Source organism: Polyodon spathula, chromosome 7 (genome assembly GCF_017654505.1).
Source record: "Polyodon spathula isolate WHYD16114869_AA chromosome 7, ASM1765450v1, whole genome shotgun sequence".
NCBI classification, from domain to species: Eukaryota; Metazoa; Chordata; class Actinopteri; order Acipenseriformes; family Polyodontidae; genus Polyodon; species Polyodon spathula.
In genome coordinates, this window is record NC_054540.1 from 14,811,910 (window position 1) to 14,872,857 (window position 60,948).

Sequence of the window (60,948 nt, forward strand, 5' to 3'; positions counted from 1 at the left end):
TTGTTTTCACACATCATAGGTAAATCAACAAGGAATGTTTTTTCTTCAACTTTTACTCAGGAACTTTCGCCAGGAGAACAATTGCAGTGTACCCAGATCATGAGTGGTATAGTGTGAGATTTTATATATATTTTATATATAAATATACTGCGAGAAAATGTAATGCCCCGTTAATTTGTGTGATTCAGATTTTCAAGAGTTGGCAATATGTTTAAAAATACAGTGCTACAATGTGCACAACATGGGAAACATGAATTTCATGAGTGCAAGCAAATGCTGTCAAATCCATTTCTTACCCCTTTATTTGCATTAATACTGGCCTTCCTTTTACTAATGTCTACTTATACAATTGTCATGAAACTGGGTATAACATTATTTATTATAATTTATTGATCATATCTGATTCTCAGGATACAGTGTGCCTGTCGGTCCGTACATCAGTTCAAGAGTCATCGGTCCCACATTGTTTTTGCCTCTTAGCCATTTTACTTCATGTTTACAAACCATTTGATCTGATTTGCTATTTCTTTTACGTTATGCCCCGGAGGTGCTTTGTTTCCTTTTGTACCCAGTGCACATGCATCCTTGTTTAACAACAACAAATGAATGCCCACTTCCTGGGGATGCCTTTGGGCCAGCTTGCCTTCCTCAGGTCTAGATTCTCGCAATTCAGCCTGCATTGTAAGGATCTTTGTGTATGGTTAGGAAGGGCCTGTCATCTGCTGTTAAAGACACCAGACAGGGTACCCTCTATCCTTACAAGATAAGGCACATAAACAACATCTCATGTAATTCAACTATGCATAGTCTCAGAATGGTAAATCAAAGAAGTTCCAGTATGATGATTCTAGCCACCAATGTTCTGTGTAAAAACATTAACCACCTTGGCACAGCTTGCCAAGAAGGTAACTCTGGTCCCAAACTCAGGTAATATTCTGTACTTTCTCATTGCCCTGATGCAATGGAAATACACCCTGCAGCCCCTTTCAAGTGCTGAGGCCCGTAACTTATTCAGATATAAGCACTTTTTATTTATGTATTCATTTTTGTTTTTCATTCAGTCACTGTTTGAGCGTCAGGGAATGCCCATGCTCTCTGGACACCCACACGGGGTGGAGAAATCCCATATCCCATTGCCAAAGGGAATGCCCAGAACCCAATCCGTAGGTAAGGTTTTTGTATTGAGACATATAGGTTTGCAGTTGCATATTCTTCTTTTTTTATAATCTGATGTCAGAGTTTTGGAATAAGGGTGTGCAGTAACATATGTTTATTTTCAATCAGAAACATTCCTAATACAAACCTGGAAATTACAAACCCATATTTGTTTAGTTTTTATTTTTGCATGTTACTTTAATCACCCAGCATGGCTCATGGAGGTGATTTTTAACTTTGTCCCTGAAAAACTAGCAGCTCCGCAAAATTAGCTGCTAAGAGAAAGGTATTTACTGAAAAAGCTAAACAAAATATTTTGATATTTCGCATTTTAAAGTACAGCATTCAGCATGGTAAATTAATGAAAGAAGCATTAAAATATCCCAGTGGTACAAAACAAAAAATAATTCCATTTAAATTCAGTACCTCAGCCATAGTATGAATAGTTTACTTTGTTATCCATATACATTTTTATTGATGTCATTCTAATAACAGTACTATGTGAAATGATGACTGAGAAACTTGTAACTTATTCTGTTACTTGTATTATAACTTTAAAAAGCATATCCTATAGGTACTAGTGTAATGAATAGGTTTTTAGATCTGGTATGTTAGCACTCATTGCAAATACAGTACTTGAATTAATAGCTCCCTTGTGTACTGTATGTGCTAAAGGAGTTTGCTACTGAATGGTATAACTTACCTCTTCTGTTTAGGCATGTTTCTTCCTGGGGAATCAGAAGGGCTCCAGATAAATGTTTTTCCTCATATTTTTCTGAAAATATGTCACAGATTTACATAACGTTGTAGGTCTCCTCTTGATTATGTTGCTGAACAAATACAATCCAAATGTTCTCTATCCCAGGTTTAGTACATTTTATGTTGGCATGTTTCATGTATTTAATAAAAAATCTATACATTTAATTTAATTAAATTACATGTCTATAGTTAATCCATACCTTTAAAGCAGTGATAATCAAAGCTTTTAATTCTTACCTCTTATTAGTAGCAGCAGCAGTCACCGTCATCAGTTTTCATTATTTGCTTGTTTTTTTTTATATATATAGAATGTTTAAGCACCTTGTAACTTCCTGTGCTGCCTAACCCATAGTGATGAGTGAAGTACAATAAAAGAAAACACGGGAACTGATTCCTTATTAGGAAAATGGCTTTTCTGCAACCTACATTTTTTAGCATGGCTGTCAATTTCTGGATGAAATCAAAATAGGTTTAAAGAACAAATAATTATCCTCCAAAAATGCTCTTCTGTTTTTTATTACTGACTACAGTACTTTTTAAATTTTATTTCTTATCAGTGGTAAATGTGATTTCTCTCTCATGGGATTTCCTCAACTATTTTTTCCTAATGACACATATACCACACCCAACAGGGTCAACGGAGGAGGACCAGCTGCCGGCTTCTGCAGGAGAGCCCCGGTTTCCACGGAGCTCGTCTATGACAGACAACCTAAAAGAAACCCATGGGATCCCTCCCCCTCCTCAAACTGCTCCTCCCCCACCCCCATCCTCTTATTATGTGGATACAGGGCCTCCCCCAGCCTTTTGCCCGCCCCCTCCACCCGGGCGGGGCTATGATCAAATGCGCTCCAGCTTTAAACCCAGCACTGAAGCCAAGATCCATGGGCTACCACAGGTTGTAACTACAGCTGAAATTTATGAGCCACCACGTCCATCAGTCACCCACGCTGAGAGGCAGAAGAAAGCCCGCTCCATGATTATCCTGCAGGACTCCTCTCACCTGCCTGTGGAGCCTACGGACATCCCTCGGCCTGCTCCCTCCGCCACCCCTCCAGAAAAGATCAAGAGGAAAGGGAGGGTGATTGACAACCCCTATGCCAATGTTGGCCAGTTTAACGTTGGGTTATATGCTCCCACCAAACCACAGCGCAAAAAAAGTCCCCTGGTCAAGCAACTCCAGGTAGAGGATGCACAGGAGAGAGCCTCCCTGGCCCTTGCCACGGCTCACTCCAGGGAACACTCTCCAACAGGCAGGCTGTCCCGTCCGAGCCGAGCAGAGTATCAGCAGCATCAGCAGATTATGCAGGAAAAAGTGTGGGCCCAGGCAGAAGCACAGCTAGTGAAAGGCCCTTTTGCTGCTGCCATTGCAGGTGCAGTGAAAGACAGAGAGAAGCGCCTGCAAGAGAGGAGGAAATCCACAGTCTTCCTATCAGTGGGCAACTTTGAAGGCAGCACTCCAAGCCCAGAGCCGCCCCCTTCCTTGACGCAGTCCAGGTCTATAGATGAGCGGCTTCTGGGCAGCAGGGACCATTTAGGTCAGCTGCCACCTCCAGCCCCTGCTCTCAAACCTTCACCGAGTGGCACCACCTTTATCCACCCCCTCACAGGGAAGCCACTAGACCCCAACTCGCCACTGGCGCTTGCGCTGGCCGCAAGGGAGCGGGCACTCACTTCCCAGACCCCACAGCCAACAGCGGGCAGCCCAGAGCCCAGGACTAAAATGGAAAAAACAGGGCCTTTGTTTGCGGACACCAAGACCAAAGAGGCAGAACAGATGGAGGGTAGGGGGCTGTTATCGCCTCCCTATTCACCAGGAACAACCCTCGGACCCAGTCCAGGCATATCTGCCCCAACCAAGATCCTTAAGGAGACCCCATTGACCCTCCGTAAGGAGATGGAGACAAGAACTGACAAGCCTGAAATAGAGGAAAGGAAACCAGAGGAGAAGAAGAGCATGATCATCAGCATCGTAGACACATCCCAGCAGAAGATGGCTGGTCTGGTTATGGTTCATGCAACCAGTAATGGGCAAGCGGTGGATCTGGGTTTGGAGGAACCTTCCTCAGATCCCGTGGTCACACTGGCTGAGCCTACCAAGCTCACACCGACTGAAATTAAACTCACCCATTTGCCAAGCCCTGCCACCATCGCCACCACTCAGCCATCAACCAGCCCATCTTCTGACAAAACACTGGCACAAGGAAGCTCAGAGGAGGACGTGGAGCCCTACACTGTTACCCTCCCACCTGCACAGCTGTCCTCCAGTGATGAGGATACGCGAGAAGAGCTGGCAAAGATCGGGCTGGTGCCCCCACCGAATGAGTTTGCCAACGGTGTCCTAGTGACAGTTCCAGGCACGCCTATACCACGGCCGACCATGCCAATTGCACCTTCCACCTCAATCCAAGCAGCAACACCAGCAGCACCAGCTCCTACTGCTGGTGGAGCACCCTCAGGGAAGCCAGACACCCACTTGGTGCCTGAGTCTGCAGCCGACTCAGGTGTGGAAGAGATAGACACTAGGAGTTCCAGTGACTACCACTTGGAGACCACTAGTACAATCTCCACTGTCTCAAGCATGTCCACCTTGTCGTCGGAGAGCGGTGAGCCCACTGACACCTACACATCCTTCGCCGACGGGCAGACTTTTATACTCGAGAAGCCGCCAGTGCCTCCAAAGCCAAAACTCAAGTCCCATCTCGGCAAAGGGCCGGTAACCTTCAGGGACCCTCTATTGAAGCAGTCTTCAGATAGTGAGCTGCTCTCCCAGCAACAAGCGGCCGCACTGGCTGCAGCCACCGGCACCGGCCGACCCCGCTACCTCTTTCAAAGAAGGTCCAAGTTGTGGGGGGATCCTGTGGAGATCAGACCGGTCCCTCGGGCAGATGATGGCAAGCCCACTGTGATCAGTGAACTTAGCTCCAGACTGCAGCTGCTGAACAAGGACACACGTTCCCTCGGGGAAGAGCCAACAGGACCCACATTAGATCCCGGAAAGAAGTCCCCTGGTATGGCTGCAAGGTAAGGGCACGTAAGCAAGGAATAGGGTCTGTTTGGCCATGCTGTACTTTACATTGCTGTGATCCACAACACTTTAAACAGTCTATTGTTTTCCAGTTTGTTGATAATTATGCTTTAATGCTATTGATTTGATTAACTTTTTCAACCTTAAGAGAGCTTTAAAGATTTCTCAGTTCAATAATCATACATTTATTTATATGGATTTATTGACCAAGTTTCGCATTATAATAATTTGATTATCTACTTTTTCTTTTCTGTTCCTAAAATATGAACTATTTCCAACTATGCTTAAAAAAAAAAAAAAAAAAAAAACCTTTTCTTCAATAGTTTTTTGTTTTGTTTTTCGGGGGGTGGGGGCGTTGGACAATTATTTATGAAAGAATTTCACTCCAGTGTGCAGTTTGCATCGCATCATGTGTGCATATAATAAAAATAAAACTTGACAATGTCCACTTCAGGTCTAACTGAAGATTATTTCCTCTCACCAACAAAATGGTAAAAAAATAAAAATAAATAAAAAAGCATCCTGGAGTAAAGGCTTTGCCTGAATTCAGCAAAGAGCAGTTCAATGATACTTATTTACATTGTTGATCCTGCAATGTAAATTAAAAAGCTATTAAATATTAAAAGTAAACATGCTCAGATTTACAGTATTTACAGTGCTCACCATGTTTTAACTCATGTACAATTATATGTGTAATCGTGTTCCATAATTGTCATTTGGATAATTGTGAAAGTTACATAAATTCAGTTAGCTTCAATTTAAATTGTAAAGTTAATTTTCCATTCAATACTTACAAGTGCTCAGGAGGACATTATGGCAGCTAATACCTGTTTTCAATTTGTTGATGTAATATTTTCTTGACTTTTAGACTGAAACATTCTGACAATTAAATTTGACTACAGCACAACACTCACATTTTGTTAAAATTATGAATCGCAGAATAAATATAGATTTATCGTCATCACTGATGGTATGTTAGGTTTTTAATATAAAACGACATTCTGTTTAGGAAGTGACTATAGGAGAACTGTCAGCACATTGAACATCTCCCATTCAAAAAGCTTCATTACAACATATGAAATTAAAAAAAATAAAAAAAACAAAAAAAAACATAGATTGTTTCTTCTTGCCTGAAAGTACATTCAAGTCCTTTGTATTCCTACAGATGTGACAAAGAATGTAAACCTTAGGTTTTTAGCTCCTAGGGTAAACATTTTTTTTTTTTTTTTTAATAAACATATTAAGTAATACGGTCTTATTGAAATCACATTGTACTGTAAATCTGGTTGCCAAGTCACATGTTACCTTGTCTGCCCCCGAAACCCATAAAACATGCTAGTAGTTTATGTGCAGCTATTTTGGAAATTAAAATGGTATTGACATAAATTTAGAAAATCCTATTGAGGATATTAATAAAATACATATTCTTTTTTATTATTATTTATGTTGTATTTGCACCAGGCTAGTAAAAACCTTGAACAGATGGGATTTCATCTGACCTCTCGTGGTGTCACATTACCCAGGTCTGTGAAGCAGGAATATGCTATTGAGATCTGGAGTGATCAAACTGCTTTGGATGCCCTTAGATCCATATGGTGACAACAGTGCTGGAGAGGTTCCCAGTGGCACCAGTCAGGTTCAGTTTTGAGCTCATCTGGTGCTGAGCTGACCGTCTGGATTCTGGTTTAGCATAGAGTCCTTTTGAAGATTTGCCACAGCTAGATGAATTTGAGTTGTTTGCTTTTTTTCTAAATATTGTACAATAAGTAAGTACAATTGAGTATTACATGTAACAGCTCAATAAAATGAATAATAATTTTAAAAAAAAATCAGGTGTCAAGTTGTTAAAGCTGGTTGATCATCTAAACATGTAAAGCTTCTTCACTGTTCTGTTAAGTTTGTATTCAGTAACAACATTATTTCAGAACATACCTAAGAAACACCTGTTGTGATAACGTTAAGTTGGTATTTTATATATATTGCAAGATTTGGATAGCAACACCAACTAATGTAAAGTATATTTTCTTGAGCTACAGTGTCTTAACAAATAGTAGAGGTGCAAACAAGGTAACACAGGGCTTGTGGGTATACATTAGCGAGTGCCACGTTATAGTGTAGAAGGTCAAACCTAAAACAAGTTTAGGTTGCATTTTTTACCATGTACAACATGTAAGTAATCAGCATGGCGAATTTGGTAGATCAGTGTTGCATACTTTTTTTCCATGAAGTTCAGGATAAATAAACATGCTATATAGTCCCAAGTTTATATGTTCCATTTGACAATCTTTTTTTAAAGGAATTTTAAAGTTGTACCAAACTCTGCACTGATCTTGGCACTGCCTTTCCAGACTGTGCCGTCTGACCCACACATCTTTATCTAGTCTATTTGTACAGTGCCTTTCCTAAAATCAAATGTGGAAATTATGACACAAGGCTGCTTAAAACCTTTATCTTTCTGCAAGCAGGTGCTGCAGTGCAGTCTTGTCTACATTGTCCCCAGAGTTCCCCAGCCCTATCCTGGAGGGACAGCCCTCGGCCCATTTTAGGAGGACACACACACACTGTACATTTTGCTAAGCTGTGTGGCAGTTCTGTGATTTGGAATGAAATCTCAATTTAGCATGTACCTGAAAGGCAGATTTCCAGAAATAAAAATATCCACGAATCTCTATAATCTGTGTCCTTTACCTGAAACACAATCAAAGGCCATGTTCCCTAATGTCCAAACGTGTGTGTGTGTGTGTTTATTTATTTTTATTTTTTTTAATGTTATTATAATATTTTATTTTGACAGTTTAATTTGAGTTATGTTACCAAAACCCATTTGATCTATGAGAAGTTTCTGTTGTGTTTAGATGTCCCAAGGAAGCACTTATCTGAACATTTCTTGATACCACTTTAAGCAGGTAATTGACACTGTAGATTTTTTTTTTCTTCATTTCCTAATACTTTTTTTATTTGTGTCCACGTTAGTCTATTTAGAAATAGCCATATTACCAAATCAGTTAACTCATATACAATATATTATATATTTTAATCCAGAATTGTAGTATTTTAACCTAAACAATAACATCATAACAAACTGCACACCATTACTGTGTCAATTATTTGGCAGCAGAGTCTGTTACAATGCTGCCAGGCAGTTTTCTATCTCAAAATGTTTCACAAAGGATATATATATATATATATATATATATTATATATATATGGGTATACATATAATTAAAATGTATATTAGAGGGCAAGTTGGTGTAAATGTGAACACTCCATCTAATTCATATTATTCTAATGGACAGATGTTTCACAAAAAATAATAAATACATAAATAATATAGCTTCTGACTGCACACTGTCATATTACATATTATAGTGTAGTCTTGTTATGATATGAGTCTTTTTAGTAAGTCATAGCTGACATAACCACCACCCCACCCTGCGCTCCCCACCCAGGGCTAAATTTGAAAACGTGAAAAGGAAATGTAAACTGGAGTAGCATATTGGATATGAACTCCTCGCTTGTTTTTTTTTTTGTTTGTTTTTTTACATTATTTTGGGATAACAAAAAAAAAAATACACTATAGACAAACTGCTACCTGAGCTGTATGTCTGATTTCAGCTCCATCATTGAGATGATTTTAAACTACAGCACATGAGGGGCTCCCTCCCAGCCTCCTCCCTGTTACACTGTTAGCACATGAGGGGCTCCGTCCCAGCCTCCGCCCTGTTACACTGTTAGCACATGAGGGGCTCCCGCCCAGCCTCCGCCCTGTTACACTGTTAGCACATGAGGGGCTCCCGCCCAGCCTCCGCCCTGTTACACTGTAAGCACAGGAGGGGCTCCGTCCCAGCCTCCGCACTGTTACACTGTTAGCACATGAGGGGCTCCCGCCCAGCCTCCGCCCTGTTACACTGTAAGCACAGGAGGGGCTCCAGCCCAGCCTCCACCCTGTTACACTGTTAGCACATGAGGGGCTCCCGCCCAGCCTCCGCCCTGTTACACTGTTAGCACATGAGGGGCTCCGTCCCAGCCTCCGCACTGTTACACTGTTAGCACATGAGGGGCTCCCTCCCAGCCTCCGCCCTGTTACACTGTTAGCACATGAGGGGCTCTGTCCCAGCCTCCGCCCTGTTACACTGTTAGCACATGAGGGGCTCTGTCCCAGCCTCCATCCTGTTACACTGTTAGTTAAACACAATGTATATTTCTAGGTGTAGGTGTATCACAGTTCATAGCATTGTTGGGCAAAGGCTACCTGTAAGGATCGGGGCTCTTCGTAGGCTTGAGGGGAATCAGGAGTGTGTTTGCCCCTCTGATGACACAAAAGAATAAGTTGCTTTATCTGCTGCCTGTAACATTAGTTGTAAGTTAACACAAGAGTAGTTTTTGAGCAATAGTAGCTGTATTTAAAAAAAAGACCTAATACAGCTTACTATGTATTAAGTAAACATGCCCCAATTTAATAGGTGTTCACATTTAACCCATATTTCCATTTCTCCAAACCTACCCTGCTGTAAGGCATTCTACATGCTCAATCCTCACCATATTGACATACCATGTTCACTTCATCATGTGGCACAGCTCCATTGAACAGAACTGTTTCATAGCGTTGGCGTTTCTTTTATTTGTTTTATTTAAAAGATGTTTAGTAAGTAACTGTGGTGGTAAAATCTACACTTGTTCCCAGAGTTACTTGTTTTAGCTAATATAAATAACTGAATAATATCCTCTTACAAGACAACACTGCACACACCCAAATTGCTTTTGACAATTGCTATAGAACCAGTCAAAACTGCTGTGGGAATATATTACAAACATGGAATTCATTATATACCATGCATTTCACATCAGTAGCCAGCCATTTAGGCTCACTGAATTAAATGAATCCCACAATTCATTTTGATGTCTCCATGCAGGTATTTGTAAATTGTGTAACACAGATCAACACGATTGCCACTTCTGACAATACTACTCAAATAAAATACCCATTAAAAACTGTATGGCGTGAAATTTTAAAGTGGAGAATTTACAAATTCAGCAGACTATTAATGATGAATCGCATACTGTATGTGGAAAGATTATTTGCATAAATACACAAATCAAGTGTACAGACATTGTCTTTTCTATATACATATATACATACATACATACACTGTGTGTGTATGTGTGTGTATGTGTGTATATATATATATATATATATATATATATATATATATATATATATATATATATATATATATCTGGGAACAAATGTAGTCTTTTTTTGTACTGTGTCAGAATTTAAACTGTGCTCATTTTTTATCTCATGGATTGATGCTAACATTCTTTCTCATTGCCTCTCTTTCTGCTCACTTTGCATGCCTGCGCTGCTCTGTCTAGAACTGAATCTGGCCTCAGGAGGGTGGGAAAACTGTGTAAGTGCGCATGTTCATCTCATTTCAATCTTCATTTTTTTATTTTTTTTTATTTTATTCCTTCCCCCTTCCCCAGCACTGACTGTTTGTTCTGGTGCTCGTCCTTGTCTTGTGGCTGCTCTGTATTTTAACGTTCTTAACCTTTCGGCTGCTGAGAAGTTCTTTGCTGTGCTGCTTTTCTGTAGGTTTGCCAGGGTATAGAAAGCTACCCTCTAACCCTAAACACAGCATGCTGTTTGGTTGATTAACTAATGCCACATTTCAAAATAACTTATTTTGTTATCATTTTTAACGGGCTGAGATAATTCTGAGAATCCAGTGGCCCACTTAACATTGGTATTGGTTAAGTGCATATATACTGACCATACTGCATATATAAGATGGCTACAGACATGTTCTTTGTGAATATATGCATTTTATAGGAAAGCACACAATGTTCTCAGCAGGCTCACTTACTATTTAGAAACCTTTAAATATTTTATTTATTGCTTCTGTTTACTGCTTTCAGTTTAAGCACGTCTTTCTTTACTCAGCTTTCTAATAATAAAAGCTGAAATACTGTACTTTTCGTAGCCTTAGCAGTTATCCAATACATGATGCCAGTGTGTCTCAGGAGTGTGGCAAGTGAGGTGAGCTGGGAAAAGAGAAATTGAGGTCTTACCCAGTCTGTGTCCATAACACAGTCTGAGAACTATGGTATAGCCTGCAAAAAAAGAGCATTTTCTATTTGTGTCTCCAGCTGTCTGCAATTGTGTACACTGCCCCAGACAGAGACATACAACATGAACCTGTTACATCTTTGAAATCTTACTACCACGATTCATAAATCAACTGTATTAATTCTTCATTTATACTAATCCAAGACTATACAGAAAATTAAATTATACTCTGCCGCAAAACAGGTGTTTCTCACTGAAAATAGCTGGCAGAGACTGAGATTGTGATCAGCTTTGTAGATAACTGTTAAGTTATAATTAGTTGGGTTCTTTGTTTAATTATCACCAGTTGTTAAAAGTCATTATGATGGAATCTGAATCTGTCAGCAAGGGAGGAACAGAAGAGTACACCACCACTTTAAAAGCAGAAGCTATGGAACTCTAAAACTGGTTAAGCAGCACGATGTTGTACTACTTCTTGTATCATATATTACTGGATGAAATTGTTTGGATTTTCTGGCTCTTCAAGCTGAAGATTTTGACTTTAGTGAACTGACAGACACTCAAGCGTGTTGAAGTGCTGCTGCTGCTGCAGCGTGGGTGTTATTCACACTGTTTGCATCTTCGGTTCATGACGGTCATCCTACAACTGCAGCAGTTGTACCAAAGATACTAGCTAACCTGTTGTAATAGGGGACACTCACCTTAACCGAAGAAGGATTGTGATGTCACCAGCTGGCCATCTATTTATGAATGAGCACTTCCATTTGTTGTACTGTAGGTCTTTTGACAGAAGCACATTTTATAGCAATAATGTGTTCTGGTAACATGTTAAAAAATCAATCATGACTTACTCTGAGGTAGTTTCACTGAGAGTTTTATTTAACCTAGTTTGGTACTGAATATTTTTTTTTTAGCATGCGCTTCTTAAAAAAAAAAATGAAAATGGAAGTGCGCGATTGATAAGATTTGTAGGATCTTTTAATTTGCTATAACCTCTTTCATCTGAAGCGGAAGCTGTTAGGATAAAGATATATTAGGAACCCAAATTATCAGGAATAAAAATGGATGTGTAATGGAAAAAGGGTGTGACCTGGAGAAACACTGGAGAGCCTGTACAGCAGTAGGAACCTATCCACCTGCGCAAGGTGACAGAGATACTGCAGGGGGGAAACAAGAGCGATGGGATGAAAAATGCATAAATCAGACTGATAGGAAACACTAAGAGGAGAGAATGAACTCCTGTGGTGGCCTCTTAAGTCAATGTATAGTGTGAATGCCCACACAGTATGCTGTCATCATACTGGCCCCTAACTACAAATGTATAAAAATAACAATTCCGTTCTTTCTGGAGCTCTGATCTAAAACAACAGACATAAGAACATAAGAAAATTTACAACGAGAGGAGGCCATTCAGCCCATTTTGCTCATTTGGTTGTTAGTAGCTTATTGATCCCATAATCTCATCAAGCAGCTTCTTGAAGGATCCCAGGGTGTCAACTTCAACAACATTACTGGGGAGTTGGTTCCAGATTCCCACAATTCTCTATAAGAAAAGTGCCTCCTATTTTCTGTTCTGAAAAATCGGTGGTAGTTTTCTCTACTAGCTGTTTTACATTTGATTTAATGCCTTACTAACACATTAATAATGAGTTTAAAATTTAGTATATATATAGTTAGTTGATAATACAAAGAAACAATTTAAACCACTGTATTAATTTAATATCCTGGTGATTTAAATCAATTGGGTAATTCTATAGAAGAGAGCCACCGATTTCATTGACTGCATGTGCATGCTTTTGAAAGGAAGCCTTTTGTAGACTGCATAATTTGCAAAATTACTTTACCTTTGTGGCTAGAAGTGAAGACTAACGTAGAGTAAATTAAATTAAATTAAAGCTAAAATTGCATACCTTTACGGGGACACACAATAACATCAGGTGGCACTGTCCTGTGGAATAACCCAGCACTTTAATATATAAGACCTGTAATTAATCTATTTGTCTTTTCTTTCGTCATGCTTCAGACTTTTCAGTAGCTTAGGAGAGCTTCACACTATTTCCCAGAGAAGCTACGGCACGAGCTACACTATCCGGCCAGGCAGCCGTTACCCCGTAACCCGCCGGACTCCAAGCCCAGGCAAAGTTCCTGCCACCCCCGATAGGACAGAGCCGCTGGGCCCACCTCGGCCCTACACACTGGTGGGAACCCACAGCACCCCGCACACCATTCTCAAGTCATCCAGCCTGAGCATCCCGCATGAGCCCAAGGAAGTGCGCTTTGTTGTGAGGAGTGCCAGTGCCCGGAGCCGTTCACCATCGCCCTCCCCTTCCCCCACCATAGGCTCCCCCTTGCACCCCCTCAGGCCCTTCATGCATAAGCCCCTTCACCACTGGAACAAGTATGATGTGGGGGACTGGCTGGAGAGCATCAACCTCGGGGAGCACCGGGTGCGGTTCCAGGACAATGAGATTGAGGGCTCCCATCTGCCTGCCCTGACCAAGGAGGATTTCGCTGAGTTGGGAGTGACCCGTGTCGGACACCGGATGAACATTGAGCGTGCTTTGAAACAGTTGCTAGAGAGTTGACCTTGTAGTCTGTTGATTTTCTTTTTTTTTTAAATTGTTGTTATTAAATTATTATATTTATATTCGATTCACTGCATTGCACTGAATGGAGGACAGAAGCAAAACCACCCTCCCCGACCCATCCAGCCAGCCTGTCTGTTTCGAGTGATGTCCTACTTTGCAAAGTGAATGTTGCATGACCTCCACTAGAATGTCCAGTTTGTGAATGCTTGGTGTCGCTCCCCCAGCCCCTCCCACATTCCCACCGTCATCTTTACGGCCTCTGAAGGTTTTCCAGTTTGAGAAGAACAGAAGAATCTTTTTCTTAAAGGAGAAATCAGTTGCCTTTAAAAAAAAATAAGAATAATAATAGTAGTTCAATCAACAACAGCAAAAACTGAACTTACTTTTTATTTATTTTCTTGGTAAGGGAATCACAACTGCCTCACACATTACGAATTTTAAAATAATGTAATATTTTACATTTATTTGCGAGGGGGGGGGGGGTCAGGACTGTTGCATTGAAATGTGTGATTCTGAAATCCTTTTCCTGACTGTGGTATCTATATATTCAGAGAATGTTTAACTGACATTGGGGTCTTTTTTTCATAATCAAGTTTTGCTTTGGAAACACTTATTTTCCAAAGGAAATATTACATAGATATTATATAGAGTACATATTTAGATGACAGCTTTAAAAAAGAATAAAGAAAAGCTGTCTCCTATTACTAGCTTGAGGCGATAGAGCAAAGTAAACGTAAAAATATATCCACATCAATCGTTTTGTTAGGGTAGTTATATAATATATATATATATATATATATAATATATATATATATATTATACAAATGTTATACAATTATGTTATAATTTTACTAAAATTATGTAGTATTATATATCAAAAAAAACACTATTGAAAATGAATCTCCCTTATTTTTATTTATGTTGCTTGAATGAGATTGCATCACTTTTCATCATTGGTTGGAGCTTTTTAAACAAAATACTTGATGTTAACACAACATGGTCTTCCGTCTGCAGTGAAAAGGGTATCCCCTTTTAAAATATTAATGTAAAACCCTGTTTGCTGTAGTTTGCTATAGCACATTAAACAACTAAGTGCCCTTTACAGGACAGATATGAAACCAACAGTGTTGACCGCCATTTCAAATTAAATCACTGAGGATCACACTACCATGATCCCTAAAGTTAATCCTGTCAATCACACCATAATTGATTCCATTAAGAGGCCCTTCAATCAGTTTTCTTGATTGTGTTTTTATAGCACACATAGTTCCATTATTAGAAGACCTGATTCTGGACTGTTCAAGGGATACGCTAGATCTCACTTTAGGACCTTAAGAGGCTCACTATCTGAACTAGCGCTTGTTCTGTGCTGACCCACACCCACACTGAAAAAAACTGCTTCTTGTGAGAACATTCAGTAAAAAAAAAAAAAGAAATGAAGTTATTTGACAGAAAGTTTATGTCAAATAAATATATACCAAATTAAAATGTATTATCTTAGTAAAGAATTTCATATTTTATTTCTGAATTTCTCACATGGATTTTATTAACTTTTTTTAAATAAATATTTGTAACTGAAAAAAAAAAAACTCAAACATGATAAATTTAAGCTTGCACAGATTATCTTGTATTGAATGAGTCAATGGAATTTAATGCAAACAAGTTGAGCTGAGTGTTTTGTTTTATTAAAAAAAAAAAATGGTGTCGTAGGAGGGGTAGATGGGTGATGGGGTCTAAGTGAGACCTTGGTTGCTTTATTTAGGAAGCTAATGAAAATGTTCCTAAAAATGTAAATAATGAGAAATTGATTGTTGCTTTTTATATTGCCCATAACAAACGTAAATGATTTTAGTTTTCATAGAAATTTTTTAAACAAAATATGAATGTTTGGCACATATACATAATAAAGCGCCTGCGATATATGGTAAAAAAATTAATTTATATTAGAACAGGGGCCTGGAGCCACCCCAAATGTAAACCATTTTAAACCTACAGATGATTTTTGTGGCCCTGTACCAGAAGCAGACTGTTGCTTTTATAACTTACTGTCCCAGGTTCTGTGGAACAGCAGCGTACTGTGTGGGACGGGTGTGACTTCAGAAACTGAGAAAAAGAGTTGTCATGACAACACATGTGGGTGTCATAATCCTGGTCAAATTAACCCCCTCACTAAAACAGCAAACAAATTAAGTTACCACCCCATTTAATATAGTGGTGTTGTGAGGGGATAATATCATGTTTACAGAGTGAAAGTTAAAAAAAAAAAAATGATATCTTAGTGCCATAAGAATTGAATCTGTTAGTCTCTATCTTTTTACAGATTTAGACCTTTATGTATTGTTAATAAGCTGTTTGACCCAGCACGTTGGTGCTATCTCCTGGAAATCTTGAGTATTGCAGATACCTGGTAAGATTATATATAATCCTTTTGGTGAAAACACTATTATTAGTTTTGGTTTTTTTAAGGATACATTATAAATAAACTAGTGTTAAAGGGTTTCGAGCAACATTTTTATTTTTCATATATTGAGAAAATAATTACTGGTAGATTTATATTGTCTGAATTCTACAGTTATATGTCCCAGGCAGTAAATGTTGCTGTGTTAAGTGCTTCTAATTAAATTCTAAACAACATTTGTAAGTCAGTGTTACACTACAGATACAAATCTAAAAAAAAATAATAAAAGGCTTTGATAAACACACCAGTCACAATAAAATAGAACTCAATTTGTTGGGGTTAATTGATTAATCTTCTGTTAAAACAACAAATCCCAGCCAACACTGGAAGTGTTAGAAAGGTGAAAATAAAGCATACCTGAACCAGATTGTAAGGAGATATATTTAAACAAAAGTAGTCCACCAAAGGAAGCACAAGGCATTCACACTTTTGGAATAGTCAATATAATCTCCACCCAGAATGAAGGCCTTTTCTATTCCCTTCCCACGCTTTAAATCATAACCCTGAATTGGCTTCCGAAGATCATATCTGTCCATCCTTTTCCTTTCAGACAGAAACATTTTATCCCTGTGGCATTTGTTGCACGTTTCTCATATTGCAATGTTTTTGCATCACTCAGACCTGTCTAAATCCATGGTAGGTGCTGCTTGCTTTGTGAAAAGCTGAACTAAACAAAGGTATTACACATTGTAAACCTGACTGTTTATGAATGACACTACAGACAAGGAGGTAGTGGCAGCTGTGTACACAGTGTTTACCCAGAGTCTTTGGGAGGCAGCTGTGTTCACTGTTCCTTCAAACAGCTGAATGCCTATGACCTTAAGTATTAAACTACTGAGTCTCCATCCAAACCACAAAGCCATCAACATCCACATTAATTAAGACATGTACCAGGGGCACTGGATTTTAACTTTATACAATTCAACATGTTTTGCTTTATTAAGACAATATTTTATTGCATTCAAGAAATACATATATATTTCTTGTCTTCAAGAAAAATGTAATTACAGGATGCTTTAAAAACAAATGGGCCATTTTTACTGTAAAGGGACATCAGTGAGCTCTTGTTACAAACAAAGCTGCAACATGTGCATTTTTCTTATTTTTTAAAGATATGAATATGAATACAATGGTTTCTTTAAAAAAAAGAAAACAAATGCCTTGTGATTAATTTGTTGTTGTTGTTCTCGTTGTTTTCTTACTTTTAAATACATTAGTGTGATTGTTACCAGGACACCAGATACATCTGATGGTATTGAATGATAACAAAACATAAGCAAAACTGAAAATTGAAATGGAAGATCTGCTTAAAGTAAATGTTGACAGAAGACCCAAAGTGCAGTTCACGAAATGTAAAAATAATAAACTTGAAAAATCAGTGTCTAACCAAGGTGTCATATTAGAATAATACAAATGATCCTGAATACCTCAGGATATTTTGTATGGTTTTGAGATATTCAATTTATATGTAAATCAAATGGCTAAATCTTGTTTATAAATACTTAATTGGTAGCATACATAACTACCTTCAAGAAGATCGTAAATAGATATTTTGAATACGAATGGCAATTTGCTGCAATACATTTTGGCACAGGTTTTAGTATTTTTGCAATATCTTTAATACAGTTCATAAAACAGTGCATTCACCTGTGTTTAGGATATACAATCCAAAATATTGACCATACAATATAAAATATCCTTTAATAAAATGACTGCTATAAATCACAAAACAAATATATTAAAGTCATTTTAGGTAACATGTATCTTAAAATGATTAAGCATCTAATTAGTGTTTCTAGCTTACCATGCAGCTCAAGAGTAATGGCTTTGTGTACCTTGAAATGTGAAACTGAATTTTATTATAGCACTGGGGTGCAGTAGCAAAAAAAAAAAAACAATAAGAACATACATATAGAGAATATCAGGACCAGTGCAGAAAGTACAGTTGGCACGTTGTATCATCATTGCCTGGCTTAATGGTACTAATTCCTGTTAAGGATGTTCCCATTAAAGAATACATTCCAGTGAATTACTTACTTACGGATTGTATAGGAGTATATTTTTTAAACAACTCCAAATTGAAGCAGTCTCTCAAATTGAACTGGCTCGAGTCACCCGACTAATATTGCTAGTTGGGCATCACTACGTACCCACATAAAATAGTCAGATAGGCAGAAGATGAACTAGTGGTGGTACAAGTAACAGCAGAAAACACTGGCTACTAGATTTTCACCTTCATCAATTTTTTTTGTTTTCCTTTATTCCACATCATTTACATTCCTTTTCATTTACAAAAAAACATTCATTGGGTACCATCAATGTACCAGTGATCTCTGGCTGTACTCACTAGGCAAGTAACAATCGTATATTAGAACCTAAAAGCCTCCTAGATAGAAAAAAAGCAAGCTGGCTGTGCTAAGTGACTACTTTGATGTGCACAAACCACTTGTACTGATCGCTCAACAGTCGAACCCTATGCTACCAGCTGTGCAAATAGCCTCAGCAGCTACCACACCTACTTAACATGGTTCCACTTTTAAATCAGGTAGGTGTAGTTTTCAAGTTAACCCAAACTGAGGCTGAAAATGTCACGCCTGTTGTACTGGCAATTCCAAGTAGCTGAGGCTACTAACTGTGTGCTTCAGAATAGATTTGAATAACACTGCTATAAATCAGCTGTGGGCTTTTAGTGTTTGAAGATCAGTTTTAAATTACTTCAAATTTAAAATTCAGTTATAATGAGAACTTGCAATCAAATGTAAAAAGTATAAGCTGATGGCATTATCATAAAATTTTGTTTTCAATCATGGAACTTTACATCTTTTAGATATTTTCAGAGATTTAGAATCACAACTGCTGAACTGATGAAACATTTCAGGATTGTAATAATGTGATTAAGGTCAAAGCTGTGGAACAGGTGTAAAGCTAGGGTAGTAATCATTCCATGAGCGTATTTCAATGGCCATGAAAAAAAGAAGAAAGGGTTGACATATTAGTTATTTCTCAAAGGAACAGATTTGAGGTTATAGAGGTGCAAACGCAGTGCTCAGTAAATTCAGTCCAAACCTTTATATGCTTCACAACAATGTGTGTGATGACCGAATGATATACTCCCAGAAATCTAAAACAAAAATACATGAAAGCAGTCCTAAAGTACATTTGAAGTGTATATTTACAGGCCAAGAGTACCAACTTTTCTATCAGTGTTCAGCATCACTTGTTGAAAATGGGCAAACACACACAATGTTTATTTTCTAATATAATATACTTCACACCTTTTTGTAAGATATTATAAGACAATAACATGAATTTGAGATGTAAGGGAACCCGCTAACCTTGTTGTGATACTTACACCACAGAGTTCTATGTTTGTTTTATTATTATTATTATTATTATTATTATTATTATTATTATTATTATTATTATTATTATTATTATGTAATAAATTTATAAATAAACTTTCTCAGCTTTTCAAGTCTTTCTTGTTTCCTGGTTAATATAATTTATTTCAGGCAATGTTTTATTAATTTGCTTTTTGGGAACAATTTTTTCCCATTTGTTTATTTATTTCAGTCTCAGAATATGTGTCTTGTAGAGGATAACAATATCCCAGCTTTCTCAGTTTAATTATTTCATTTTATTTAAATTTGGGATTACTCACACCAGAAATTAAATCCTGGAAGTTAAGGGAAAGGGCACATTTCATTTCTCAGAGAGTAGGTCCACTAAGTTTAATACTCTATGCCAGTCAAAACTACTTTTCCTACCCAAACCTAAAACATCATACAAACAAACAATTACATAATAAAATAAACAGCTCTTCAATCCAAACTCACAATCTTGTTAAACTTACACTCAAATCTAATTTATTGATTACAGTAGTCTCCCAAAGTGTATCCTTCTTGGCGCTTATAAAAATATAAAGAAAGTAAATTAGTTTCCATTGATCTTTATTGAGGTTTGAATTACATGCATTATTACAGCAACCCACACTTTAATAACCCATCTTTTGTAGAGATTTTTTATTATTTGTACCATACAACTTTGGTATGGCAATTGGTAAGAAGCTATATCAAACTGTGGCAATGCTATATGACAGGAATAAAGGATTTTAAAATATCCAACAAAATGAATTTTACAGTGATACCTCCACTTAAAGTAGCATATTAATCCACACGAGGAATACCCTCCATTATTACAAAATGTTTGTATAGACATTCATAAAATGATGCTTTTACCAATTAAAAACCATGGTGAGCTTTTGTTTTATTTAAAAAACAATCTCAGTATTGAACTTGATATAATATACATTCAAACACACAGTACATTGTTTTGTATGAAACTACAGAGAACAGCAGTGGGTTTAATCTGATCACACACATACATATTGCAAGAATAACATATAATACAAAGCACTTTTGTAAATACTAAAATGTACACAAAAAATAATTTAGCATACAATCCTGAAAATATACATTGAAATTGTGTTGTTTTTCACAGTACAAATTAATAGAAAATGGAATGTCAGGGTTTCAAATAATGGTTTAATATTGGAAAACTGGTACAGAAATATATCTAAGGTGAGTATATCTTTACCCTAACTTAAGCACTTTTTAAAGTCTGAGCAACAAAACACTATCACAGAATGACCGACCATACTACAACAGCGAGTATATGGACAGCCTTCACAGTTTTAAATCTGACATGATCAACATAAGTTCTACTACTCAATAAATAAGAGTATTGTATGCATTCAAAAAATAAACCTAAACAATGGAGATCACTTACAAATCTGTAGAGTAGTTAATGTATTAACGGGAATATATGAAAAAATTACCCATGTACATGAATGAACACACAAGGTAGTATCGACTGAAACCTAAAAGGTGAGTGGTTGAAAATAAATGTTGGGCCAGATTCTCAAACCTTGTGGGAACTTTACTGGATAAAAAGGAAAGATTGGAGACAAGCACTATGAGAATCTAGCCCTTTAAGTCTTTGGACCTCTAGATAATTTAAATGTAATTAACTTCTAGCTGAAACTAACTGGATTTGGACTTCTCCTCCTTTGAGTTCTCATCTTCTTTATCAGATAAATCCTCTTTTGTTTCTAGTTCAAAATTCTGCAGTGAAAATAAATTAAAACACATAATATTAAATAAATGCTTAGACTGCCAATCGTATTAATACACAAATCATGCCTGCAAAAGACCACATTTGAATGCAGTGTTTCTGTAGCCACTTTGTACTCTATAATCTCATTAAATATCATCTCTAGCATTCCTAACCACTGTGTTCCAACAAAATCTATAATTCTATGCAAACCACTATTATTAAACAGTGATTTAGCGTTATGGTTTAGAAAGTATGTCATAGAAAGCTACATGGATGTCTGCTACAGATATGAAAAAAAAAAAAAAACATGTACTCCCCTGTAACACACATATGGATGCTTTCCTGGTGACATTTTTTAATTAAATAAAACAAATACAAAAATAAATGTAAGCAAGACATGTGTCTGTTATTACATATAAAACCTGAAACATTCAAAAATGGAAGTGGAAACTGAAGCATGTAACATGAACACAAATTGAACTCCACTTCAATTCGAAGAGCAAAATGAAGTACAAATGTTTGTCATACCTATAAAGTAAATTTACTTCATGCATATTGTGTACCATATCACAATTATTGCTTTACAATTTAAATACACAATAAGGGCCACTTACCTCTAGTTCACGCATGACTTCATCCATGAAATCACTTGAATCTTGTTTATAGGAAATTGCCAGTTTAATTGCATCTTTAAACAGCTGTGGGGAGATTGAGATTATTTAAATAAAATAGCTTTCTTGCTAAGTTAATTTCTACTTAACTAAGTTAAGTTCTAATGAAAGCTAAATTACAAACAGACAATACTACATTTCCTTCAGTGCCTAGAAATACCTGGATTTCAAGAAAAAGTCTGGCTAAGCATTGCAAAAAAAAGTTAATCATGAGATATGACCTGGTGAAAATGTAGATCAAAAAGGATATCTCAGCAACTATTGCTCATGAGTCAGTTCAAAAGAAAGTGTGTTGGTAACTTCTTGATGTGCAGAATATAACACTCGTTTGATTTTTGGAAATTAGTCAAATTTTGTACTTTTCTGACACAATTTCCAACAGAAACACAAGGTTGAATTTTTTTATTATTATTATTATTATTATTATTATTATTATTATTATTATTATTATTATTGGAGTTAATCAAAAGACTAAAGCAGACACTATGAAAATATTGGGCTCAATGTCAAAAAACACTAATTGTATAGAGTAACACTGCATTCTGACCTTTACTACATTGGTCCCATCTGCTGCTGAGACAAAATACAATGGCAGCCCTTGCTTCTTAGCAAAGTTAAAATTCCTCTGGGTAACCTTCAAATCAGCTAGAATATTAAACAAAAAAAGTCAGTCAGTCTCCAGTACGATTCATAAACGTTTAGCTCCTGCATAAAAATGAAAAATGAGTGGCAATTCGAAAACCCAGGATGACCCCTACCAATCAATGCTATCCTTATTTTTTGAGGAAGCAGCATTTGTTCAGTTTCCTTTACTACTGTACTACTTTCCGTTACTTCCGTAACATACTGTACATAAAATAAATAAAATCCCAAAATAAATAACTCAATTGTACTCTTCCAAATCCATAATATCCAAGTTAAAAATACAACGAAGGACTCACCATCTATTTTATTTGCAACAACTATACAGGGGATCTCTGGGCGACATTCTCTCAGTTCTTTGTACCAGTTAGTGAGATTTTTATATGTTATCTTCCTCTGAACATCAAACACCTACAAAAGACATATTACATTAAGCATTATTGTCTGTGCTCGGGACACTGCAGGTATCACAGTGTCACAAGTGACCCTAAAACCTTTCTTCCCTTGCTCAAGGTGCGAACACCTTTTTGAGTGAAAGGTGTATTTAGCAGGGATGTGTGGCTCTTCAACAGAACCAACTTCATTTATGTGTGTTTTTTTTTTACTGATGATGGAAATGAGAATGTACAGATGGGAGCAATGAAAAAAAAACAATGCAAACATATCAGTATTTTCAACTAAGAAAGGGCAAAAAAATACTGAAGAGTTTTATTTTTTGTTTTTTTTTCATACGAGGAAAAGGAAGTTCTCAAAGCTGCTGTGTATTTTGTGACATTTTTGTCCAATACAAATCATCCCATAAAAGCAACAATGAACATTTCAATAATAATTAATGAAACATCTTAGTCAAGTAGACAAATGTGTCCCGTTTTTGTTTTCTGCAAAACCTAAACATTATCAGCTTATATACGTACACGTATCATATAATGAAATATTAAGTGCTTATAGACAAGTTTATACAGTTAAAAGCATAGATAATTATGAAAAACCTGGTTTCAAGCAGGTGTACTCAAACTTTTGACTGGTACTGTATAGAAAAGCAAAAAGGTAACTTTCTGTGAATTAACCATACATAAAGCACCATACGTAAAGCACCATGTAATCAGCGGTATACTTTTTACAAAAATAAAAAAATAAAAAAAACATTCCCACTGTTGGATCAAATAGGAGAGCGACAGCAATGGAAGTTAGACTGAGAACTTGTTTACAGTTTGAACAACACCAGTACTGTATTTACTGTAAAAATACTGCATGAATCACTAGTATAGGGAATTAGGGGACATGCTGTAGGAGCGTTATATCCGAGGCACGTTATAACTATACTATATATATATATATTTTTTTTTCTTATCTTAATCAGTACAAGGAATTGTATGATACACAAAAAAAAAAAAAAGTTAAAGATTACCTCATATATTTTCAGGACTAGGAAAATAGGGAGGGCGTCATGTTAATTTAAAGGAGTAAACCAGACAGTATAACCATATTACTAATTTTAGTGATAACAGTTGTCTAAAAAGTAAGATGTTTTAAGTTTAAATAAGCCTTATGACGCACAAAGTAGGGAAAAATTGCTATAAAAAGAGAGCAAAACGACAGTAAACTATAAGCTCAAAACCTGAAACACCTTCTGCACTGTTGTCTTGAGAAATCTGACTGACTAAGGCATTGAATCTTGCGGAATCTGCACTTAATAAGCATTGGGTAAGCATGGATCTTGCTTCTGTATCTTTCATGTATTGGTGTATGTATTAGTAGTAGGATTTATATTATATTTAGTTATGAGGAGCTGATATATTGGCTGCTATTTTAGCCTTGAGTGTTATAACCTCAAACATTTATTTTGTAACCACTTTTACTATACAAAATTGATGCTAATAATCTGTACAGGATACTGGATTCCCCTGATTGTCCTCGAGCTGTTGTGGCTTGTTGCCTCCTGATCACTTATTAAGAATACAATAAAGCGATGGAGTAAATATATACATACTTTCATTTGTTCAACACTAAATGAGACAGAGTCTGTGTGATTTTTCTTGATTGTATAATAGTTATCTGGATATGTTAATAGAGTGTTACTTGACACATATTCTTACACATATTAAAACTGTGCTATGTAAAACTATCAAACTAGTCAATCAAGAAAGCTGTAATACTTAGATGAGTGCACTAACGTGCAAGTGGAAAGTCTGAAATAAATTGTGCCCATAATGCTTGCACTAGACACTGTGGTCACCGGCTGCAGAGCAGTGAGAAGAGCATTTATTCGAGCTGTTTCAAACCCAGCTCTCTAACAAAATGCACTACTAGTAGCTTTTTCATCATCATCATCTGTTATGTTGTACACATGTGGTACTGAGACATTATTGAAGATTTCAGTTTTGGGTGTCACAATGGGAAATAATGCAGTGCTCTGCTTACCATGATACATGCATGTGCCTTGTGATAATATGAGGGGTGCATGCTCTGAAACCTCTCCTGTCCAGCTGTGTCCCAAAAATCTAAAAAATAACGCAAAAAACAATAGTTAAATTGAAATGTTATAAAACAAATGTTAAAAAAATGAAAAATTAAAACCTTTTGCATAACATTAATAAAGCCTGGTTCCTTTCAATTCGAAGACGACCACCAATCTATACTTTTGGGATATGCCTGCTTTAGGTAGGTATTCGTTGAGCATTTTACGTCAGAGCTGCCGATTGGCCCCTCTGTGGAATGACGTCCTTGGTCTCGCCTGCCAAGGGAATAAGTAGTCGTTCCACAGAGCTCACTTCCTATTTTGCCACCTCCCCTTGGTACGGAAAGCTTCTGTGTCACTAGCCAGAGTGTGTTTTTCAATTGCAATTCCTTCACATTCGTGCGGAGGGCAGGTTTACCACTCTCGTGGAATCAGCAGCTCCATTTTGAGTGTCTTTTTCCTTCTTCTTACAGTGTGCTTCGCTTGTGTCGCAGACCGTCTTTTCTCAGCTGTCCGTCATATGAGTGTGACTGCCTGTGCAGTACTGGTTTGTGCGTGTGTGTTGTCTTTCAGCTACACCTTCAAGGAGAACACGTTCTTCCACCGGGGCTCGGCTAGCCGCCCCGTCGTTGAGTGACTCTGCCAGCTGTCGTTTGTGTAGCTTGGAGACAAAACATAAATAAAAAATACCACAATCAGTCAGCCGTGTCTTCCTCCATCTAGGCTGTGCTTTAGCCTGTGTGCTGCCTTGGCCCACCCACCTCAGCCCTTGGTACTTCGGTGCACACAGTGCTTGGTGCACACTCGTCTGCCATTGTTTCGGTGCCTTGGCGCACATACAGCCTTGGTGCTCAGTGCGCATGGTGCTTTTCTTCTTGGGTCTCCAGCTAGATTCCCTCACCATGCGAGTACAGGCTATTCAAAACTGTCTGACCCTGTTTCAACAGGGGTCCACAGTACAGCTATTACTGCATCAAAAACTATTGGGTCTGATCGCCGTAGCCTCATCGGCTATACAACTGGGATTACTGCGTATGCTCCTCATTCAACCGTGGCTCAATACCTTTCGTCTACACCCCAAGCGAGACAGACACTATTGGCTGATGGTGTCTTGCTCATGCTGGGAAGCCCTATGCTGGTGGAGACAAACCACCTACCTACGTGAAGTTGTAGTGAAGGGGGTGTTACACAGCTGGCAAGTGGTAACCACAGATGCATCCAACCTGAGTTGGGGTGCAGTCTGAGCAGGCAGAGGAGTCAGCATGTCCTGGACAGGCCGCTGGACATCGCTGCACAAAAATACGCTGGTGCTCAGAGCGGTGCACCTTGTGCTCCAGCATTTTGGCTGCTGATCTGGGCACAGAAGCATTTATTGTCACTCCAGGCGGTTTACCTTCCCGGAGTGGTGAACTGGGCAGTGGACCTCCTCTCAAGGGACAGTCCTCACCTGTCAAATGGCGACTCCACCCTCAAGTGGTGCAGCACATTTGGGATCGCTTCGGGGAAACCCAGGTCAATTTCTTTGCCTCAGCAGAGACGACTCATTGCCCCCTGTAGTTCTCCCTCCACAGTTGTGGAGGTCCACTAGGCATCGACACCCTAGCCTTTTATACATTTTTCCGTCGATACCGCTAATCCCTGCCTTTCTGGAAAAGGTCAGAAGAGAAAAAGCGACAGTTCTTCATGGCTCAGGAGAATCTGGTTTTTGAACCTTTGCCAGCTGCTGCAGAGCCAGCCCTGGGAGATCCCTCTGCGTGGCAACTCCACTTAGAAGGAACACCCTCCCCGAGTGGAGTTTAGACTTGGTACTGGAGGCTCTCACTAAGGCCCCGTTTGAGGCTATACATTCCATAGAGCTGAAATATCTCTCTATGAAGTTAGCCTTTTTATTGGCCAGCACCTCCGCTAAGCGGGTCAGTGAGCTGCAGGCTCTGTTGTGCACAGTTCCTGTATGCGGGTCTGGGATAATGTAAACAGGCTATCATAAGACACGAACCCTGCGTTCCTACCCAGGGTAATTACGGCTTTCCTAGGGCCCTAGAGCAAGCCCTCTTGAAACAGTGAATGGCCCACTGGATTCTGCACACAGTATCGGCTGCTTATAAGGAGGCTGACCTACCCCTACCGGGGATGGTGGCCACGTCATGGGCGCTCTTTCGAGGCACATCATTGACTGACATTTGTACTGCGGCTAGCTGGGCTACTCTGCATACGTTTATCAGGTTCTACCAAATCAATATGGTAGATCCATCTGGTGGTAGCGAGGCATCCTTCGTATGCTGTCCAATCACGCTCCCTCGCGACGGCTCCGGTATACTTTCCCAAAATTATTGGTTGGTGGTTGTCTTCGAATTGAAAGGGAACTTTAGGTTACTTACCGTAACCCTGGTTCCTAGAAAGAGAAGATGACCACCAAACTTTGCGAGGTCGCATCACTCGCATTCGCGGGTTTGATGCAAAAGAGGAAGTGGGCTCTGCAGAGCGATTACTTATTCCCTCGGCAGACGGGACCGAGGACGGCAAATACCTACAAAAGGCAGGCATATCACAAAAGTATTGGTTGGTGGTTGTCTTCTCTTTCAGGGAACCAGGGTTACGGCAAGTAACCTAACATTTTCAATACTATGATGCTCAGTAGACCACTGCTGTGAAAACTCATCAGCTTTGCACAAAGAATCTCAAGACTGTCAAGCCTTAAATGTGTGATCATATCAGTTTAGAATTACAAATGTACAATACAAACAATTAACAAAAAAAACTTAACACCTTGTTCAGAAATGACTACATCACAGATCACCTGCTACAAAATAATGATATACCTACCAACTAAAACAGTTTTGTCATTGATAGTGGTGGTATACTTGTAAAGTGTCAGTGCGTAGGTAGAGAGCTGCTGAGGGCGACTGAAATTCATGTTAAGTATTACATTTAAACATTATAAAGTTTTAGGCTACATGTTGTTAGTTGCACTGAAATGTATAATGCTGTTTAAAAAAAATATATATATATATAATAAAACATGACCAAACAAACAGTATGGTCTTAAACAGGCTGCAATGCTCAGTGTTTGAGTGCTCCAAACACTCAAACATAATGAGCCATGCATTTTGAGACATGTTTATGTTCACCATGTCATTCATAAAAAGGATACTATCCGTCCATCAGGAATCTCTCCATTAACCTGAAAGATAAACACAAATAAAATGAATCAATGAATACTCAATAGGGTAATCCAGGGCATACACGTTTAAAGTGTGTTGCTATAGTAACCATACAACAGTATTAAAAGACAATGTAAAAAAAACTTGTGTCTGCCAAGTAACTAAAGTTTATTGAGGACCAACTGAAATTTCTTACCTTGATCTACGGTGGACTAAGAATTAATGTCTTCACAAATCTTTAAAACTGAGCGTTTAACTGACTTGAACTGTACATATTCTAACACTTCCATTCAGCAATTCCATAAAAATTAAACAACAAAAAATGACAATTAACCATTATCTTTTTTATTTACTCACTTAGATTTCCCAACAGCGCTGTCTCCCAAGCATATGATTTTAACTTGTTCATCTGCATCATATTTGTCCTGGTCCAGATCAGTAAGATTTGTAGCATCCCCTGCCATGCCTCGATACTTTCTGTACTTGTTGTATCAAATTCAGTGTTTCCTATAATCTTACTGACGAATAAACTAATCTATAAAAAAAGCATTATGAACAGACTTAATTACCGACAACGCTTGTAAAAAAAAAAGTACTAAATAAAAATGAACCCTAATACGCCATTCACTTTCACTGAAGTTGATGTTATAATCGCTGCTGTATTTTAACTTGCAAAAATATTAACTTATATTAGACCGCTAAGACTGATTGACATTTCTCTCTTTTTTTTATTTTATTTTTTTTACTGACGCATATGTGCTCTATTTACTGTATGTTTAATTTTACGACGCTAACTCATTCCATCCCTTCTTTCTAAGCACTTCTACCAGTTTCTATGCAACAGACGCTACAGGACCCTACACCGGAAACAGTTAGTCGTCTATTCTATTGCCGAATGAGACTTCGCCTCTCGATGTCAGGGGGTACTTGGTGCAGTATGAAAATGTTAAAAATGCAAGTGGTTTTTAAATAGGTTAACACATCACAGCTAGTTGATGTGGTTTAATTTAACTGTATTCACCCAAACAGGCAGTGTCTGCAAAGGTACGACGAAATGTTCCTGTCAGGACAACTGAGGAAGTCAGCACCTCCGGTCACTTTTTTTAAAGTAACAAAAACGCTTATTCAATGCCAAACATGAACTACTTTAGATGTGCAATGGCTGCAGTATAGGATGCTGACCTTAGGTTTATGGTTTCGGTGTTGGGAGTTTTAGTAACAATAATATGATAACCAATCAGAGTGCTGTGTCCTGACAGGAATATTTGGTGGTACATTTGTGAGAACAGCCCCAAACAGCAACTTTTCACTCACATCGCAATGTATTCTGGAACCTGTAGTCCTTAAAAAAACGAGACCTGTAAAATGTGCCTGAGAAAAGTAAAAGGTACCAGAATGCATACCGAAGCAAGTAAATAATAATAATAATAATAATAATAATAGTGATCAGGCTGAATCGCAAACATATTTTGGCCCACTGACGCCAGTGCTATTTTTGTTTGGTACAAAAAAAAAAAAAACATTTAAGAACAAGAATTTTGATTTTCTAATTTAATTTCTTAATAAATGAAAACATTATTTTGTAGAAACTACAGTATAGCACAATAATCTTTGTTGTAGGTCTACTAGCATATATAGGTCAAAAGATTATTTAATTAGCCCCTTTTTTAAGTTAATATTTACTTTTGGGCCCGCATTATTGAACTTGTACAAAACAATATGCTCCTGCCTCACATTTCTAAACATCGCCTGAAACTGGTCATTCTGGCTCAGGAGATTTGGTGCTGGCTAAGGAGTTGGTTATGTGGTCCAAGAAAAAATCTAATTCCCTATCTGTAGCCTAAGTTCTAAATGTAGTTGTTTATTGTCTGCTGCCCAAAATTAATCCATTTTCTGTAACCATTACCTGGCATGTTATATACCTGTTTGGAACCCAGTAAGTGGCCAGTGTAAAAGTTTGTTCCAATTGCCAGCTATTTGCGAGTCACCAGCTATTGCTGGAGTTTTCAGTAGGGGAGTTGATTATGGATGTTTCTGGAGAAGTAACAAAATTAAGAACTGTAGGATTTATCAAACCTCCAGTTAGTGACAAAACTAATAATTTGCCCATTTCCATCGCAGACATAATTTCTTTGACTTGGAACAATTCACAATGATACATACATATTTGTCTTAAAACCTTTGTTTCAGTCTGACGGGCCAAATAAACTAAAGTAAATAGTAAGACGCAGTTGTTTAGAATTTTTTTATTTAAATGGCTTAATTATACATTGTGTGATGCAAAACATTGACTATACAATGTGACTTTAATTCATCATTTGACCTGGATGACAGAAACCCACAAAGACATAATTACTGTAACACTGGAGAATGGCACCCTTGGAGATTATGGGAGTGCATTTTAAATACAAACAGTGACAGACATTGTAGAATGCTTTTGCCCTAAATCAGTATTTCTAGCATATTTTATTCTATGTATATTGTTAATAAGGCTTCAATAAACTTCCATGGGGAAAACACCACAAGGATTTCTATAGAGTAAAATATATAGAACCATGATTGCAAACAAAAAAGTCAGGGGAATCTACTAAATTGGCATCAGGATCACCGTATAACTCCATAGTTAACCATGATTGCAAACTACACAAAATAGTAAGAAACATCTATTAAAATGGCATTTGAAGACAGAAAAACAGCCCTAAACTACAGACATGGAGGTATTGCTGCAACATAGGGTAATGGTACTCAGAGATTATGGGGGTATAATACTAAAAGATCAATTATTTACTCTATTTTCATGCAAAGCTATTTACTAATTTCAACAGTTTTTACACACTCCAAATGACAACTTACTTTAAATTACAGACACGTGTTAATATCTAAAATATATTTACCCATATAATACCTGTTATTTTAAAATTTCTGGTCACATTCTCTATGTACACTATAAGAACATAAGAACATAAGAAAGTTTACAAACGAGAGGAGGCCATTCGGCCCATCTTGCTCGTTTGGTTGTTAGTAGCTTATTGATCCCAAAATCTCATCAAGCAGCTTCTTGAAGGATCCCAGGGTGTCAGCTTCAACAACATTACTGGGGAGTTGATTCCAGACCCTCACAATTCTCTGTGTAAAAAAGTGTCTCCTATTTTCTGTTCTGAATGCCCCTTTTTCTAAACTCCATTTGTGACCCCTGGTCCTTGTTTCTTTTTTCAGGCTGAAAAAGTCCCTTGCGTCCACACTGTCAATACCTTTTAGAATTTTGAATGCTTGAATTAGGTCGCCACGTAGTCTTCTTTGTTCAAGACTGAACAGATTCAATTCTTTTAGCCTGTCTGCATATGACATGCCTTTTAAGCCCGGAATAATTCTGGTCGCTCTTCTTTGCACTCTTTCTAGAGCAGCAATATCTTTTTTATAGCGAGGTGACCAGAACTGCACACAATATTCAAGATGAGGTCTTACAAGTGCATTGTACAGTTTTAACATTACTTCCCTTGATTTAAATTCAACACTTTTCACAATGTATCCGAGCATCTTGTTAGCCTTTTTTATAGCTTCCCCACATTGCCTAGATGAAGACATTTCTGAGTCAACAAAAACTCCTAGGTCTTTTTCATAGATTCCTTCTCCAATTTCAATATCTCCCATATGATATTTATAATGTACATTTTTATTTCCTGCGTGCAGTACCTTACACTTTTCTCTATTAAATGTCATTTGCCATGTATCTGCCCAGTTCTGAATCTTGTCTAGATCATTTTGAATGACCTTTGCTGCTGCAACAGTGTTTGCCACTCCTCCTATTTTTGTGTCGTCTGCAAATTTAACAAGTTTGCTTACTATACCAGAATCTAAATCATTAATGTAGATTAGGAATAGCAGAGGACCTAATACTGATCCCTGTGGTACACCGCTGGTTACCACACTCCATTCTGAGGTTTTTCCTCTAATCAGTACTTTCTGTTTTCTACATGTTAACCACTCCCTAATCCATGTACATGTGTTTCCTTGAATCCCAACTGCGTTCAGTTTGAGAATTAATCTTTTGTGCGGGACTTTGTCAAAAGCTTTCTGGAAATCTAAATAAACCATATCATATGCTTTGCAATTATCCATTATCGATGTTGCATCCTCAAAAAAATCAAGCAAGTTAGTTAGGCACGATCTCCCTTTCCTAAAACCATGTTGACTGTCTCCCAGTACCCTGTTACCATATAGGTAATTTTCCATTTTGGATCTTATTATAGTTTCCATAAGTTTGCATATAATAGAAGTCAGGCTTACTGGTCTGTAGTTACCTGGTTCAGTTTTGTTTCCCTTTTTGTGGATCGGTATTACGTTTGCAATTTTCCAGTCTGTCGGTACCACCCCTGTGTCAAGAGACTGCTGCATGATCTTGGTTAGCGGTTTGTAAATTACTTCTTTCATTTCTTTGAGTACTACTGGGAGGATCTCATCCGGCCCAGGGGATTTGTTTATTTTAAGAGCTCCTAGTCCCTTTAACACTTCTGCCTCAGTTATGCTAAAGTTATTTAAAACTGGATAGGAACTGGATGACATGTGGGGCATGTTGTCAGTATCTTCCTTTGTAAAAACTTGTGAAAAGTAATCATTTAACATATTTGCTATTTTTTTTTCTTCCTCTACGATTTTGCCATTTGTATCTCTTAAACATTTAATCTCCTCTTTGAATGTTCTCTTGCTGTTGTAATATTGGAAAAACATTTTGGAATTGGTTTTAGCTCCCTTAGCAATGTTCATTTCTATTTCTCTCTTGGCCTTTCTAACTTCCTTTTTGACTTGCATTTGCAGTTCTGTGTACTCTTTCTGTGTACTTTCTTTTTGGTCCTTTTTTAATGCTCTGTAAAGTGCCTTTTTTCGCTGAATATTTTTTTTAATTGATCTATTAAACCATTTTGGCAATTTAGTTTTACATTTAGATTTGTCTACTTTAGGGATATAATTGTTTTGCGCCTCTAGTACTACGTTTTTGAAGAACAACCATCCTTCTTCTGTGGGTGTTTTCTCTATTTTACTCCAATCTACTTCTGTTAGTCTCTGTTTCATGCCTTCATAGTTTGCTTTTCTAAAATTGTAAACCTTAGCTTTAGTCTTTACTTTTGAGGATTTAAAAAACACTTCAAATGAGACCATGTTGTGGTCTGAGTTTGCCAGTGGTTCTCTGACCTCTGTTTTAGTTATTCTATCTTCGTTATTTGAAAAGACTAAATCAAGGCATGCCTCCCCTCTAGTGGGTGCCTTCACAAATTGTGTTAGGAAGCAGTCATTTGTCATTTCCACCATTTCTATTTCATCCTTCGCGCTACCCACCGGGTTTTCCCATTTTATTTGGGGGAAGTTGAAATCCCCCATTAGTATGGCTTCTCCTTTGCTACACACTATAACTGTGGTCTAGCATTTTTTGGCTTTATTGCAATGTCTTCACATGAAGCCTCCCTAATAACTGATTGTTTCAATGTGAGCATGATCGTGACTTTTGACTTAATGTGAGGCAATTCAATAACAAAGGAAAGTTTGAAGATTTAAGAAAAAAAGAGATACTTTCAAATGATCTACACATTGACATGATCATCCACACTACAATCTCTACTGCGGTAGCCTGATATAAAGATGGGAAAGGTGCTGGAGGTGGTTTTTAATCAAGTACATCCACAATGAGCGGAGCCACGTACTCCGAGTGACGGATTCCAAATGAGTAGATGGGAGCTTTGCCTCTTGCAATGGTTACCTTTAAACAAAAGCCAAAGACATCTTTTAAGCATTCTTCCTATAATGCACCACCCTTTTAGCACTGTTAACATCCATCATCTTGCTTAGAAAATGTGAGAAAAATAACTAAAGCATCAGTCCCATTCTTAATTGTATTGAAACAAACTAAGCCTTACAAAAGGCTTGTGAATGTGTTTCTCATCATTCACGTGTCTGTTTATAAATGTTTCTCTCACCCTCTCTGGACTGTATGCTCCAGGCCCCGGTTTCCTTGTTGTGTCTCCTGGCATGCTATTGCGTCCAGTCATGCTGTAATGAGGAGGCTTGTACTTATACGCACAGGGGTCGATCACTCTGTATGTCCCAGGCCCAGGAGTCTAAAAATGATTTGGTAAACAAAAAAATATTCCTTTAAAACCATGGTGGGTTCAATTCAATGTTATACGTGAAATCTAAGAAATTGATAATCACAGTTAAAGATTTGTCAAAATCCCACTAGATGAACACTGGTTTTGCTTGACGAGAGCTGATCAGAACCACAGTGTGTTCTACTGAGTTGTCTCCTGTTAATGCAAATAGTGTAGTAAATTCCCTTATTAAAGGTTACTGCCTTGGTAAATGTATACCATGGCAGCTTTTCTTGGAAAGGAAAGGCAGTACCATCATTGTTTATAGCTTCAAATTATTTTGAATATATCTTGTCTAATTCTTAACAGGTGCAGTTTTCCTAAATGGATACCTAATATCACAGTTTTACTAATATTTATTTTGTTACCTCTTAATATTTTATTATATGTGTTCTGTATAATTCTCTATTCTAGTGTTTGCTTAGATGTTTTGGGTTTTTTTTTGGAAATTGCTTCTGAAAAGTCTTGCCAAGGCTGATTGCGAGGAATTAAGATGAAGACATTATTTCTTGGTACTATATTGCTGTTCTACCTTTTCACTGCATCAGACAGCCTGAGATTACAGTATGGACAAATACCTTGTCCTCTGCTATCTATTTACCTTCTGAAGGTCCTCATGGAAGCTCCCAATCTTGCTCCTTCCAGTCAGGGTGAAGTTGGGAGCAGAGGTTTTGTTCACTGTCCGGGGTCCTAACACAGATGGAAGTATATAGGCTGCTGGTCCTGAGAGGTAAAGGAAAAGGAAACTTTCAATTCTAACTACCTGTCAATTAGTAACAATTTATTAACAATAATGTAACCACTTTTCAAGATGCAAAATGTAGGAATTATTTCCTGTACACAACATACCAGGAGTCTGGTCATTGCGAAATCCTTTGGACCGTGCAGACAGAGAGTAAGCGGGGGCAGAATAATGTGCTGATTTCCCTGATTTTTCTGGAGAGTATCGGCCTGCAAAGAAAACAACACAAAACAAAACATTCATCTTTTTAAATTCATAATAGTATTGATTGGTGGGGTTATTGGGGATTATTTAAATTATAAAAGCACAATTGCTGTATATATATTCATTCAGTATTTAGAAGCTGGCTTCCTCGGATAATGTATAATTGAAAGAGCACTTAATTACATGCATGTGGTCTGTTAATTAGGTTGTAAAGTACAAGTGGCATAAATACAGAAAAACGTGTTCTGATAAATTGACTTTTTATTGATAATTGATCATTTGACCTTTTCATAGTGCTTATGACTCACCGAGGATATCAGATTTGTATAAATAAACACATCTGAGATTATAGGAACATCATTAATGGTTTGATGCTCATTTATAATGGCTTTGTAAAAAAAAAAAAAAAAAAAAAAATAGCAATAATAATAAAATATATGCCAACTGTAGTTCAAAATCATTGTCACAGGTAAGTGGACCAAATATACAGGTTCCTGCTACTACTTGTAGGTGTAATATATGAATACAACATGTGAAACTGTTTTATAATCGAAACAGCAGCAGATCATAATACAGCAAATGTGTGTTAACCTGCTCTGATGAAGCAAGGGAACCATTAGCTGGTACAAGGTCGGAAAAATGTGTTCCTAGTTTGTTCATCTTTTGATTAATATAGAGACTTTAGTCACATATCTTTTCTTACTCTAAGAAGGATCAGGAGTTTCAATTTGAAGGCAGTATAACAAACAAAGGACAGTAGTTGATAACAAGATGATAATGCAGTGTTTGTAAATGACCTGGTCCTGGGGTTTGGAAGAGGTTAAGGTCTTTGGGACGCCCATAAAGTGAGTATATAGGAGTCCCATCCTTCCCTGTCCGGGTGATGTTCGGTTGAATTAGATACCCAGGGCCTGGCGAGCAGTCAGTAGAATATGAACAGTGACGGGTTCCAAAGCTAACAGCAGGGGCTTTGTATTTCCTTGGATCATGAAATTGAATTCCTTGAAAAAAAGAAGAGAATACAGATTTTTTTTTAATTGTAAGCAACACTAATTCTAACTGTTTTTCACAACATTTGCTAAATTGAGTACAGTATATACACCATGTATATACAGCATAAAGAGCATGGGGAATAGATTATTGTAACACTGTCAGGATCAGTTTTGGAATGCAGGGGCCATAACGTTTACATTGATCTCTATTGTTAACACCCACTGAGTACCACTGCCAAGCTATGATGTCACTGCATCATGATGAGATGGGTGGAATGAAATGGCACAATATAGTGACATCACTGCTTGGTATTCAGTCACCTGACTGAATGAGCTATTGAAGGATATATCTGGTTAGATGGACAGATCCTGTTCTGTGTAATTTCTGACTTCCCAGCCAGCTGCAGCCAGGCAACAAAATATACTTGTCATATTCGCTCTCCTGGGTGATACCATTTCAGTTTCAATGCATGAGGTTAGCAGTAAGCAACATATTGTACAATCCAACGAAGACTGGACCTCAATATGATGCAATTTGAAGAGGTGGGACATCCTTTCAGGAAGCTGGACTTGTAAAGGGCATGGCATGTCAATGAGTTAAGAACCTTTTCTCTTTTTCTGTACAAGTTGTTGATAGTTAAATAATGTAAAAAATATTTGCATGCTTATAAATTACCAAGGACACATTATTTGGTTTTTGCGAGTTTGTCAATACTCCTCGTATTTTAATTACCGAAATGAGCTTTTGTTGCTTGTAAAACTTCATATAGATAATATTTTCAATGAATACTAAAAGAAAACAAGGTAGGATACAAGATGTCTTAAAAAACAAGAAAAAAAAAAGGAAACTTTTTTTTTCTTCTCAGAAGAGGGTTAATGCATAAACAGTAAGGTCTTACATCTTGGTGGGTTTAAGCAGTATCTTTCAAGCAGGCATTTTGCCCTTTCTCTCTCATACCTGTGGCTCCAGGGAGTGCGTATTTTGGCCCTGGACTGTTGTAGAATGCTGCGATTGGTCCTCTTGCTTTATGAGGTCTCCAAGACCCTACCCACATATCTGTTGACATCTTCAATTGTCTGGAATGACTTTGATGAAAAAAGTTTTTTTTTTTTGTTTGTTTTTTTTTTTGTTACTTTTTAAGTACATTTTCATTGTTATGTTTAAATTATGATTGTATGTTATTTTTGTTTTTTATTTTTTTGCTAACATTTCACACAGTACAAAAGAGTTAAATTGGTTAATATCTAGACATGCTGAAAGTTCATATTTTAAATAGATTAATTACATTAATTTGTACAATACAGATTGAATAAGTAGGCTTGTACAGTACTTTAAGTGTACATATATTATCATACACCTTTTCTGAAATAATTACGTTTATCATAGAACCTGGATAATTCTAATCACAGCAGATTAATATTATTAAAAAAAATAAATAAATAAATAAATAAAGTTTAGGATAGTATATATTATATTGAAGGCTGCTACACACTGTTTCGTGCACAGAAACTCTTCTTGCAAAGAAAGTGTACTTATTGGTCTCTTAGCAACACCCCTACAAAGAAGTAATAATAGTGTCCAACAGATATTGTGTAAAACATCGAACATAAGCCCCTGGCTAGTAGATAATAGACTGCTTGTGGAAACAGGGTAGACGTTTATTATTTTTAAAGCTCTAACAAATGAAGCAAGACAAAAAATACATTATACCCTATCAACGTCCATATTGCAAGGTTTTTAGTCAAGGTAACTAACTGCACATAATACACAACTTGATTTAAAAAAAAAAAAAAAAAAAAAAAAAAACTGACATTTTATAGAGTTGCATGCCTTTAAACTAAACATGACCTTTTTCCTTATTTTTGACTTGTTTGATGTTTCTATGGTAATGTATAAAACTTATTCATCCTCGTGAATCGGGTTTAGTCCTGCCGCTCCTTTCCTTGCTTATTGTGCTGGAGCTTTGGTACTGTATTTTATTAACTTTGTTCAGTGTGGTGAGCGTCATAATAAAAAGGTAAATCTAGGTCAATTATAAAAGTATATTTGTAAGCATAGAGAGGTATGGTAAAGCGTTTTACAAATATTGCAGAACATGGTAAACTATAGTAAACGCATAGTATAACCACGGGAAAGATGCAAGATGACCGTCAAAAAATACAGTGGTAAATTTTTATAAGCCTTTGCTCAAGGGGTGCACTATATCTCTAAATTATTTCAGTATAGGTATACAAAATGCTGTGATAAACCGAATTGCTAGTTACAGACACATGTTTTAATCTAAATAAAACAATCACAAGTTATTCGCATTTCACTGCAAAACGTACGTTATACACATATTTCAATCAACGATAAAAATTCAAAATTCAATTAAAATGCATGAAAAACTAACACAGGTATCTAGTGTAAAATCTAATCACGTCATGAAATACCACAATTCTTTATTATGACGGCATAAAATAACAGCATAAATGGACAAATAATTGCAAACCTGTGTGTAATCTCTGCATAGGTGTGCGGCAGCACTCTGCGCAGAAGCACGTGTGAGTTATGCAGGGACCAGATTGTGTATTTATATTTGTCTCCAGGCGACGACACTCAGCGGCTCTATGACAACGTCCTTATGGTAAACTAAACCTTACCCTCTTTCTACAGTGAAATGAATAGGTTGAATTGTACTTTTATAAGTAACCTACAGTAGAGGCCTACACATGTTTTATTAGAATGTATTTGTTTTTTGTAAGACACCAGTTTTACCAACAATTATTATATGTTACACAATATATATATATATATATTATATATTCTAATATATATATATATATATATATAAAAAAAAAAAAATCAAAATAAATCCTACTAAGGTATTAATTTAGCTTTACTACTGTACTGTTTAAGCCTAGTATTGTACACATGCATATTTTTACATAATGGAACCTTTTTCAAACACTTTCATATTATTTTAATATGCCCTCATGTATTAGGCTATTCATTTATTTATTTTTTACAAAAAAAAAAGATTGAAAATGAATTAATTCATGTCGATACAAATATATACTGTATACAAATATGAATAACGAACTAACTAAAATACAGATAACTGCGAACATAATGTAGAAACAATTAAAAAGCGTGGAAAAACAGAAACTACTTACACTTTTAGAACTGTAAAGTTTACTAGGGTTGCCACCTGTTCCCATACTTTCGCAAAACTCTGGGACAGGACAGAGTTTTTAATTGTAAAATGTGTTTTACTGCGCTTGCCCAAATTGTTTTTCAGATGTCACTAGTGGGGTGTCATGTCATTAGTAGTGAATACTGTTTCAACTAATTATCTTATGACTCATTACTGAAAAATGAACTCAGAGGTATAAAATGAAACTGACCAGCAGGTATTGCAGATCACCATGGTTAAAAACCAGCTGAGACGTTATATATATTTCCCTTTGATTCAGGCAATATAGCATATAGGGAATCAGTTGATGCTGTGTATACTACCCTGGCTTAGAACCCTTACCCGTCCCGACGGCTAACAGCTGCTGAGGAAGCATTCAACACCACACTTGGGGAAATACGTGTAGTGGGCACTTGAAAGGGAGGTGGCAGATACTGATGAAATGGACTGAAGGGCAGCATTAGTTAATTCCCAAAATTGCCCCTGCCTGCTGTATCCTGCATAAACTTTTTCAAAACAAGCCAAAAAAAAAGCGAACCTCTGTTAGAGTATGGGTGTTTATGCAAATTCCAACCCGCGACTCTCAAAAAAGAAGCCCAATCCCTCTTATTATAAGCGGACTTGGCAACTGTGAAAGTTACCTCAGCCGCCAGTTTCAATTGGACAGCAGCAATCTAAGGAGGCTCGTGCTGTCAGAGATTCTCTCCTTTTTTTAACTTGTGTTGGATTTACTGTTGTATTACATATTAATGATGCAAACAAATAAAACACAATCAATATGTTCATTTGCAATATTCTTTGGTCAGTTCTGAGAGAGCATCAACAACTTGTTGGGTGTTGTTCCACTGTTTTGGATGATTGAACTGGCTCGTGACATCCAGTTCACCAACTATATTTATCAACGTGGAGGGCAGACAGGAATTAATTCAGTTAGACACTTAAGCAGCTCACTTGCTTTTTGTGTTTAACTTTAGCATAGTTTTTACAGCAAGGGTATTCTCAAACTGCTGCTTTAATACTATAGCAGTGTCAAGAAAGACGCAAGACAAGGTTTCATTGCTAAACTTTTGATTTGTTTTAGCTTTAATAATCTCTTTAACAAAGCTGCTGTCAGCCACAGCTCACACTTCTACAAGTCGGTTTTCTCTTCTCTTTAGCTCTTTCTCTCTTTAGCTCTTTCTGTCTTCACTCTGTTCTCCTTCTCTGTCCATCCCGGGGATCCAGCTCTCAGCTCCTTTTATTGGAGAGTTGGAGGGAGGCAGTGCCCATTCCAACCAATCCATAATGGACACCTCACCCTGCTGGAAGGTTCCAGAATGACAGCTGTATGGAAATCCCCCAGCCCATGTTCCTTAGTCTGGGGATCGGAACACTCTAGGTGAAAGGGGTGGGGCCCTAGCCTGACCGCGGGTAGCTCGCTGGATGGAAAAGTACAGGTTCAGTTCTCCTGTTCACTTGCCGGACCCACCCATCTCACCAGCCCGCCTCGGGACCTGCCATTACACAGGACCCTCCCCCGTCCTCATCGCCCTGAGAAGTTCTTTTAATCCAGGAAATGGCTGGGTCTCCGTCTTGGCCTCTGTGGCCTTGGTCCAATTGCTTTGTGTGAGGTAGCTGGTGGACTAACGGGTCCCACTGATGGCGTTGCTCCAGGGGATGATCTGTGAGGCTGCTCCACCAGTGTGGATCTCCATCTCTGTGGGCAGGGCGATTCCCCGGCCAGCCCTCGGCAGGGGGCAAGTTAATCCTGGTGCAGCACCACTTTCCAGCCATGGTTAAGAAACTGCACCTGGTATATGACTTCCCCTAGTGGCTGCAGCAACCGGCATGGCCCCACCTAAGCACTGTCCAGCTTGGGGTAGCGACTGTGCTTGCGCTGAGGGTTGTACACCCATACCAGATCGCCGGTCCAAAAAGGCCTTCCTTTTGCCCGAGTGTTATAGTTGTGTTTCTTGCGACGGCCTGCCACCTGAAGCTGATCCCAGGCAAATTTGTGGGTGAGGTCAAGCTGGTCTTGGCGCTGCAGAGCATATATCGTTTCAGAGTCAGGTGGACAGCTGAACACCAATGCTCCTGCACAGCCGAGTGACATGCCAACAGGACCAGGGGCAGCTGCAAATCCCAGTCGAGCTGGTGTGTGGTGGTTATGATGGCCAACTGGGTTGTCAAGGTCCGGTTAAACTGCTCCACCAATCCATCGTTTTGGGGGTGGAGCAGGGTGGTCTAGGTCTTGCGGATTCCCAGACGGTTGTACATCTCTGCAATGACTCAGGACTTGAAATTCCGGACCTGGTCAGAGTGGAGCACCTGTTTATTATCTTTTTTTTATTACAGATACTAATATGCACTGTGGATCCGCAGTGTGAAAAATGACTTTTGATTGGCAGAAGCACGTTTTCAGAGCATATAGTGTATATATTCATAGTAAGCACAGTCATTAGAAAGCCATATTTCAAAATTAGTATTTAATTAGTTAACGTAATGGGGTGCTATAGAAAGCAAACCTTTAACAACACACTTTATCCTCCTTCATAATATATTCATAATAGCCATGATGCCTTCAAAATCATTTACACATGACTTTAACCTAGAGTGAAAACTTTTAAATGGGACATTATTTTTGGAACAGCCCCATTGGTTTTCAAAACCAAACTGATTTTATTTATATAGAGCTTGGGGATGTCTGGTGAAGAGGTACAGATAAGCTTCCCTGAGATTATCTGCAAAAAGAGGGATGGGGAGCAACTGAGTGAGGAAGAGGTCTGTTTCTTTGTCCACGCTGTCAGAGAGGACCATCCAGGACAGTCAGATTGGTAACCTTTCATTAGTAGCAATATATGTGTAAAACAAGCTTTTCATTGGCTAATAAGTGCATCTACTTGATTCAGTAATGATTTAAAACCCATACCCCATAAACCCCAGGAAATGCTAGACTGACAAATTTAAGATTTAAAAATATAATAATTCTCAGAATCTCTGACAGAAACCATTGCGGTGACAACCCCTATTTTATAATTGGGGTTCTCAGGAGCCATGCTGATGGCAATCTGGCATCAACTGATGGTGCCCAAAGAGACCCTGGCACTGACCAGGGAGATGATGAGGTCCAGAGAGTTCCTGCATTGGCCAGAGGAGTGGCGTGGAGTGGTGGTGGTTGGCAAGCACTCAACAGGAGGGGTCGGTGACAAGGTCAGCCTTCCTCTGGCACCAGCACTGGCAGCCTGTGGATGTAAGGTATGCACCTCCTAATGTAGTAGATGTTAAAATGCTGTTCTGCATGGGAAGGTAACCTATCCCATGTTTTCTGCAATTCACACCATTACATACACCATTTGTAATTTCTGCTGTTTAGCTGTTTTCCATCCAGCACTATTTTAAAAGTCAGTGTTTTAACATTACTTTCTTTACTTTTTCAGCACTGCTGTGTTTTAGGGAGCTGTTTTAATTAAAACTTAATTTATATTTTATAGTTTATGTGTCTGTGGTTCAGGTGACATTGATTGTGTTGTTCAATGCTTGTGGGAAACAGGTCTGTTCTGTTCAAATCCTTACATAGCAATTAATTCTTCCCAGATATCTACTGTTCCTGTAGCTTTGTATTTTAGAAACAAAGCTATTCTTGGTCTTGTTATTTGCAAAACAGTAAAATAATCATTTTTGTTTGTTATGTTGCAAACTAAACATAAACATTGCCATTACTTAGTGCACCTCAGTTTATTTGTTATTTTTTGTAGCTGAAAAGGATTTTAGACGATAGTGGTTGCTGTATAATTGGGCAGTCTGAGTCAGTATGTGTGCAAAGACATACTGTACAACATCAAAGTAATTGTGTAGAAGGCTGTCATTAGGACCTTGCCTTGATCACTTTTAATTATTTGCAGGTTCAATCTTTTCAAAGAAAGGAGCCCAGTCGCTGTTCGCTCTGGTTCTGGATGTTAAGTATGGAAAGGCTGCACTCTACAAGGACATTAATAGTGCCAGGAAATTGGCAGAGTCACTGGTAAGCAGCCTAAAGCTACTTTATTTTTTTTTTAGTCAAAAATTATCCCAGAAATACTCAGTCCTCATACTAATTTCAATGGACAGTGAGATTTTCATTTTGAAACCTTGTAGTAAAATGCATTGTGTTCAATACTCCCATGGCGACTGTTCTTTCAATAGAAGCTAAGGAGGATAAATAAATACAAAAACATGCATCTACTTCTCCTAAATGCAGCATTTTTACCAAATTATTAAAATACAATGTGGCCCTGGTGGTTCCTTCTCTACAGGTGACTGTTGGGAACAAGCTTGACATTTCCACCTGAGCTGTGCTCATCAGAATGGATAATCTGATTGGACAGTGTATTGGGAACTCCCTGGAGGTGACGGAGGCCATTGAGTGCCTAAAGGGCAGGGGACCGCCTGACCTGAAGGAGCTTGTCATAGTTCTAGGTGAGTCCAGGAGTAAGCGCTCTGAACACAGGAAACACAGCATAGCTTGGGGAGACTGCTTGGCATTGCTTGTAAAGTTGGGGAACAACAGATAATTGGAGATTTGATTTAAAGCAATACCAGTCTGGTGAAAAAAATGCTGTTTAGCTTTTTTTTGTGTGCGTTATTTTGTGGTCTTCCTTAGATGGGTACTTGCTCTGGATGTGTGGTAAGTCAGATACCCTGTACTCAAGGAGCATACTGAAGGAGCATATTGGGAAGATTTAAAACTTATAAAGACACTTAAGACAAGTTTAACCTCCTACTGGATTTGGATCTCAATGTGGGGAAATGACCAGCAGGTTTGTATAGCAAAACTTCCTTTGGGAAATTGAAACCCACTGGACTGTCAAGGTCTGTTGATAACATGCTAGAAAGATAAACTGGAAACAATAAACCAGTGAATGTCAGGAAATCTAAACTTCTGTCCTCTGGATGTTCAGGTTCTCTAAATGAACAAGAGTAACATTTACCTTTACATTTAACTTTTTTTTTTTCTTGAATTCAGAAAGTTTGCCTGCAGGGGGCTCTTTTCATTGGGAGCAGAGGTGAAGTCAATGACAGCCCACTGGTGGCAGAGTTCATTCTACCCAAGTGAAGCACTGATGCATTCTAAGAGGCTAATACAGAACAACACACAAGGCTCTTGCAGGTGGAAAAAAAACTACTCCATATGCTGGTACTATCAATTATTTTAATCATATAGACAAAAGGACTTTCCTCGCTAATACAGACACCGTTAAGCCGTACATTCAGATATGCCAGAAACAACTTATGTCCCCCAATAATAACTAATTTAGTGTAAAGCTAGGTCACTGTAAATTCGTCCAAAGAGACGCACTGAAAAATAAACAACTATTATAATGTAACATAAGTTTTCTATGCATGTAACTGTGCAGCACTGAATCCAGGTTGATCTGCAACAGCCTGCTGCTTTGCAGTTTTCTGATCAAAATGTTTCTGCCAAAGCGCTGTTCAAGATGATGTCTCCTGATATTTTTCCTGGTGCATTCTTTGTAGGCTGCCAGGTCCAGTAGAGATAACGGCAGTCTTTATATATTAAAAATAAATAAATAGAATAGAATAGAATAGAATATTGTAGTCTACTTTGAAACTAAAAACATGTATTGTAAAAGGTAGTCAAATTGCTGGCTTTGGTGGTTCTAGGTAGAGATTATTATAACATTTTAATTTTTCAAATGCCACCAGGGTATTTAATATATGTATTTAGGAAAAGTCAAGAACGGACAACCAAGTACCTTTCACACATGTAGAGTCGTTTATATTTTAAAAGTGAAAACTGTCAAAATGACTGCCGTTGTGGGAACTTTGGCTGTCTTTTACAATATATGTTTTTATTTTGAATATAACCTACAATATTCTATTTTTTCAAGCCTGTTGTTATCTCTACTGGACCTGCTGCCACCAATTCCTTCATTTTGTACAAGGAATGCACCAGGGAAAATATTAGTAGGATCAGAAAACTGCAAAGCAGCAGCTCAATCTGGATTCAGTGCTACAGAATGACACGTTACTTTCAAAGAAAACATGTTGCTTTCCTTTTAAATTACAAAATACATTTGTTTTTACAGTTTTGTATGTATAAATTACCTGTTTACATACTAGTTTCTTTTGAAATTATTTATTTTTAGTTTTTAGTTTTTTTAAGTAGTGCTTTATAGTGGCAAGTTAGAAAATGAACCATTTTATGTTTAATTGTTCATTAAAATACAGAGGTTCGGCTGTGCAGATGTTAATATTGTTGATGTTTAAAATGTAACTGTCATGATGATCTTTGAGGTATGAGTGTAACCGCAGCGGTTACAGGGACATCTTATGCAGACTCATGTATATTCTTTTCAATTGTTAAAAACTCAAGTCCTTTGTATTTCTTTTTTTTTAATATATATAATCGGAAGTGTTCTAATTTGAATGTAAGTTGTGCCTTTTTGTTTAACTATTATGCACAACTGTGTTTTTAGTTATTGGATCTTCTGTTAAAAACTAATGTTTGTTCTGTATTTTGAAAAATAAAAAGTCAATGCATCGATTATCGTTGATAAATGCCTATACGATAATCTGATTGCACCACTAATTATGCGTATGTTAACTCTACTAGATTGTGTTGTTACATCTTGTCAGTGAATATTTTGTGTCAGAATGTTATAGGGAGGTTAGGGCTGTAGAGCTCTATATAGTCATATCTCTGTCAGCTCCACTGCCAACCAAAATTTACAACGGAAAAACATGTTTTATTATTGTTAACACAAGCTACATTATGAAGACAATTATATTTGAACAATGTGTTTTTATTGTGGATACAAGCAGACGTACTATAACTGTTAAGAACATGTAGGCCAGAGGTGGGAAACCCTGGTCCTGGAGGGCCTCGTCATCTCCTGGTTTTTGTTCCAACTCTACCTTAAATTACTTAATTTGACCAATTAAGTGCTTATTAGAAGCTTAATTGGTCAGTTGGAACAAACACCAGGAGGGACACCAGCCCTCGAGGACCAGGGTTGTCTGTCCCTGATGTAGGGTAATAAATAAGGTAAAAATAATAACAAACATCTGGATTTTGCACATCCACTGGGCATATAGTTGAGGTATTGCTGCTATCCATTGTAGGGATGATCCATGATTTCTTGAGGAATGAGTAAAGCTGGAACTTCAAGGTTGCAGAAGAATTAAAACATAAAACAGATCCACAAAAACAGCATTGCAAAAACACAGCAGCAGTAAAATCACTCAAAAGAATTGAACATTTAAAAAATGCAATCATCTGGAATGCATAATATGCTAATAGTATATTTTTAAATACCAGTAAATTAATAAAACAGTATGCAATATATTTATACTACAAAACGATTTTGTGCAAGTCTGGAACAAAGCACTTCATGGAAGGATTTTAGTGTAATATATAAATACAACAGTTCCACTATTCTTATACCATTGGGATACCATTATAATACCAGTGTATTACCTCAAGAAATCTCAGCAGAACTATTATCAGACCGGTGCATTACCAGCAATCTACTACAATTTATTTGGAATAAATATTGAACAGTTGTATTACAATGTCAAACAGGTACTGATATGGTACCAGTGTGCTGCAATGGACTACCAGTTTTTATTTTTAATACAATGTGATATATGTGATCATTTAACCAAAAACATACTGTAACAACCCAGACAGTTGCATCGTTGCAAGACTTCTTGTCTGTCCCATTTGTCTTGTCTACCTTTTATGTTATGTGTATTGTAAGGGGAACGAGTCACGCCATTAGTTAGCAGCAGGAAGAGGGGGGACTGCAGACCATGGGTTGATTGATTGAGCTGGACAACGGCAGGAAATGAGAAGACATACAGTGCCTATAGAAAGTCTACACCCCCTTTCAAAATTTTCACCTTTTGTTGCCTTATAGTCTGGAATTAAATGCATTTTTTTTTCATTCTACACATCCCTCACAACTTCCAAGTGAAAAAAAATATTCTAGAAATTTGTAGAAAATGAATTAAAAATAAAAACTGAAATCGCTTAGTTGGATAAGTGTCCATCTCCCTTGTAATAGCAATCCTAAATTAGCTCAGGTGTAACCAATCACCTTCAAAATCACACACCAAGTGGCCTCCACCTGTGTTAAATTGTAGTGATTCACATGATTGCAGGATAAATTCAGCAGTTCCTGTAGGTTCCCTCTGCTGGGTAGTGCATTTCAAAGCAAAGACTCAACCATTAGCACCAAGGCGCTTTCAAAAGAACTCCGGGACAAAGTTGTTGAAAGGCACAGATCAGAGGATGGGTATAAAAAAATATCAATGGCCTTGAATATCCCTTGAAGCACAGTCAAGATAATTATTAATAAGTGGAAGACACTGCCTAGATCAGGCCATCCCTCCAAACTGGATGACTGAGCAAGGAGACTGATCAGACAGGTTACCAAGAGGCCAATGGCAACTTTGCAAACGCTACAGGTTTTTATGGCCAAGACTGGTCAAAGTGTGCATGTGACAACAATATCCCAAGGACTCCACAAATCTGGCCTAGTAGGATGACAAGAAGGAAGCTATTATTCAAGAAAGCCCACCTTCATTCCTGTTTGAAGTATGCAAAAAAACACTCAGGAGATTCTGTAGCCATGTGGCAAAAAGTTTTGTGCTTTGACGAAACGAAAATTGAACTTTTTGGCCTAAATGCAAAGCATTATGTTTGGCGCAAACCCAACACAGCACATCACCCAAAGAACACCATACCTACTGTGAAGCATGGTGGTGGCAGCATCATGTTATGGGGATGTTTCTCATCGGCAGGGACTGGGGCACTTATCAGGATAAAAAGGAAAATGAATGGAGCAAAGTACAGGGAAGTCCTTGAGGAAAGCTTGCTGCCCTCTGCAAGAAAGATGAAACTGGGATGGAAGTTCACCTTTCAGCATGACAACGACCCAAGGCACAAAGCCAAAACTACACTGGAGTGGCTAAGGAACAAAAAGGTAAATGTCCTTGAGTGGTCCAGTCAGAGCCCCAATCTAAATCAAATCAAAAAATTTGTGGCATTACTTGAAGATTGCTGTCCATCAACACTCCCCAAGGAACTTGACAGAGCTTGAACAGTTGTGTAAAAAAGAATGGTCAAATATTTCCAAATCTAGGTGGGCAAACTTGGTAGAGACCTATCCCAACAGATTCACAGCTGTAAGTGCTGCCAAAGCTGCTTCCACCTAGTATTAACTCAGGGGGGGGTGGAGACTTATCCAATAAAAAAAATTTTCCCCTTAACAGTGTGGCGTATGGTGTGTAGATAAGTGGAAAAAAATCCTCATTTAAATGCATGAAACTCTGAGGCACTGACACAAAATGTGAAAAAAGTTCAATCCCACTGAGTGACGGGACGGGGGGGGGGGGGGGGGGTGGAGAGTGGGATAGAGTGACAGCGAGAAGCGACTTGAGCAAAAGCGAGAAAGATAGCAATAGAGGGTAAATAAGGGTTTGTTTTGGTGGTGTCATTTCCAGCTGCTGAATTCTGTTTAGAATTCCAGTCTCCCTGAGTCCTGCTTCATAAACGTGACAAAAACGCTACAACACTATTTTAATGTAGTAGCTCTTAAACCATTTCCCCTTACTATAGAGTATTACATTGTCTTGGTAGTCCCACTGCATTGCCACTGAAGATCCTTTTTTTTTTTGTATCAGTGTTTTTAATATCATTGAAACACAGAAAACCGACAACACCTCTGAGCTCTGATTTAGAGTAACCCTGCACAATGGAAATCATTAAACACCACACATAAAATATAAAAAGGCCAATGGGACCTTTGTTTAAGACTGCACTGTGAAATTCTTTTTCTTTTAAGGTCCTCTGGATCATAACGGGTTCTGTTTGTTTTTCATGGCGGAAGACACTTTCAACATATTTCTGGTTTTCGCAAGACCTTTTGTAAATAAATTACGAGCGCGTCTTTCCTTAACGATGGCCTTGAAGAGCTCAAGAAGTCCAGTTAAAGTCTTAACTTCTTCTTCCAAGCACTGAGTGAAAAAAAAAAAAAAAAACATTTATAAACAGGAACTACTGTGTATGTGTAGCGCAGGTGTCGAGAAAGTATTAAAACGTGTTATTTGAAGAAAAATACTGTTACTTGGAAAAAAATGTAATTAAGTAAAAGTCAAAGTATCCTTCTAGAAAACTACTTGAGTAAAAGTACTCAAATATCAGAAGGAAAAAGTAACGCCCTTAAATTCAACCCATGGAAATTCGCCTGAAAAAAAGTCCTGCAGACCTACAGAATGTATTCCCTACTGATATTATTTACCTTTTCCTGCTTGATGGAAGAAAATCTCTGGAGACATGAATACATACAAAGGACTGAACATGTGAGCCTTGTAACGTCTACTTCCTTGCTAGAATCTTAAATAGAATCGTCACATATATTATATATAATATATATATACTATACTATAATATATATATATAATATATATATATATATAAAACACACACAATAACTTATTTCAACAGATCACCAGCAACACAGACACCGTACCTGTTCTCTGACAGCACTTTGAATAAACTTTATAAATACAACAGCACGATTACCAATAACACATTTTAAAAACATAGCCTAACAGTAAATACTGATATTTAGTTGGCTGTACAAACATGCACCCATTATTTTTATTTTTTTTTTTTTTTAAGTTATCGATAACAAACACTTCACAAAACAGGGTACGAACAGCTGCATGCAAGTAGAATATTTTAATTAATACGGTACTGTATTAAATTGTTATTTACGCCGCAACTGGAAGTAGCCTACAGGGTCCACCGCTTGGACTAAATCAAAAGGCCTGAACAGACCACAGATGTTTTTTGAGAAAACCGCATTACTTATGGAATACCGTGGTAAACGCTTTGCAACAAAAACGAGTTCTTCATAAAATCTGGATAAAACTTTTAGAAAAATGTTTTTTTTTTTTTTTTTTTTTTATTTTGTTTAACGTATCCATATTCTAATAGCATTTGAGCCCTCGGGTGCCTTCTCGACTTTGGCTCGGGCAGTAACTGCACATAGAAGGCAATTATGTCACGATCAAGCCCACTCCTTCGGGCTCGAAAGCTTAATTTAAATCTCAAATCAGAAATTCAAATTTTAGTCATAACCGTTATCCATAAATAAAACACAATTCATGGAACATATATTCCCGTTATTCTTCTATCCGCTAATCATGCTCCACAGCTAAACGTTGTGTTTGTTGATTGGTTATTTCAAAGGTCAAAACGGTCAGTGGTTGGGCATCAACATACTATGTCACCACCAGAGCAAGCAGACACTGCGCATGCGGCTCTGCTTTACCCAGTCAGAATCCTCGCCAGCGCAAGAGTCAGTGGGTGCGTTCACGGAGATCATTCTGCGCAGATTGTGTGATTCTGCGATCTGCGCAGATTGCGCAGATTGCAGATTATGTACAGAATCTGCGCAGAATGATCGCCACAAACCCACTCAAAGTGCTGAAAGAACGAATAACGGATGCATCTGGGAAATGTAGTGGAGTAAAAAGGATACTATTTTCTAAACAAACGTACTTGAGTAAAAGTAAAAGTATCCCAAAAATAAAATACTTTAAAGTACTTAAGTAAAGTACAGATCCCAAAACCAAATGCTTAAGTAATGTAACAAAGTATTTCTACTTCATTACTTTCCACCCCAGGTAATGCATTTTCTCATAATGATCAGCTATTTCGGTATGTGATACCTGCCTAAGAATCAGTATTCTTCAAGTCCAGCCCTGTTGCGTCAACTACATTGGCTGTATTAGTGGCCCATCTTTGCTCTTACCTGAGTCAGGGCTCGAATTAGACGACATATAATAGCTTCTTCCATCTTTGGGCTCAGGCTTGGAAGCTGACTGATACAGTCAAGGATGCAGCAGATAGTCTCACCCTGATACTGTACCGGAAATGAGAATTAAATCAAAATATGAAAAGGACTACTGTTTGGCTGTTTCTATTTTGTTGTCAAAAATACATGTATACAAATGTGTTAAAATGTATTACAAGTTGCTCAGGACTAGCACTTAAGGTTGGCAGAAAAATAATTTTATTTTCCCAACAAGCTTATATTTTCCATGGAAACAAACAACAGCTGGGAATGATGTGAAAAATATGCCTAAAGATGCTTTATCCCCTATAGCCTGCGCCATAAAACCTGGAATTAAAGCAAAGTTATATTGGTTGAAAAATCTAAAAATTATCCATCCTAAGATCTTGAAACTCACCGATTTCAAAACACATTAGGTTTGTAATACTGATAAATTACTGACCTTATGCAGTGCCCATATAGTCTTAGTACCCTGTCTGTTTGACAGTAACAGTCCAATGTCCTCAGGCTTCAGCACTGGTTCCTATGCACACAACACAGACTGAGATATTGTAAAAAGGGAGAAGCATGCTTCCAGATGTAATAGTTTCAATGTTATACTATGTGTTTATTGTTTATTTACCAAGCTGTCAATTACATGTATTTTTTATTTTTTTTATCAGGAGTTCTAAAGACCGTAATATGCAATAATTTGCCATTTAGTCCTCACCTTCAGCTGTTCCAGCCACCTCCACATTAAAGCACTCATGATTTTAGGGTCTGTCTCTGTAGCCAGCATTCCCCAGGCACCTTCATTCTCATTCAAGTCATTCTAGATGGAGGGATTATGGGGGGAAAAAAGTACCAGTACTAAAAGTACAACAACATTGTTTTGGTGATACCTTGTAACATGATCAGCTGAATATGTATACAAACTAGAAATGGGAGATTTAGCCCTTTGCCCTTTCTTAGCCCTAGGCTTCCATGTACTGTATATCCTTAGATTTATCAAGCTAGACTTACCTGCTTCCGTTGGATTTCCTTCAAAATATCATTTCCTATTGGTTCCAGCTCTGCCATTGCTATAGCAACGGCCTGTGAAAGAGATACTGTCCCAAGATCTGGACTCCCTTCTTCATTTGGAGACTTTTTAGTAAAAAAGAAAATATATTATTATTAGTGTGTGTGTGTGTGTGTGTGTGTGTATATATTATATATATATATATATATATATATATATATATATATATATATATATTATCTATATTCTATAATATATATATATATATATATATATATATTATATTTAATTGCAATAACCATAATAGACATTTTAACTAGTAAACCATAGTCATTAAAGGTTAACTTTTGGAGAATATTATTTATGATTCAGTACAATGCCTTAATGTAAGTTATTTTGTGTTTGTGTTTGTTTTTTTTTTTTTTTTTTTTTTTTTTTTTACCTCCTCAATTGTACTAGTAAATGTTTTCTCAGACTTTATGGTGCCATCTGAGTCACTGCTCATGTCTTCAGTCACTGCTGTTGGAGCATCTTCAGTTTTTAAATTTGAAGTGGTCAGGTCTTTATTTAAGTTTTCATGTCCTAGGCCTGGAGAGTCCTTATTTAAAGTTTCACATCCCATCACAGCAGAGTTGTTCACATCTTTACATCTCAGCACTGGAGAATTACGCTGATTGCTCTCTTGTGGAGGAATCTTCATGTGCTGCAGATCGTATAAAATTTCAACTTGGTAAGTGGTCTGTACAAAACACATCATAATCTAGCAAAGTGTGCTATGTGTGAACTATGAATTTCATAAAACTGTTACACAAAATGAGATCATAATTTACAGGACTTAAAACGTTGAAAAAAATGTAGATATAAAGTGAAAGTTGAAAATGTAATTTTTCCATAATTCATTAAAATGCAAATTCAAACAGCTTAATCCAAATTTAACAGTGTATATTTAGCAAATGCATGCATATTAAATATATGTTTTGCATGGTTTACCTTATTCTTCTCCAGGGCTGCAATCTTACTGAGGTCTGATTCACTGTAGCTTCTCTTGTTCTTAAGAACTTCCCTCTTCCGCTTATTGAACCCCTCTTTTTCCCCCCAAGAAATAGATGAACTCGTGGAGGGGGTCAGCCTGTTATCGGGGTCTTTCAGCAGATTGGTGATATGGAGAAATGTTTGCCTGACCAGTGTCTGTCTTATCAAACGAGTTAAGTTGTGCATGAAGGATTCCCTTTCAACTTCAGACTGCATGACACTGCTGTCTGCTTTGTTTAGCACAATCATAATCAGTCTCTTACAGGTGAAGTCAACAATCTTGGGGATGTGCTTTAGGTTCCGTGCTTCGTACCCATGGAGGATATGCTTCTGTCGAATGAGGTACTGCTCCAGGGTGAAGGCGTACGTTTTGGCATTCACATTGGCATACATGATTAAGTGAGGAGCAAGAAAGCAGGCAAAGTCAAAGACTAGGTCAATCTGAGATTGGGTCTGTATGGAGGAGGGCCGTTTTACCCGAACAAAGTGGATGGCCTCACTTGGATTCACTCGAGTGGCATAAATCAAATAACAGGCTATAAGGACTCCTGTCAGCACAGAAGAACTTTAATTAGAAAAAAAAACAGGACCAAAAGAGATATTCCTTTGATATAATTTAAAACACATTTCAAACAATTTAAACAACTTGCAACTCTTCACGTCAAGTAACACATGTGCCATTCCAATATGTCTCTATCTCTCTTGCCCTATTTGTTTATATTTTACTGTGTACAGATGAAGATATGATTATTATTTTCAAAAACTATTAGTCATTTTCCCATGCACTTCAGCCTTTAAGAGTGGGAAGTTGATTTTTAGGTTTAAGAGTTACCTGTTCGTCCCAGCCCTGCATGGCAGTGCACTGCCACCTTCCCCTCCTTCAAAGCGAACGCGAACACTTTCACCCAATCTAATATCCGAATGAGGGATGACACCCCAAAATCTGGCATGCCAAAGTTAAAGAAATAGACTGCAAAAAGTGAAATTCAGATGTAAACAAATTAATTATATAAACCTAAAGTTTGTATTATTAGTGTATTATTTTGATTAGTGATATATTGATTAATATATTGAAAGCTAGTAAGCGCAGTACTGTAATATGATAAACATTTACCTACTTTTTAGTTATTAAATAACAAAAAAAACACCAGATGGAAAAAGGGTGATACTCTGATGGGGTGAACTAGAGTATAAAATCGTTGGTTTCATTGTTAGTCAAAACAAAAAAGACACATAGGAATTTTAATATACAGTGCATCTGACAATGATGGGGATTTGGTGCTTATAGGTTGGTTTCACAGACCCTGATTAGCACTCATTTTACACTACCTTACCTAAAACAAGTGCAAATCTGGGTCTGTGACACCAGCCGTTAAAAGTGTGACTTGGTTGGTGACCATGCAAAAGGTAAACATAATTTGTGTAACTTTATCAGCATGGAAAAAATGATCTTGCAATCATGATCCTTTTCCAAAACAAACACTTGTTAGCTGAGGTATAACTGGACACTATGATCATATTTAATTACTGACTGGGTAAAATTGCACTTACGTAAGCAACTGTGTGATTTAATTTAGCATTGAAAACAAGTAAGCACACAACTAATATAAAGCATGTAAGGAATTTATATAGGCACAGAGCAATAGAATATTATAGGCAACTGAAATGCCAATTATTATAAAAAAGCAAGAAAGACACTTTTAAAATAGTTATTTAAAAGTGTGGACTGTACTTACTTCCATTTTCCATGAAGACCTGTGGTACATACGAGAACCCACTCTCTTGTTCCAAGGGGGGTCCACATTGAGCATGCTCCCCCTGGACCTGCATATTAATAATGGACTTGATGTTCAACCTGAAAACATGAATCACATCTGCTTTGAATGGTCCACTGCATGTACAACAAATCATTTCAAATTCCCCACTTCATAGTCAATCAAACCTGAGTGTGACCTAATGAAACAGTAAAATGGAATTTTTTGCAGTTCACACTTAGAAATGTCAGCCTGTATAGTTCAGAGAAAAATACCACTAATCACAAAATAAGAGACATGTGAATGAGGAGCTAACTTTGCAAAGTAGACCCAGTCTGCTCAAGACAAGTCTGCCATGCACTGTGCTGCTCTCAATATTAATTCAATGTGCAGCAGACTGCGATGACTGCCCTTGTGGTATTACCCTTTGCGAAGCCTGAGACTATTATTTTGACAACATCTTATTTTCTGTGCCTTACACATAATAATAATAATAATAATAATAATAATAATAATAATAATAATAATAATAATAATAATAATATATAGTCATTCTCAGTTGAATGAAATTATTTAGCTGTGTATGCAGTCTCCGTACCGCTGTCCCAAGAGGTCTCAGATTACCCTTCTCATGCACTTCTCATTAAATTAAAAATTGAATGTGATCTTCAATGCCATTGCAATAATACCTTCAGGGTATATTAACAAACAATGGAATAATAAATAAATAAAACCGTTTTCCCTCCACCTGTCAAAAAACCTAGTATTAACTTGTGAACACTGGTACTCAGTGTGCAAATTTAAAAAAAAAAAAAAATAGTTCTTGTTTTTAAGTTACATTGATCTGTCCTGCCTTTGAAAATCATACTGTATCTGTCAAATGTATAATCACAACAATTTGAAGTAAAATTGTAATGTATGTTAAATTATAATGCTGTTAACAATCTCTTTTATGCTATTAAAAAGTATCACAACAACCTCAATTATAGAACAAATACCGTTAGCCTATCAAATGTATTTCCATTCCAAAATTCAGATTCAGTACAAAATCTAAGAACCATATTTGAAATGCTGTGATGTTTGTTTGTTTTATGATCACAAAGAGAAAACATGGGAAGGTGTAATATGTTTGGGTTTTTTTGCATTAAAAAGAGAAGCAATGCTCAGAAACAGTGACAGCTGATATTTAAGTGGCCTACTCACACTTAGAATATACTTACTCTTTGAATTGCTCTATAATCTTATATTCCTTAATCAGTGTGGTGGAGGGTCGTGCCATAGCAACGATATCACCCGTCACCCTGGAGGTAAAAACAAATACACTCTCAGTTACAGTATTAAAATAACCAAAGCACTCCTTGGTTTCCAAAATTGATTTACTGATTCCAGTAACACTAATGAATACACATCATAACATTTCTGTTTTGTAACGCCATAAATTTGATCACAGTTTTTAATTTCTTTTCAAATGCAATGTGTATCAGTGAATCGTACCATTCTGAGTAAATGCCTCGAATGGCCTGCTGTTGCAGGCTCCAGTTAGCCGGCCCCTCGAAGCGGCAGAGTTTACCTCCACAGGTGAGGGAGCAGATCAGGTTAGGGGGCAGGGATCTCACAAGGTTCTCCCGAGCCTGGGAATAGGAGGGGCGTGGGACAGGAATCCACAGGGGCATATTGGATTAAAGAGGATCAAGAAGCAGGGCTGGGAGGAGAAAGGGTATCTCTTGGTAGAGCAGTTTATGGTAGGGAAAGATTTTTCTAACTAATCCAGCCAGACAAGAAAGAGAGGGGAGTTTTTTCCCCTAGAAATGAGGGCAAAACAATGGTAATGTGGGGAAAGACAAAAACAATAATACATATTTTTTATCTCTATTTGCATCTCTAACTACATCTGTATCTCTGCATATTGAAAGAACTGAAACACAAAAATGATCATTTACATTTCACGTGTACGTGTACGTGTTCAAGAAGAAAACACTCTTTTAAGTCTATTATAAGCTGCAAAAAGGGCTCCAGCAATAAAGCACACGTTGTTCTCCCATTGCAGTCTGTACTAAACTCTACTGTGACCTACATTCACTAATCCTTATTATTGCTGTCAATATTTTAGAACACACAGCCACAGCTCCAGCATTGTGTAAGTAGAGTTCAATCAGTACTTACCTTCATTCAAACCATGTCATTTGTAATCAGTACAGATTTGATGAGTTCAAAATTCTCAATACTCAACCATTCAATATGTCTAACTAAAGCAAGATATATATTATATATATATATATATATATATATATATATATATATATATATATAAAGAGCAAAATGTTTTCAATATAGTTTAGAAACTGCATTTTCATTAACAATTTTCTAGAGTAAAAATGTTCACTCACCCACAATTCCTACATATGGAATGAGGCAAACTGACAAGGCTGTGAATCTGCTTATCTAAAGCCCAGGCTGTCCTCGAAGGAGGACACGTGTTTATAATTGATAGTAAACAAGATAAAACCGCTATTTAACTATTAAAATGTATATTATAAAGCACAATGTTGAAAATAAAATAATTTAAAAAAAATAGTTGACTAACACAAACATTATTTCTTTACTAACTTGTTTTCCTTTGCTGTGGTGCCCAGGTGTTTTAAAAACGCAAACCACAAAAAAATACAAAGATTCCTTAATAATTTGTTGCTCTTGTCCTTTTAACCTAAACTGTCCTAGTGGTGGCAGGTGTAATTTCACCTGGACGCCTCACGTTTCCTTGATCGCCCTGTGCACGTGCAATTAAAATGCGTCTATAGTACATCGTATGTCCATAACTACCGTAAAAAAAATATATACAAATATAATATATACAAACCCCCCTGGTGGGGGGGGGGTTTTTTTGGGGGGGGTTGCTGACGACGACAATCAATAGTAGGTAAGCATTGTAAAGCCCATGCTAAAGAATATTAAAATACATGGCAAACCACGGTAAATGAAAATTATAACAATGGATAAAGCATGGGAACATGTATAAGCGTTGTTTCTTCAAAAATCCCACAGTAAGTATACCTAAATATTAACCCTTGAAATGACTTGTCCATGAAATGCAGGTGGAGTGGGTCAGATCAGCAGCACGAATATTGCCCACTAGATTGTATAGAAAATACAAAAACCATCAGCATCAGTGGATTCTTATAGCATTATCCATTACGGCCACCATTAAACCAAATCCAAAGTGCACAGTCTTTACCAGTATAGATGAACGGAGCAGTAGTAAGCATGTGTGCTGTTGGTGGGCTGAGCAAAAAAAAAAAACATTTAGCAGGTGGAAATGTAACCAGTTTACCTAATAGTTTACAATCTATTCTTCAATGTCACTTTTTCTGTGGGAGGCTGAGTGCAATAATGTATGCTATTTAGAAGGGTCACATTGAAATGTTTTTTTTTTACTATTAACAATAATTCACACCTTAACCAAGACCCTTATTTATCATAATCACTGTTGAGTTCTTAGAATAGCCAACTTAATCTGTTAGTTTTGTTGCCCTCCACGTTCAGAAAATCTTTATCAAATGAGAATGATTTAATAAATACAACAATAAAGAAAACCTAAATAGTTGAGCTGAATTTGTTTATTAAAACAAAGACTAAATGGAGGTCACCTTTATGCACGTAGCTAGTCTACGAAGGACCTTGCCTTTAAAACAGCAACATATTACAATCCTTTCAAAAGGTTTTATGATAGCAGTCTGGCAGAGGGCAGCAGAGTCTCTTTTTTTGCTGGAAAGTCTTTTTATATTTTGATTGTAAAATGATGCTGTGCTGCATTAACATTGAATTTTACTGTTTTACATTTATTTGCAAGTATTACTTGCAGGGGTGTGGTTAAAATACATTTATTTTAAATTTGATTAGCAAGTGAAGTACAGCGTGCAACTGTGTAGTAGTACTGTACCTGTAAGTAAAGAGGAAATAAAGTAGCCAGGCGCTGAGGTAATGTTATGCGAAGAAACTGAAGCACTAGATATAATATCTAGAGCTGTTGACTTTCAGCTCTTTAGCTTGTATGGTTGGAAGTAAAAAATTTGCAAGCAGCATTAATTAACACGGGGGGGGGGGGGGGGGGGGGGGGGGGGGGGGGTCTACAATAAGGTCTTGCAGTGGGGCCCATCTTCCTCTTCCTCCGCCACTGGTTCAAATGAAGAAATCTCAAACTTTCAATGCCTGTTGCCAGCAAGAGTTTCAGCCTCACAAAACCATGCACACTATATTTATTTTACTAATTATGTCAAATAACTACTGCACTTTATTGTTATCATTATTGTTTCAGACTGTCAGACTCCACCTAAAATAAGTCAGTAATGCAAAGACAATCAAATTACTAATATCTAGAACAATATACCAAATGCAAAAGTTATTGTCATCCTTTTGGTCAGCATTGCTACCACTGTGAAAACAACCACCTGAAAACCTTCTCTATCATCCACATGAACCTATACTTTAAGTCTGTCAGTCTGATTTTTTTTCACCCCAGAACAAATATTTTGATGGCACAGTAAAGAGTTAAGGTGAAGTATTGCAGGTCAAACAGTTACATATCTGGAGGGGATGTAAATAACCTGGATTATTAAAAAGTGCAGTCTCATTCAAAAGATGACAAATATGTTCTGTTATTGCTATTAATTGGTGATACTACAGAACTCCATGCATTTTAGAATCAGGAACAAGCACCTCACAATTACTTTAAACTAATACTAATTGAGAATGCTATCCAGCACAATATTCTGGCTGATAAACATTTGACAGAATGCTTGTTTATGCAAATATTCATATATTTTATAAACCATGCATACATATTAGCTGAAGGAGGATCTTGTAAACTCTATAAAAGCAAACATCAAAAATGAAACCAGATACATTTAGTTAAAAGTTTTGCTGTTTTTATTGTCTTTAACAGTAGGAAAATATGCTTTTTGCCTGTAAATTGAATTTTTCCATTTTCCTGGTGGTTTTACCATTAAACCAAGCAATAGACAACTGAAAGTATCCCTATGTGAATAATACAGCCATATACAGATGTACTGTGAATTGTTACAGTACAGTAGACAGTACAGTAGGATTCACATGGGTGGTCCCAATGATTAGGTTAGGTAGTTATAATATAGACTAAGCTTTGTTCTATATTTCTCTTAAACACATAATATACATCAAAAGTTAATTTTATCAAAAGTAGTTTTAGTATAATTATAGCGCATCAAAAGTTTATAGCTTGTTGACTCTTGCATAGTTACTTCGTTGTTGGTAATTGCATTGCTTCTAATCCTTCAGTAGACATCCTCAGATGGATTCCCTCTGTCAGCTGGTGCCGACTCTGCCATTGGCAGCAGAGGTCTGGAAAACGAACAATCAACTGTGAGATCAAATGGCAGTTGCTACTTCGTTTAACCTTTAAAAACGGTATGTCTAAAATATACACTGCTATCTATCTATGACATATGTAAGCAATAACCCACGACAGAACGTGTGTGGTAACACACACACTCAGTAGTAGATATGTCTTGGTCAAACAAGTCTATATTTGGAAAAATGTATTGGCAACCATTACACTAATATTGGAGGTCAACTATGTTTTAACCTCCAGCGAGGAACCTCTGAGCTTCACTCGCTAGCTTTAGAAAGCGCTCACGAAGTGCACATTGTTGAATAAGCTTGTAACGCCTTGGGGTGCTCTGCCTATCGAACACACTTGTCTTCGCCATTGTCATGTTCTGTGACCTTGTCGCAAACTGCGACTTAGTCTGCTCAGGCCTTCTTTGTCCCCTGGTCTCCGTAGGCTCTCTATTTTGCTATTGCAGGTTCTGGGAATCCAACTACTGCTCCGGAACACAGGACTCAGTCGGGACAAAGGATTTTAATCGGATTTAACTTTATTACACATTGATTTCCACTTGGTACTTAACACTATGGCAGTGTTGTCT

General features: G+C 37.4%; 4 protein-coding genes and 1 pseudogene across 12 annotated transcripts in view; 2 read left to right on the plus strand and 3 right to left on the minus strand.

Moving 5' to 3' along the window:
* Positions 1-14,323, plus strand: part of LOC121318216 (SH3 and multiple ankyrin repeat domains protein 3-like) — a 281,025-nt gene extending 266,702 nt beyond the window's left edge. For 5 of the 8 annotated variants that reach the window (XM_041254654.1, XM_041254657.1, XM_041254656.1 and 2 more), the window contains 3 exons: positions 1,062-1,167; positions 2,547-4,935; positions 13,033-14,323. In XM_041254654.1, the coding sequence (XP_041110588.1) occupies positions 1,062-1,167; positions 2,547-4,935; positions 13,033-13,594 (3,057 nt within the window). In that variant the 3' untranslated portion in view covers positions 13,595-14,323. Of the gene's footprint in view, positions 1-1,061; positions 1,168-2,546; positions 4,936-7,794; positions 7,846-10,315; positions 10,351-13,032 lie in introns of all 8 variants that reach the window. The other 3 variants (XR_005950583.1, XM_041254659.1, XM_041254660.1) reach the window with 3 other exon arrangements.
* Positions 14,324-21,055: 6,732 nt separating this feature from the next.
* rabl2 (RAB, member of RAS oncogene family-like 2) lies at positions 21,056-29,119 on the minus strand. Its single transcript, XM_041254662.1, has 8 exons — positions 28,460-29,119; positions 28,093-28,122; positions 27,765-27,844; positions 24,905-24,984; positions 22,783-22,894; positions 22,389-22,486; positions 21,785-21,868; positions 21,056-21,178 (listed from the first exon to the last, which is right to left on the minus strand). The coding sequence occupies exons 1-8, from the start codon at positions 28,564-28,566 to the stop codon at positions 21,098-21,100; spliced, it is 672 nt and encodes a 223-aa protein (XP_041110596.1). The 5' UTR covers positions 28,567-29,119; the 3' UTR covers positions 21,056-21,097.
* A 4,388-nt stretch (positions 29,120-33,507) lies between these two features.
* On the minus strand, positions 33,508-38,761 carry LOC121318218 (outer dense fiber protein 3-like). The gene is made up of 7 exons (XM_041254663.1): positions 38,673-38,761; positions 37,139-37,266; positions 35,986-36,189; positions 35,092-35,193; positions 34,844-34,965; positions 34,072-34,212; positions 33,508-33,854 (listed from the first exon to the last, which is right to left on the minus strand). The coding sequence occupies exons 2-7, from the start codon at positions 37,245-37,247 to the stop codon at positions 33,762-33,764; spliced, it is 771 nt and encodes a 256-aa protein (XP_041110597.1). The 5' UTR covers positions 37,248-37,266; positions 38,673-38,761; the 3' UTR covers positions 33,508-33,761.
* A 2,758-nt stretch (positions 38,762-41,519) lies between these two features.
* On the plus strand, positions 41,520-44,891 carry LOC121319011 (annotated as a pseudogene).
* Positions 44,892-48,723: 3,832 nt separating this feature from the next.
* Positions 48,724-57,621, minus strand: LOC121318220 (protein tyrosine phosphatase domain-containing protein 1-like). Of its 2 annotated transcripts, none has more exons than XM_041254665.1 (12): positions 57,596-57,621; positions 56,483-56,790; positions 56,209-56,289; positions 54,971-55,089; positions 54,067-54,204; positions 53,193-53,782; positions 52,645-52,905; positions 52,205-52,327; positions 51,912-52,013; positions 51,645-51,725; positions 51,161-51,271; positions 48,724-49,355 (listed from the first exon to the last, which is right to left on the minus strand). In XM_041254665.1, the coding sequence occupies exons 2-12, from the start codon at positions 56,659-56,661 to the stop codon at positions 49,194-49,196; spliced, it is 1,947 nt and encodes a 648-aa protein (XP_041110599.1). In that variant the 5' UTR covers positions 56,662-56,790; positions 57,596-57,621; the 3' UTR covers positions 48,724-49,193. The 2 variants fall into 2 exon arrangements, with proteins under 2 accessions (XP_041110599.1, XP_041110598.1); XM_041254664.1 differs by lacking the exon at positions 57,596-57,621 and adding an exon at positions 57,376-57,507.
* Between the last annotated feature and the right edge of the window lie 3,327 nt (positions 57,622-60,948).

Bases quoted from the DNA above. Each gene is read 5' to 3' on its own strand.
- rabl2 (XM_041254662.1), bottom strand. From the start codon at position 28,566: ATGGCAGGGGATGCTACAAATCTTACTGATCTGGACCAGGACAAATAT. The intron at 27,845-28,092 runs GTATCCTTTTTA...CATGAATTTCAG, and splicing joins AGATTCCTGATGGACGGATA to TCGCCCTCAGCAGCTCTCTA. The intron at 21,869-22,388 runs GTCAGAATGCAG...ATCTCCCCACAG, and splicing joins ATGGGACCAATGTAGTAAAG to CTGTTTAAAGATGCAATTAA.
- LOC121318218 (XM_041254663.1), bottom strand. From the start codon at position 37,247: ATGTCAACAGATATGTGGGTAGGGTCTTGGAGACCTCATAAAGCAAGA. The intron at 34,966-35,091 runs GTATGTTGTGTA...TTTACCTCTCAG, and splicing joins TCGCAATGACCAGACTCCTG to GACCAGCAGCCTATATACTT. The intron at 34,213-34,843 runs GTAAATAGATAG...AATCATTTTTAG, and splicing joins TCCATGAGGACCTTCAGAAG to ACTCCTGGGCCTGGGACATA.
- LOC121318220 (XM_041254665.1), bottom strand. From the start codon at position 56,661: ATGCCCCTGTGGATTCCTGTCCCACGCCCCTCCTATTCCCAGGCTCGG. The intron at 56,290-56,482 runs GTACGATTCACT...TTTTACCTCCAG, and splicing joins CGAGGCATTTACTCAGAATG to GGTGACGGGTGATATCGTTG. The intron at 55,090-56,208 runs GTAAGTATATTC...TCATGTTTTCAG, and splicing joins ATTATAGAGCAATTCAAAGA to GTTGAACATCAAGTCCATTA.